Consider the following 72089-nt stretch of genomic DNA (forward strand, 5'->3'; position numbering starts at 1 on the left):
CTTAAGAGGAAATGTAAAGCATTGAATGCCTATACTGAAAAACAGGAAAGGTCTCAAATCAATGACCTCATATTCATCTTAAAGAACTAGAAAAAGAAGAGTAAATTAAATCCAAATTAGGCACAAGAAAGGAAATAAAAATAAATCCAGAAATCAACGAAATAGAAAGCACAAAAATAATAAAGTCATTGTAATCAAAGGTAATTTGAGAATATATCAATAAATTGATAAAATTTCAGAAAGACTAAGAGAAAAGGCATAAATTACTAATATCAGAAATGAGAAAGGTGACATCACTATGGATTCTATAGATCTTAAGTGGATAGTAAGGAAATATTATGAACACTGTTACCCCTGTGAATTTGACAACGAAGATAAAATGGACAAATTCCTTGAAAGACCCAAACTACCAAGGCTCACTCACAGAGAAACACATAACCTGAACCGACCTGTGTCTATTAAAGAGATGGAATTTGTAGTTAAAAATATTCCCATGACTGAATATCCAGGACAATAATTCATGGTGAATTGAACCAAACATTAAAAAGGCAATAATGACAACCCTACCAAACTTTTCCAAAACACTGAAGAGAAGGAATATTCCCCAACTCATTTTATAAGGCCATCATTGTATTAATACTAAAATTAGACAAAGATATTACAAGAAAACTCCAGACTAGTATCCTTCAAGAACACCGATGGGAAAATTCTAAACAAAATATGAGCCTACTGAATGCAACAATATATAAAAAGTAGATTTCATCCCAGGAATGCAGGGTGGAGCTAACATTAGGTAATCAACTAATGTAATTCATCATATTAGCAAACTAAAAAAATCATCTCAATAGACACCGAAAAAAAATATTTGACAAAATCCAACATCCATTCCTGACTGAAAAAAATTCAGCAATCTAGGAATAGAACAGAACTTCCTCAACCTAGTGAAGATCAAATGTAAAATACCTACAAGTTGACATCATTTTTCATGGTAAAAGACTGAATTCTCTAAGATCAGGAAAAGACAGGGAAGTCTGCCTTCACTTCTATTTAACCTTAGACTGAAGGTTATGGCCACTTGAGTAAGGGCGGAAAAATAAAATTTATCCAGATTGGAGTAGAGTAACTAAGGTGTCTTTATCACAAATGACATGACTGTCTATGTAGAAAATCTGAAGGAATATACAAAACAATCTATTAGAACTAATAAGTACATTTAGGAATGTGGTAGGGCACAAGATCAATGTGTAAAATTTTATTTTATTTTTATATACTAGCAAAAAATGATCACAAATTGATTGAAAGATCACACCATTAACAAAACCATTATATATAAAATACGTAGGGATAATTCTAACAAAAACTATAAAAGATCTGTATGCTAAAAACAACAAAACACCACTGAGAAATATTGAAGATCTAAAGGGATTTATCATGTTCGTGATTCTGAAGACTTTCTAATGATAGAAGATCTATTATTCCTAAATTAACCTGTAAATTTAAGGCAAGCCCCATCAAAATCTTAGCAGACTGTCTGTTGGAACTGACATGTTGACTCTGAAATTTATATGGAAATGCAAAGACCTAGAATAATCAAAATAATTTTGGAACAGTAGAACAAAGTTGAAGGACTAAAACTACCTGATCTTAAGATTTAAAATATAGCTAGAGTAATCAAAACAGTATGACCGATATAGCAGTAAAAATAGATCAATGGAACAGAATAGAGCCCTGAAATAGACTCACACTGATTTGTAACAATAATGCAAAGGCAATTCAGTGGAGAATATTTTTTCAACAAATTGTGCTAGAACAATTGAATACCCACATGTTAAAAAATGAAATTCAATACACACCTCTGTCCATATAAAAATTTAACTTGAAATGATTCAGACACCTAAATATGAAACCTAAAATTTCTAGGAAACATATGAGAAAATCTTTGCAACCTTGCAAATATTTCTTAGATAGGGCACCAAATGAGACCTGTAAAAGAACAAATGGATAAAATGGACTAACTAAAAATTTTAAACTTCTCTTCTTGAGAACACCCAGTTGAATAAAAGCCAAGCCGCAGATTGGAAGAAAATGTTTGCAAAACATCTGACAAAAGACTTTTATCCTGAATATATAGAGAACTCTCAAAAGTTGATAATAAGAGAAAAAACAATTAAAAAAATGGGCAAGAGACTTGAACAGAGATTTCACAAAAGATGTATGAAAGGCCAATAAGCACATGAATAGATGCTAAAACATCATTAGGCATTAGAGCAATGCAAATTAAAACCACACTGAGTTACCTCTATACAGCTTTTAGAATGGATAAAACCTAAAAGCCTCAGCATACCAAGTTTCGACAAGGATGTGCAGGAAGTAGAATTTTCAAACACTGCTGAGGGTAATGTAAAATCAAACAACTACTTTCATACAAAATCAATTTGGCACTTGCTTACAAAATTAATGATGCCCTTACCATATGATTTAGTCACTCTACTCTGAGTTACTTACCCAAGAGAACAGAGCATATGTACACACAAAGATGTGTATGAGAATGTTCATAGCAACTTCACTTACAGTAGCCTCAAACTGGAAACATCTTCCCATTGTCCACCAGCAGGTGAATGGATAAAAAATTGTGGTATATCCATACAATGGAATACTATTCAGCAACATAAAGGGATGGACTATTAACACACAAGTGACAACATGGATGACTCTCAAAATAATTTTGCTGAGTGAAGGAAGCCAGACACAAGAGAATACACACCCTAAAGTTCCATTTATGTAAAACTCTAAAATAATACGAAGTAACCTATAGTGACAGAAAGCAGATCAGTGGTTCACTGGGCACAAGGATGTGGATATAGGAAAGAGGAAGTAATTATAGTGGGGATGAAGAACTCTTTGGAGTGATGAATATGTTCACTATCTTGAGTGCGGTGATGGTTCACAGGCATATACATACGTCAAAATTTCCCTAATAATTTAGATATATACAGTTTATTGTGTGACATATCTCAATAATGTTGTTTTTAAAAATATTTCACGTTGGGACAGACTGTAGCTTTGCAAAGCGCCCAGTGTATTCTTAGGTGAGTATATGTCAGTTTTCTAAGTGTCAAACTTTGATCTTAACATTCTTTTGAAGCACCCTTCCCCAAGATACTTGTCCTCTGCTATTAGCAATTAGAAAGTAAAATGGAAATCCTAAGATAATATTTTAGGTGCTATGGTATTTAGTGGTCCCATGTAAAGTTTCCAGCATCTTCTCAAGTTACATGTGGAAAGGTAAAACAGCTCTGGTGTGACTGGGCCTGGATATATCAAAAGACAGTTAATATATATAAGACTGTGTGTGTGTGTGTGTGTGTGTGTGTGTGTGTGTGTGTGTGTATACATACATAATATATATGTATATGTTACATATATAGTTACTATATATCCTGAAACTATGGGATTTTTTAACACCTGTGGGGTTTGTGCTGTGGTGATGTGGCAGGAAGGAGAGTCAGAGGTAGAATTATAAAAAAACAAGATTATAGGGGCAACTTCAGAGTTTAGAAAACAGGACAGTTTAGGTTTGTCACGTGGGACAGAATGCAGAATGCTGGGTGAAGGGCATAACTGGGGGAATTAGATGAACAAAACAGGAAAGCAGTTAGGGAGGATTAGGGGTGGATATGGGTAGAGCATGTAGAAATGGAGTTGTAGGATAAATCTTGTTCCTCAGTAACCAAAGGAAATGAGAGTATTTGTTCTTACCATGGAATCAGAAGTAAAAGAAAGAAACACGATGTAGGATCACAAACATTACAGGGGACACGCAAAGATCAGAGTAAATTCTAAAATTTTGTTTTATGTATTAATCTTGGGGCACATGTAGCTGAGTGGGGCTGTGGACATACAACCTGAATAATCGGAAAGCCGCAACTTAGTCAATCTTAAAAAATGAAGCCTTAGCCCTAAAATTGGGGAATTTGAGAGTACTGTATGCCTTCCATCAAGACTTACTCATAAATGTGGCACTCCTTTCACAAAATGCTGACTACATGTCTCTAGAATCTGATTTAATTGTCAATGGCCTTTTCAACTCTCATTATTAAAATAAAGAACGAACATATTTGGGGTACTACTCTTCCATTAACACTGTGTAAATTCTTACTGCCTTAAGACAGCCTTTAGAATGAAAAAGGCCTTTGTGGGCAACTGCATCAGATGAGAAAACAAAGAGGTAGGAGAGGCTAAGGCTAGAATAAGAGCAAGAAGCTACTGAACATGTGACAGATTGAAAAGCTGTAGTTTGACTATTTGAAACCACTATTTCTCAGTACAAAAATCCAAGGAGCTTCCTACAGGTTCTCCCACAAAATTCCTCCATTGTATAGCAAATGCTTTAATTGATGGACAGAGAATGAGGGCACAACAGGGCTGTGCCAAACAAAAAGACTGTGCTCTTAGAAACCTGGTCCAGGAAGGGAAAATTCTTTCCCTCTAATGATTGGGAATAGAATAAAAGTGTTTTTAAGGGTCTTCTACTATGGGGAATACTTTTGACCAATTCAAGCATATTACATCCAAAACCAGTCTGTCACTGGAGGTCCTAGCCATGGCAATTAGACAAAACAAGAAAATACAAGGAATCCAGATTGGTGAAGAAAGAAGTTAAACTGTCACTATTTGCAGATGACATGATATTGTACATAAAAAACCCTAAAGACTCCAATCCAAAACTACTAGAACTAATATCGGAATTCAGCAAAGTTGCAGGATACAAAATTAACACACAGAAATCTTTGGCTTTCCCACACACTAACACTGAACTAATAGAAAGAGAAATTAGGAAAACAATTCCATTCACAAAGCATCAAAAAGAATAAAATACCTAGGAATAAACCTCACCAAGGAAGTGAAAGACCTATACCCTGAAAACTACTAGACACTCTTAAGAGAAATTAAACAGGATACGAACAAATGGAAACTCATCCCATGCTCCTGGCTAAGAAGAATTAATATCGTCAAAACGGCCGTCCTGCCCAGAGCAATATACAGATTCGATGCAATGCCTATCAAATTACCGACAGCATTCTTCAACGAACTGGAACAAATAGTTCTAAAATTCATATGGAACCACCAAAGACCCTGAATAGCCAAAGCAATCCTGAGAAGGAAGAATAAAGTGGGGGGTATCTCACTCCCCAACTTCAAGCTCTACTACGAAGCCACAGTAATCAAGACAATTTGGTACTGGCAGAAGAACAGAGCCACAGACCAGTGGAACAGCATAGAGACTCCAAACATTAACCCAAACATATATGGCCAATTAATATACGATAAAGGAGCCATGGACATACAATGGGGAAATGACAGTCTCTTCAACAGATGGTACTGGCAAAACTGGACAGCCACATGTAAGAGAATGAAACTGGATCACTGTCTAACCCCATACACAAAAGTAAATTTGAAATGGATCAAAGACCTGAATGTAAGTCGTGAAACCATAAAACTCTTAGAAAAAAACATAGGCAAAAATCTCTTAGACATAAACATGACCGACTTCTTCATGAACATATCTCCCTGGGCAAGGGAAACAAAAGCAAAAATGAACAAATCGGACTATATCAAACTGAAAAGCTTCTGTACAGCAAAGGACACCATCAACAGAACAAAAAGGTATCCTACAGTATGGGAGAATATATTCATAAATGACAGATCCAATAAAGGGCTGACAGCCAAAATATATAAAGAGCTCACGCACCTCAACAAACAAAAAGCAAACAATCCAATTATAAAATGGGCAGAGGAGCGGAACAGACAGCTCTCCAAAGAAGAAATTCAGATGGCCAACAGATACATGAAAAGATGCTCCACATCGTTAATCATCAGAGAAATGCAAATTAAAGCCACAATGAGATATCACCTCACACCAGTTAGGATGGCCAACATCCAACAAACAACAACAAATGTTGGCGAGGTTGTGGAGAAAAGGGAACCCTCCTACACTGCTGGTGGGAATGTAAACTAGTTCAGCCATTGTGGAAAGCAGTATGGAGGGTCCTCAAAATGCTCAAAATAGAAATACCATTTGACCCAGGAATTCCACTTCTAGGAATTTACCCTAAGAATGCAGCAGCCCAGTTTGAAAAAGACAGATGCACCCCTATCTTTATCGCAGCACTATTTACAATAGCCAAGAAATGGAAGCAACCTAAATGTCCATCAGTAGATGAATGGATAAAGAAGATGTGGTACATATGCACAATGGATTATTATTCAGCCATAAGAAGAAAACAAGTCCTACCATTTGCAACAACATGAATGGAGTTAGAAGGTATTATGCTCAGTGAAATAAGCCAGGCGGAGAGAGACAAGCACCAAATGATTTCACTCATATGTGGAGTATAAGAACAAAGGAAAACTGAAGGGACAAAACAGCAGCAGAATCACAGAACCCAAGAATGGACTAACAGTTACCAAAGGGAAAGGAACTGGGGAGGATGGGTGGGAAGGGAGGGATAAGGGCGGGGAAAAAGAAAGGGGGCCTTACGATTAGCATGTATAATGGGGAAGGCATGGGGAGGAATGTGCAACACAGAGAAGACAAGAGGTGATTCTACAGCATCTTACTACACTGATGGACAGTGACTGTAGTGGGTTTTGTGGCGGGCACTTGGTGAAGGGGGGAGCCTGGTAAACATAATGTTCTTTATGTAATTGTAAATTAATGATACCAAAAATAATGATAATAAAAATAAATTTTAAAAAAAACAGTCTGTCTTCCAGACACCTATTTTCATAAATACTGTGGTAAGGTAGTGTTAGTAACTTTGTTAAGTAACGTACTTTAAGCAATACTTAGAATAGTATATTATTTAGATGTATATACGTATTTTCCATGCATGTCTTTTCAGGCAGTGGTTTTCATCTTCTAGCTTTATGTATGTATGGTCATCTCAAGCTGCCCACTGGCCATTTTCACTTGACTTCTTTTGATACCTCCAACTTTATCCTTAACCTTTTGACCTCCAATTTAACCCGTCTAAACAAAACATCTACTGACTTTTCTAGTTCCCTTTACTTGCTCCTCTTCCTCATGTCTAGGCAGCTAGTCACTCCATTTTATTAATTCCTCCTTTGTAATTTCTCTATCATTTCTTTTTTCTTTTTTATGGTTATCCTCTATTCAGGCCTTTATTAGCCTGTGCTCATATCACAAATCTTGAAAGTGGTCTTCCTTTCCAGTGCGTGAGGTTCTCTAGAGGAGGTAGAGTGGAGACCAGATAAATGAATTTTACTGCCTCCAAGCATACCAAGTATGCTACACAAAGGAAACTCAGGAAAGGCAAGGTCAGACCAGGACAGATGAGATACATATGGGTGAAGTGGGAGGAGCCACAGAAGACTGGCTGTGATCGTGCCTTCTTGGAAACTGGAGCTGGGTGGAGATGCTTAATGCCAGGCAGCGTGAGGGGAGCTGAGTGAACTGAGGCGAGGTAGGTCAGAGGAGCAAATCAGGGGCTGAGGTTATCATTCCTGATCGTTGGTATCTGCAGGCTAGTGTAGGGTCAATCCCTCTTAATACTGTGCCCTTGGCATTTACTATTCATTTATTTGTGGCTTTCACTAACGATAGTATAAGTTTGTTGAGGACAGATATTATGCTTTTTCTTTTAACTTAGGAGTGACACAGTATTTTATAAGTGATTTGTATTGTTGCTGTTACAGATACTATTTTAATATTATTGCAGAGTCAACTCTCTCAGCTCCTCTTTGCGACAATTTCCAATTGGATTCTCTTTGGAGTTATTTATTTGTTCATTAATATTTCCTTGAGTTAAATTACAAACCTTACAGTTTATGGGACTTCCTCTGTCCCTAAAGGGAGATTATCTTCAGGAAGAGATGTGTCCTAAATTGACTTTTGAAACGTTTAACATTATCCATGAAATACTATAGATCTTTTTAAATTTTGTGTTTGAAAGTATCATGTGTTACTTGTTTTCCTCAGCATGTAAAAAAATTTGACTCTTGATTTGGCCATGAAACAAAGGTCTTTTGATCATCCCTAAATGATCTCAAGATCAACCCTAAATTTGCCATTTTAATTTCCCTCATAGTCTTGTCAGGCACTATAGTATTCTATGGCATTTTAGTCAATAAAAAGTATTTGAACTTTAGTACTAATCATTTCTAGCAGTTCTTGTCTTTTACTATGCTCAAAACCAAAAGGTTTTGTGAAAGAAAAATTCAAATAAAAATTTCCATTTGTGCTTCCAGTAACCTACTGTTGTTATAAGTAAGTGGCTCTGAACACCTTTCCACTACTTTCCTCAGTTACTTGCTCACCTGTTAATTTGCTAAGGCTGGATATACACATGTTCCAAAAGCCACTATGTATGCCTTAAATTCACTTTGTAGTAGTTTACTCTTCAGCCCATGTGTCACAGAAATTGACATTGCTGACCAAGAAAAGAGGCAGAGTTGAAATAAAACAAAAGCATTTATTTGGGGTCTTAGAACTGCCATTTGGGAAGCACAGATTCAGCCAGCAACCCAAATTGTATACCACACCACACCCTGGTTACAAAAGTCAACGGTTTTTAAAGACAAAAGAGAATTCTTGAATATGTTGCTTACAAAGAATTTTGACTGGATGGTGGCAGAAATCTAGTCTTAACTCACTGTATTTAGTTGCCAAGAAAAGTTTCCTACTTGTGGGTAAAACTTCAGTATTTCCAGAATCTCTCACCTGGTTTCAGTGCATCTCCGTATCAACAGGTGTTTCTAAGGGGTGGAGAGAAGTACATCATCTTCACATCACCGGGTAATTACCTGGGCGAGCTAGGGCTTATCTGGACCTGGGAGGTTGTGGGGAGGGGGAAATATTTGCTTGCTTCTGCCACATCAGGAGAGAGAGAGATGCTGGATGGCTGTTTGTAAGCAATAAATGGGTTTTCAACTTTATTTCTCCTTTGACTTGATTTCAGTTTCAGCTAGGTATTTTGCCCCAGGATTTCCCGTCCCCAGATTTACACTTACTGCAGCAAGTTGCATGTGTTTAGGCTGAGTCCTTGGAATACTGCCAGTTTGGCCTAATTCAAAAGTGCATGCTTCCTCCAGTGAGGGCATGCATAAGGTCCACCTCCTTACTGGCCCCCGAGGTGCATTTTAAAGCCCCTTGACATAAGTGACCCCATTTCACTTCACCTTTCACTACATTAAACCTCAAAGTATGGGACAATACTAGGTAGAAATATAGCCAAATGAACTTTGTTTCAAGTCCCAGGTTTTATCTATCAAACCATCTATTCATCAGTATTCTCTTACTACCACACTGTACCTATTAGATGAAATCAAACTTCGATTAACAAGATTAAGAAATGTCAACCCTAATTTGTTTTCAGTGCCTGAACTCTTGATTGACAATTACCCCGAATAGAATGCATATTGATAGTTAACTTGAAATGCTATGACTCACTAAGCATTGAATAAGCATTCAGGAGATGTGGTGGTGAGAAACCACTTTGCAAATAATTTGCTGGATGATGTTGGGTGAGTTATTCAATCAGTCCAGTTCTTAATCTCCTCACTTAAAAATGAGGGACTTGGCGTATTAGATAATTTTCAAGCTTCTTTCTGACTCAAAAAGTCTGTGATTAAGTGAGAGCCAAGATGGTGGTGTGAGAAGAGCAGTGGAAATCTCCTCCCAAAACCATATATATTTTTGAAAATTCAACAAATACAACTATCCCTAAAAGAGAGACCAGAAGATACAGGACAACAGCCAGGCTACATCCACATCAGTGAGAACCCAGCACATCACGAAGGGGGTAAGATACAAGCCGCAGCCTGGCGGGACCCGAGCGCCCCTCACCCCAGCTCCCGGCAGGAGGAGAGGAGTGGAAGCGGGGAGGGAGAGAGAGCCCAGGACTGCTTAACACCCAGCCCTAGCCATCTGCACTAGGAATGCAGACACACAGCGCTTGGGGTGCTGGATACTAGGGAAACAGGACAGTAAGACCTGTCAGTGGGTCCCTGCAGCCGGTGCCCCTGGGACAAAGAAAAGAGAGTGCTTTTTGGAAGTCTTAAAGGGACAGGGACCCCACAGCTGGACGGAAATGTCCCGGGACAATTAGCTGAGCAGCTGGAATCCCAGGGAACCCCGGGCGCCCTAACCCCCTGGGCAGCAGCACAGCTCGGAGGCCCCTCACGGAGATAAACAGCCTCCCACCCATTTCCCCTCTGACGCTGCTCCGCCATACTGGAGAAGCTGTCTGAGGCAGCAGGGCAGAGCTTCTTTCACAGCGGCCAGGCAAGAATTAGAAACCCCGACTGCGCACAGCTGCCCAGCACAAGCTGCTAGGGGTCGCCGTTCTCCCAGGAGAGGAAGGCCACAACTAGCAAGAACGGACGTTCTCCCAGCTGACACATGCGCCAGCTCCCCACAAATACCTCTATCGCCATGAAAAGGCAGAAAAATTTGATACATACCAGATTAACCCAGACAGTCTCCCCTGAGAAGGAATCTGGGGGGATAGACCTAACCAATCTCCCTGAAAAGGAATAAAAAATAAAGGTCATAACCATGCTGATGGAGCTGCAGAGAAATATGCAAGAGCTAAGGGATGACATCTGGAAGGAGATTACAGAAATGAAACAATCTCTGGAAGGATTTATAAGCAGAATGAATAAGATGCAAGAGGCCTTTGATGGAATAGAAACCAGAGAACAGCAACACATAGAAGCTGATGCAGAGAGAGATAAAAGGATCTCCAGGAATGAATCAATATTAGAAGAACTGTATGACCAATCCAAATGGAACAGTATTCGCACTATAGGGGTACCAGAAGAAGAAGAGAGAGAAAAAGGGATAGAAAGTGTATTTGAATAAATAATTGCTGAAAACTTGCCCAAACTAGGGGAGGAAATAAGCGTTCAGACCACAGAAGTATACAGAACTCCCAACAGAAGGGACCCAAAGAGGACAACACCAAGACAGAGAATTAATTAAAATGGCAAAGATCAAGGACAAGGACAGAGTTTTAAAGGCAGCTAGAGAGGGGGAAAAGGTCACCTACAAAGGAAAACCCATCAGGCTATCATCAGACTTCCCAACAGAAACCTTACAGGCCAGAAGAGAATGGCATGATATATTTAATGCAATGAAACAGAAGGGCCTTGAACCAAGAATACTGTATCCAGCACGATTATCATTTAAATATGAAGGAGGGATTAAACAATTCCCAGACAAGCAAAAGTTGAGGGAATTTGCCTCCCGCAAACCACCTCTACAGGGTATTTTAGAGGGACTGCTCTAGATGGGAGCACCCCTAAGGCTGAACAGATGTCACCAGAGAAACTAAAATCACAGCAAAGAAAGCAGACCAACCAAATACTCACTAAAGGCAAAAAATAAAATCAACTACCCACAAAAGCAGTTAAAGAAAACACAAAAGAGGACAGAATAAAACACCCAACATATAAAGCATGGAGGAGGAGGAATAAGAAGGGAGAGAAATAAAGAATCACCAGACAGTGTTTATAATAGCTCAATAAGTGAGTTAAGTTAGGCAATAAGATAATAAAGACGCTAACCTTGAACCTTTGGTAACCACGAATCTAAAGCCTGCAATGGCAATAAGTACATATCTTTCAATAATCACCCTAAATGTAAATGGACTGAATGCACCAATCAAAAGACACAGAGTAACAGAATGGATAAAAAAGCAAGACCCATCTATATGCTGTTTCCAAGAGACTCACCTCAAACTCAAAGACATGCACAGACTAAAAGTCAAGGGATGGAAAAAGATATTCCATGCAAACAACAGGGAGAAAAAAGCAGGTGTTGCAGTACTACTATCAGACAGAATAGACTTCAAAACAAAGAAAGTCACAAGAGATAAAGAAGGACATTAGGTAATGATAAAGGGCTCAGTCAAACAGGAGGATATAACCATTATAAATGCATATGCACCCAACACAGGAGCACCAGCATATGTGAAACAAATACTAACAGAACTAAAGGAGGAAATAGAATGCAATGCATTCATTTTAGGAGACTTCAACACACCACTCACTCCAAAGGATAGATCCACCAGACAGAAAATAAGTAAGGACACAGAGGCACTGAACAACGCACTAGAACAGATGGACCTAATAGACATCTATAGAACTCTACATCCAAAAGCAACAGCATACACATTCTTCTGAAGTCCACATGGGACATTCTCCAGAATAGACCACATACTAGGCCACAAAAAGAGCCTCAGTAAATTCAAAAAAATTGATATCCTACCGACCAACTTTTCAGACCACAAAGGTATAAAACTAGAAATAAATTGTACAAAGAAAGCAAAAAGGCTCACAAACACATGGAGGCTTTACAACACGCTCCTAAATAATCAATGGTTCAACAACCAAATTAAAATGGAGATCCAGCAATATATGGAAACAAATGACAACAACAACACAAAGCCCCAAATTCTGTGGGACGCAGCGAAAGCAGTCTTAAGAGGAAAGTATATAGCAATCCAGGCATATTTAAAGAAGGAAGAACAATCCCAAATGAATAGTCTAATGTCACAATTATCAAAAATGGGAAAAGAAGAACAAATGAGGCCTAAAGTCAGCAGAAGGAGGGACATAATAAAAATCAGAGAAGAAATAAATAAAATTGAGAAGAACAAAACAAGAGAAAAAATCAATGAAACCAAGAGCTGGTTCTTTGAGAAAATAAACAAAATAGATAAGCCTCTAGCCAGACTTATTAAGAGAAAAAGAGAATCAACACACAACAGAATCAGAAACGAGAAAAGAAAAATCACGACGGACCCCATAGAAATACAAAGAATTATTAGAGAATACTATGAAAACCTATATGCTAACAAGCTGGAAAACCTAGAAGAAATGGACAACTTCTTAGAAAAATACAACCTTCCAAGACTGACAAAGGAAGAAGCACAAAACACCAAAAAAGAAAATTACAGACTAACATCCCTGACGAACGTAGATGCAAAAATACTCAACAAAATATTAGCAAACCAAATTCAAAAATACATCAAAAAGATCACACACCATGACCAAGTGGGATTCATCCCAGGGATGCAAGGATGGTACAACATTTGAAAATCCATCAACATCATCCACCACATAAACAGAAAGAAAGACAAAAACCACATGATCATTTCCATAGATGCTGAAAAAGCATTCGACAAAATTCAACATCCATTCATGATAAAAACTCTCAGCAAAATGGGAATAGAGGGCAAGTACCTCAACATAATAAAGGCCATATATAATAAGCCCACAGCCAACATCATACTGAACAGCGAGAAGCTGAAAGCTTTTCCTCTGAGATTGGGAACAAGGCAGGGATGCCCACTCTCCCCACTGTTCTTCAACAAAGTACTGGAGGTCCTAGCCACGGCAATTAGACAAAACAAAGAAATACAACCAATCCAAATTGGTAAAGAAGAAGTTAAACTGTCACTATTTGCAGATGACATGATATTGCACATAAAAACCCCTACAGACTCCACTCCAAAACTACTAGAACTGATAGTGGAATACAGCAAAGTTGCAGGACACAAAATTAACACACAGAAATCTGTGGCTTTCCTGTACACTAACAATGAACTAATAGAAAGAGAAATCAGGAAAATAATTCCATTCACAATTGCATCAAAGAGAATAAAATACCCAGGAATAAACCTAACCAAGGAAGTGAAAGACCTATACCCTGAAAACTATAAGACACTCTTAAGATAAATTAATCACCCTAAAGTAAAGAGGACACTAGCAAATGGAAACTCATCCCATGCTCTTGGCTAGGAAGAATTAATATCATCAAAATGGCCATCCTGCCCAAAGCAATATACAGATTTGATGCAATCCCTATCAAATTACCAACAGCATTCTTCAACAAACTGGAACAAATAGTTCAAAAATTCATACGGAAACACCAAAGACCCCGAATAGCCAAAGCAATCCTGAGAAGGAAGAATAAAGTGGGGGGTATCTCGCTCCCCAACTTCAAGCTCTACTACAAAGCCGCAGTAATCAAGACAACTTGGTACTGGCACAAGAACAGAGCCACAGACCAGTGGAACAGGATAGAGACTCCAGACATTAACCCAAACATATATGGCAATTAATATATGATAAAGGATCCATGGACAAACAATGGGGAAATGACAGTCTCTTCAACAGATGGTGCTGGCAAAACTGGACAGCTACATGTAAGAGAATGAAACTGGATCACTGTCTAACCCCATACACAAAAGTAAATTCGAAATGGACCAAAGACCTGAATGTAAGTCATGAAACCATAAAACTCCTAGAGAAAAACATAGGCAAAAATCTCTTGGACATAAACATGAGCGACTTCTTCATGAACATATCTCCCCGGGCAAGGGAAACAAAAACAAAAATGAACAAGTGGGAGTGTATCAAGCTGAAAAGCTTCTGTACAGCAAAGGACACCATCAATAGAACAAAAAGGTACCCTAGAGTATGGGAAAATATATTCATAAATGACCGATCCGATAAAGGATTGACATCCAAAATATATAAAGATTTCATGTACCTCAGCAAACATAAAGCAAATAATCCAATTAAAAAATGGGCAGAGGAGCTGAACAGACAGTTCTCCAAGGAAGAAATTCAGATGGCCAACAGATACATGAAAAGATGCTCCACATCGCAAGTCATCAGAGAAATGCAAATTAAAACCACAATGAGATATCACCTTACACCAGTAAGGATCGCTACCATCCAAAAGACAAACAACTAATGTTGGCAAGGTTGTGGAGAAAGGGGAACCCTCCTGCACTGCTGGTGGGAATGTAAATTAGTTCAACCATTGTGGAAAGCAGTATGGAGGTTCCTCAAAAAGCTCAAAATAGACATACCATTTGACCCAGGAATTCCACTTGTAGGAATTTACCCTAAGAATGCAGCAGCCCAGTTTGAAAAAGACAGATGCACCCCTATGTTTATCGCAGCACTATTTACAATAGCCAAGAAATAGAAGCAACCTAAATGTCCATCAGTAGATGAATAGATAAAGAAGATGTGGTACATATACACAATGGAATATTATTCAGCCATAAGAAAACAAATCGTACCATTTGCAACAACATGGATGGAGCTAGAGGGTATTATGCTCAGTGAAATAAGCCAGGCGGAGAGAGACAAGTTTCAAGTGATTTCACTCATATGTGGATTATAAGAACAAAGAAAAACTGAAGGAATGAAACAGCAGCAGAATCACAGAACCCAAGAATGGACTAACAGCTACCAAAGGGAAAGGGACTAGGGAGGATGGGTGGGGAGGGAGGGCTAAGGGGGGGTGGATAAAAGGGGTATTACGATTAGCATGTACAATTAGCATGTAGGTGGGGGCATGGGGAGGGCTGTGCAACCCAGGGAAGACAAGTAGTGATTCTACGCTGATGGACAGTGACTGTAATGGGGTGTGGGGGGGTACTTGGTGAGGGGGGGAGCCTAGTAAACATAATGTTCTTCATGTAATTGTAGATTAATGATAACAACAAAAACAAAACAAAAAAAAGTCTGTGATTATATTTCTAAATTAACTAGGGTAGACTTCCTGAAATTAGCACCATCAATGGAAGGAATTTAATCGAATTTCATTTCTTTCTATGACATAATTGAACATACTGATCCTGAGTGCCATTAAGAGGGCAGTTACAATTACCTGTAAGCTTTTCTACTGATTCAAGTGGAAATGCTAAGGTATTCTTGCTTCCAGTCTCATTCATCCTTAGTAAAAAAGGACTCTTTTTTGGTAAAAGAATTCATTCTTGGGTTAAACCGAAGTGGATTAGTGGATCATCGTCAGCGAGTGACCTCTTAGGGGTCTATCCTTGTCCAGTTGACCTTTTTTAACATTTTTAATACTGACCTGAAGAAAAAATATTTCCCAAATCAAACTTGGCAGAAATACCTAACATGTTAAGACAACAGAATCAAGATCCAAAAAAACATCTCCATGAAGCTTAAAAAGTAGGCCAAAAGTAAGAAGACAGAAATAAACAGGGACAAAGGTGAAGTTCCATATTTGGTTCTAAAAACAGCAGCTATGGAAATACAGAATGTTAAAGAACTAGTTCGACAAAAGCTGCGTCCTCTCCTCTCCCTTCCTCTCTCTCCCACCCCCATCTAGCTCCAAAAAGCCCCACACAAAGCTGATGGCTCTGCACAAAATCTTAACATGTACACGGCGCTCTTCGGGGCGCGCCAAGGGCGATGCGGCGGGCCGCGCTCTAGGGACGAGGCGTGACGCCTCAATGGTTGCCAGGGCGCGGCACGGGGGTTCGGAGGCCAGGGGCTGGAGTTGCATTAACAACAGTGTTCTGCTCAAAGAAAGTAAGTTCGCCCTATACCCTCTACAAATCAAGCCTCACTTGCCAATTACGGCTCCAGTTGGGGGCACCGCACTTGCTAAGACTGACAAATGAAGATCCAACACAACACCCCCCGCCGAGCTGGACTTTCTGCAGGAGGACTTTGAAACTAAGTCACAGGAAGACTGCTTCAGGGTCTAGGGATCTGGTTTAAAGAGCAGTGAAAGTAGGCAGGGCCAACGTCTTTTAGAACAAAGCAGGTGAATGAGAGAGGCCTGCAATTGTTGGCCGGCCGCTCCCTGAGGAAACGCGAGCCTCTGCCGGCGCGGCCGCACGCGCGCGCACCCGCCCGGGACGCAGCAAAGCTGGTGGCGCGGCCCCGGCGGCGTCGGAAGTGCTCCCGAGGGGCGCTCTTCGGGGGCCGCCAAGGGCGAGGCGGCGGGCCGCGCGCTGGGGACGAGGCGTGACGCCTCAATGGTTTCCGGGGCGCGGCACGGGGGTTCGGAGGCCAGGGGCTCCTTTTCCCAACGCACCTCTCCTCAGGAGCGGGCGGCTGCCACTACGCCTTGGACGGCCGTCGGGGCCCGAGAACCGTGGGCCCTGGGGTCGCGCGCTGCTCCCCCAGGCGGCTGCTGACGCTCGGCTGGCTGCTCCTGGCGGACCTCCAGGCCATGCCCGAGGCCAACGACCCCGCCGTCCAGGATCCTGGCTTGGCCCGCGAGGGCGCGTGCGCGGACCAAGGCCAGGGCGAGGGCGGGACCCGGAACTTCAGGGAGGCGGACCCCGAGGGCCGGGCTGAGGCAGGGGAGGGCGGGGAGGGCAGGAGGCACCCTGGGGGACTGCGGAGGCACCAGTGGGAGGCCAAGCCCTGATCTTTGCCTGAGGCCAATTAAAATTATCCCTGTTAACACCTGGAAAGCTCTCTGGCAATCAGCCCCAAATTTATACCTAATGGCCTCAAAGAAAGATGTGTTCATCTCCAAGGTCACAGCAAGATAAACTAATAAAAGCACATATATAAAGATTGCTACAGAAACACTGCTAAATATTTGCTCTGGAAAGGAATAAGATGCTTCTCTTAAAAGGGGTAGGAGTCGGAGAGTAGTCCCCTGCCAAGGAGAATGATTTTGACTCCCCATGTGGTTCTGTTGTTCCTTCCCACTGTAGATTTTTTTGCCTTTTGTAGTTTCAAATTCTTGAGGTCTTCCTCCTTTCCACATTTGTACTTGGGGTTGGAATTCAATGGAGTTAGGAATTCCTCTTACTGTGACACACGTAGATGTCAGACCAATATGCTGGCAAACCTGCTCAGAAGCCGCATGTCAGCTGCATGTTGACGTGGAGCAGCTTGTCAGTTAGACTTGGTGAAGGGCCCCCAGCAGTAAGATGGCAAACTTCCGGCTTCTCTTCGTAGGGGGGGGGGGTCCTCGGTTCCCACTGGCGCCACCTGAAGCCCAATCACCTCTCGGTCCCCTCCCAATCCCAGCACCTAGCCAACAGCCACCAGCCCCGTAGAAGTGACACCTCAATCAATTCATGCCCCTTCCTATATAACCCAGCACCTTTCCCTAATAAAGCGGAATTCTCTGGTGAATTGCTGCTATGTGTCGCTCCTTTCCTTTCATTGGTGCCGAAACCCGGGAGACGGGACACCCCAACTGGGCCCCGTCTTCCCCCCGACACCAGCAGCAGCTTGCCCTTGTCCTCTTTTTCCGGCGCTGGCTCATCACACTCACCACTCCTCTCTGGCCTTTAGGTAAGTTATCCCCCCGGAGTGGGCCACTCTTCCCCGAGCTATCACAGTACCATTGACCGTGATCGTCCGGCAAGGACCTGACGCTCGGGGATGAGGAGGGAACTCTCCCTGCCTCAGGCCTTCACGGCTGCGGCGGACCCTCAGGCCCCTCCTGCGACAGTCATAAACGCATTCACCGTCCCTTCCATCAGTGCTGAAACTTTTTAAGCAAAATTTCCGTGGGGTGGGCCACTCTTCTCCAAGCTATTGCAGTGCCATTGACAGTGATCGTCCGGCAAGGCCCTGACACTTGGGGACGAGGAGGGAACTCTCCCCGCCTCAGGCCTTCATGGCTGCGGCGGACCCTCAGGCACCCCCTTCCAACAGCCATAAAAGAGGTGACTCCTTTGCGGGTGAGAACGCTCCCTTTCCCCCCCCCTCCTCCTTCTGCTCCGTCCGCAGAAATCTGTTCTGTCTGCCGAAAACTCCTAGCGCTAGGTACCTCATGACTCCGGCAAACTGCCTTCTTCGGGAAGTCTGGGTGACGACCCACACTTCCCAAGAAATTCCGACTCGTATACGAGTTTCCGCAGACCACCAAGGATCATCGGGGACGCCCTTTGTCTCCTTGTGGTCGGCTTCCAGTCCGAGGATCTCTGTTCGTCTTCCCCTGTTTGTCTCCTTCTCTGTCCTTTAGCCATGGGAGCCTCCTCATCCCTCCCTGAAGGTTTACCTCTTGAATGCCTGCTTAAGCATCTGGCTACCCTCTCCCTGACGCCTGATATAAAACCAAAACTTCTCCATAAATATTGCTCCCAAGATTGGCCGACATACCCCCTAGACAATAACAACCAATGGCCCACAGGGGGAACTCTTGATCCTAACATCACTCGTGATCTTTTTAACTACTGCCAGCGCCTGAAAAAATGGAAGGAGATTCCCTATATCAAAGCTTTCTGCATCCTCCTCCCCCCGCCCCCTCCCAAGTTCTCCTAGCCTGCAAGCCGCTGCCCACGCAGAAGCCTCCCGTTCACTCCCTTCCCCTTCTTCTCCTACAACAGCCCTTCTCCCTTCCTCCCCCACCATCTCCTCGACCCCATCTCACCTCCTCCGCCTTCAGCCCCCCCTTTAACTCGGTCCCAAGGGCCTCCTCTGTCTTTGCCCTCATCACCTGTTTCTCCCCTGTTAGGGACCGCCTTTGTCTTCTCACATGTTTGTAGGGAGAATAGGAAAGCACCTTGCCCCATATCTGAACACAGCATGGGAAAGCACAAGCTAGAGAACAACCGGTGCAGTCCTTAGAAGTTATCTGCCCACAAAAACATATCTTGCCAAGACTCCTCACTCTGAAAATAGGGAGACCTTGAAGATGTGTAGAAACACCACCGCTGCTTCGAAATATGCCCTTCCCCCACTTGTCCATGTGGCAGGAATGGAGAACAAAGAACATTCTGTTCACGCATTCCGTAAAAAATTAACTGGAGCCCTGCTGTAGCTCTGTTAGTAGAGCATGGGACTCTTAACCTCAGAGTCATGAGTTCAAGCCCAACTAGAGCGGCAGAGGCAAGCAGCTGGGCTGCTAGCTGGCGACACGTGGGTCCAATTCTATCTTTCTTTATTTTCTTTGCCCCCCTTCTGCACTTCAGGACCTGCTCGACTAAGCACAGCTAGACCACGTCACTCCCCCACAGACTGAGCCAGAACCCTTCAGTCCCCCTCAGACTCGGTCCCAAGGGCCTCCCAAAATTATCACCCCCTCCGGGAGGTAGCACAATCCAAAGGCATCGTGCGCATTCATGTCCCTTTCTCCTTAGGAGATTTAGCCCAACTAGAGAAATGCCTAGGTTCCTTTTCCACTGATCCCATGACATACATCAGGGAGTTTCAATGGACCCTCCAGTCTTACAGCCTCACATATCATGACATTTTCATGCTCCTGGCCAATACTCTCCTCCCTGAAGAGCGTAGACAAGTTTGGGACTTTGCCCAAACGCACGCTACCGAAACCCACAGGACTGACCCCACCTATCCTCCTGGCCCCACTGCTGTCCCGGAACAAGACCCACACTGAGATTATAACACCGCCATGGGTCTCTGCTCTCGAGATATTTTTGCCTCCTGCTTAATAGCAGGTCTGAAAAAGGCAGCTCGTAAAGTAGTCAATTTTCAAAAACTCCAAGACATAATTCAAAAGAGAGACGAAACCCCCTCCGAGTTCTTAGACAGACTCACTCAAGCCCTATTACAGTATACCAGCCTGGACCCAGAAACACCTGAAGGAAAACAGGTCCTTATGACATACTCCCTAGCTCAAAGCTACCCCGACATTAAAGCTAAACTCAAAAAGTTAGAACAGGGCCCCGCTACCCCACAGACTGAGATACTAACAGTGGCCTTTAAAGTCTTCCATAACCGAGAGGAGGAGAAAGAACGCTGTAAACAAAAGGCTGATCAGGCCAATTTGCAGATGTTGGCCCAACTGATAAGACCACAACCTGGGCGCCCCTCTACAAACAAGCCCCCCCCCCAGGAGCTTGTTTCAAGTGCGGAAAAGAGGGAAATTGGTCAAGGGCATGCCCGTGCCCCAGATCTCCTACCACCCCATGCCCCAGATGCCACAAAAAGAGCCACTGGGGGTCTGATTGCCCAACCACCCGAAGGGGAGGCTGGATGAACAACCCCCATCCTAAGCCCGCCGTAGTGGGGCTGGCAGAAGAAGATTGACGGGGCGCGGGGGCTTCTCACCCGACCATTTCCATCACCAAACAGGAGCCCAGGGTTACTTTAACAGTAGACGGTCACCCCATCTCCTTCCTCCTAGATACAGGAGCCACCTTCTCAGTCTTGCGAGAATACCGGAGCCCTACCACGCCAGCCATTACTCCTATAGTGGGAGTAGGAGGTAAACAGATTTTCCCATTAAACCCCCCCCCCTTTTATGCATAATCCTAGACAATCCCATACCTTTCTCCCACTCCTTCCTGGTTATGCCCCAGTGTCCCATCCCTTTACTAGGACGGGACATTCTTTCTCTCCTCCACATTTCCATAACTATATCCAATCCCACAGCCCCCAGTACTCCCTTTCTGATGGCCCTCATAGCCGACGACCCCCCTCTACCCAATGAAAGCTCCAGTTCCACCCTCATAAACCCTGTAAATCCCAAAGTTTGGGACATTACAAGCCCCTCCGTGGCCCTATGTCCCCCTGCCTCTATCAAATTACATGACCCCTCTCAGTATATCTGTCAGGCCCAATACCCCCTAACCACTTCAGCCCTCATAGGCCTCCAACCCATCATTCAAGATCTCCTGAACAAAAATTACCTCAGACCCACTCACTCCCCATTTAATACCCCCATATTAGCTGTTTAAAAAACCAACGGATCTTTCCGCCTTGTCCAAGACCTTCGCCTCATCAACATAGCTGTTGTCCCTATCCATCCCTTAGTTCCAAATCCATACAGCCTTTTATCACAGATCCCTGCCTCTGCATCCCACTTCTCAGTCCCAGATCTCAAGGACCCATTTGTCTATCCCTCTAGACCCCTGCTCCCAAGATTTTTTCATCTTCACCTGGACGGACCCATACACAAGACATTCTGAACAAATCACTTGGACAGTTTTGCCACAAAGCTTCTGAGATAGTCCCCATATTTTTAGACAGGTCCTAGGTCAGGACCTCAAACAGTTTCATCATGATCACTCCAAGTCCACCTTATTACAATACATGGACAATCTTCTACTCTGCAGTCCCTCATGAGAACAGTCTCAACTTGACACTGCCTCCCTACTTAACCTTCTAGCTTCCAGAGGTTACCGAGTATTCCCCATCAAAGCTCAAATCTCTTCCCCTCCTGTCACTTACCTCAGATTCCTTCTATCTCAACAAAGAAAGTCCATTACTTAGACAGAAAATGGTTCCTCTCTGACCTGCCCGTTCCCAAAACCAAGACAGAAATCCTTTCCTTTCTAGGCCTGGCTAGATATTTTAGAGCGTAGATCCCTAACTTCTCCCTGTTGGCAAGACCCCCATACGACCTCAGCAAGAGCCCCCCTAAAAAACCATTATCCTCCTCACCCCGACACTCCTTCATTAAGCTCCGTCAAGCCCTTGTAGAAGCCCCAGCTCTCCATCTTCCTGATTTGTCGAAGCCCTTCTCATTATACATTCATGAGAGGTCCAGTCAAGCTCTAGGAGTCCTAGGCCAATATTATGGCCCATCCTTTGCCCCAGTAGCTTATCTCTCCAAGCAATTAGACCCTACAGTTCGGAGATGGGCCCCCTGCCTACGAGCATTAGCCGCTAGACAGCTCTTGCAGAAGGCAGCTCATACATAGATTGACATTCAGGGTGCTCCTTACCATTCTGTCCCCACATCACCTAAAAGATCTCTTAACCTACAAAAGTTTACAGACTCTCCCTCCCTCCAGACTCCTGACCTTACTGTCCTCTTTCCTCCAAAATCCCATTCACCCCCTTTGCCATCCATACCCAAATCATGACTTTTTCCTCCTTTACTGAGCTCTCGCTTTTTTTCCCTCATTCCTATTGTCTTCCCCACCACCCCAGCCTCCTTTGTATGGCGATTCAAAGTCAGACAGACTTACACACAGCATCAAACAAAAGTTACTGCCCTCATTGCCACACCAGACTGCCCTCTGAAAGGCTGCTCTGAGCCTTTATACCTCCACTTTCCTCCCTCCACTGAAGTGTTCACTAGCAGCTACCCTTATTCTCCCTACCTCTGCTTCCTCTATGACCAAAAATAAGCCTATTGCAGGCGATGGCCAGACACCTACAGGAGATGTCCCTACTAGTCTTGCGCCATTCACTACATGGGTAACTTCCAGTACCCACAGTATTACTCCTCCAACCATTTAATGAAATATCCCAATGGCTCATTCTCCTTATCAATCCCAGATCCCTGGGACTCTCGATGGGCCGCTGGAGTCACAGCCTCAGTTCACTATGGGGGGTCCTCGACCCCCCACAGCACCCTTCATATCTCTCGAAAGTATGTTCCCTCTCATTCCCAGATCTCTCAAGTTGCATTAGATATCAGACATTCCAAAAAAGTCATTATCCAAACTCTTGACGGCACCTCTTCATCTTCTTATCCCTGCCCCTCTTCTCATTTCTCCTACTCTTCGTTACAGCTCATTCAGGACACCACCATCTTTCTCAACCACACCCTTAACACCACCAATTGTTTCTTGTGTGCATCACTACAGCGCCCACTGCTGGCCGCCGTGCCCCTTAATATTTCCAACTACTCCTTCCATGCAGAAAGACAACCCCTCTGCCCCCTGGCAGGCATACCCCTATGGGAACCAGAATACGCAGATAATCTCAAAATCCACCACTGTGTAGGCCCAACTCCACCCCCCTCCAGCACACTTCACTGCCTCTCTATCTACACCCCTACCTCCGGCTCTAAGACTTTTACGCAACTGGGACACTTCTTTTGGTGTAATGGCAGTCTTTTCAACTCACTGCCTCTCAGCTTTGATACACCCTGCATTCTCATCACCCTAATCCCACAGCTTACACTTTACAGCATGGCAGAATTTCTTGAGCTCCAACCTTCCTTCCCATCATGGTCGGTATCTCTTTGATCACCTCAGCCATTGGGGCATGGTTTTCAGGAGAAGCCTTAGGTCACTCTCTATGGGCAGTTAGAGATCTCAACGCCAAACTTGAGGGAGCCCTGACATCCACTGCCAATTCCCTAGCCTCTCTCCAAAGACAGGTCACTTTGCTAGCTAAAGTCACCCTTCAAAACCGGCGGGCCCTAGATCTGCTTACAGCCGAGAAGGGCGGCACCTGCGTCTTCCTCCGGGAAGAGTGCTGCTATTACATCAACGAATCCGGCATTGTAGAAACTGACATTACCAAACTCACCGACCTTGCCTCCAGTCTCCACTCTGCTTCCAATTCCAACCCATTCTCATCAATACTAACAAACCCCCTCCTCACCTGGCTCTGGCCCATCGCAGGCCCCATAATAATCATTCTTCTCACCTGTCTCTTCTTACCCTGTATAATAAAGTTCATAAAATGCCAAGTCGGAAAAATCTCTAATCAAGCTTTCAACCAGCTTTTACTCAGGAACTACCAGCTTCTGGACACAGAAGAGCCCTCACCCTCACGTGACCTCCTCACCACACACTGAGATGGATCCCTCTCTCCACTGGAAACTGTTCCTGGAAACAATGGCTGCAGACGCCTGGCTCCTGACACCCATATCCTCTGATTGGAATCAACAGGTCCTCGACCTATGGTTACAGGGAACCTTCATTGATTTCCAAACCTGAAGAAGTCCACATCTACTCATCCTTACTGTGGGGAGTCCTATCAACCCTTTCCTCCCAATCCTCAAGCCCTCATTCCCTTCTCCGCCCCTCTTCAGCAGGAAGCAGCCAGAGAGAAAGCAACGTCCACAACCCCATAGAGGAGAAAGGGGGGAATGAAGGGCCCCCACCAGTAAGATGGCAAACTTCCGGCTTCTCTTTGGGGGTCCTCGGTTCCCGCCGGCGCCACCTGAAGCCCAATCACCTCTCGCTCCCCTCCCAATCCCAGCACCTAGCCAACAGCCACCAGCCCCGTAGAAGTGACACCTCAATCAATTCATGCCCCTTCCTATATAACCCAGCACCTTTCCCTAATAAAGCGGAATTCTCCGGTCAATTGCTGCTGTGTCGCTCCTTTCCTTTCACTTGGAACCACAGAGAAGCAGTGGCAATCGGGAACACCCGTGAAGGGATCCGACTAGTGGCATTGTTGGGTAATTCGTGTTAACCAAGGGAGAATGAGCCTAAGCTTGGTACATAAATTTGCCTTATTCTGCCGGCTCATTAAGTAATAAAACTCGACAAGTTGTTGTGCATGTTATACTGTTGGTAACCCACGTTGCTGTTAGGTAAAAGGTCAGTTGTAGGTTTGTGGCCATCTAAAGGAGAATGATTCCTTTCCCCAAAAACGACCCAGCTGAGATTCTTTTTAAATCCTTGGCAGTCTGATATCTCCTGTACATGTAGAATAGACGCTGTATTTATGAGACTTTATTTCCAAATAACAGATAGTGACCCTCAGCTACAGAAAGCAATTGACTATCTGAGGTTAATGGTGGGTTAGAGGTTTGTACTGCCTTGGTAACACTACATTATGGAGAGCTTGGAAAGGTCCCTGACTGGATATGTGAAAAAGAAGACTAGGGAAAAATGTGTTCTGAGTAGCTATTGTTTTTAACTCTGGTTTTAAAAGTAATTGAATTGACAATTTTAGTATTACATTGGCAAAGGGATAGTTCTAGTTGTAAAATGCTAGTATGTGAGTTTAGGCGAAACCCAGTGATGGAGTTATAATGCCTTAGATTCAAATTCAAATGTAGGCAAGTTATTCTCTCAGTGTCTCAGTTTCCTCATCTGCAAACTTAAGGGAGTCTGTGTACCTTCTGGAATTTTATATATACAATTTCAGGCATTGCTGCTTTTACCTGGGGAGAGAGAGAATCCAGAACTTTAAACAATCTGAGGTGTGTGAAATCTGAAAGCTCCAGAGCCATTATTAAAATACGGCAAAGCACCTCTTAACCCTCAGTGGATGGAAACACAGTCATCACCATTTACCACCAATGGACTCTTTTTTTTTTTGTTTTACTTTTAAGGCATTTTACAAACAGTTTACAAAAAAAAGAAAGGGATAGTGAAAATTTATTTGAAAATTTAGTAAGAATTTAAACATGGAAAACCCCAAATTTTTATTCCGTATTTCCTGGTTTTGAGGAAAAACCCTACATGGTCAAAGTACTTTGAATGTTCATTATATTATGCATGAATCGGGAATGTATCCACCTTGTAAATACTGATTCTAGATTTCAAGTACACGTGTAAAAGGCTCTAGCTTTTCATGGCTCTGGCTCTATTTGCACTTGCATTGTCAAAACATGATACTTTTGAAAACTGAAGGCACACTTTTTCTGAAGAGAAGACTGGTGTGGTGTCCGCTTTGCTCCATATTGCAAAACAGTTTCATTTTAGATTTATAAACACTAATTAGAATGAGTAGTTCCAATGAATTTTATTCATATCTACATCATCTATTTTCTTTTCAGTCATCTTTGTATATACACCTGTTATCATGATTTGCCCATTTATAAACCTTATCAAGTAGATTCTGGTATATAAACAATTTAAAAAGAAAAGCATGGTCCAGACTATTTTCACAAAAATATTTCAGGATCAAATCCTTTCTGTTAAAAGACTAACTGGATGAGACTACCGCGCATCCTTTTCATTCTTAGAAATACAATGATCCTTTATTGATTCTTGAGTTAGAGAAAATTCATCTAGGATATTCATCTAAGATATCACCTGTCACTCATTTTGCTTATGCAATCAACTTCAACATCATTATTAGCATCTTGGGTGCTGCGATCTTTGCTCATCTTCTGATTCATCCAATAATTGTGAAATTTCTCGTCAGTTTTCTTCTCTTTACCATTATAGTCAAAACAAAACTCTAAACTCTCAACTGTGTTCAGTGAAAGCTGAAAATAGACTGCAGGAAAGGTGACTATAGATTTATTTGATACCTTCCTGAAAGATGATGCAATACTTTGGGCAAGGCAGTAAGAAAACATGTTGTAATACCTACGATTTATCTCACAATTACATCATCTTTCTTGGCTATTCCAAACAGTCTTCCACTTTATTGTGTAAGTCTTTTTAGCAAACATAGTTGGGGGTAACTGAAGAGTAATAATGCAACCCATCATTATGGATGATAACAACATGTTTCAAAACACGGGAAAGGTCACTAAATGTCACGTTAGACTTATACCTTTTATACTGCTTTTTACATTTTATACCTTTAATAACCCTTATGCCTTTTATAAATCCAAGGGTTTAGTTATACCAACCTTAAAGCTACATAATTGCCAACTTGAATGAGTTATATAAAATGAGCTTTATCCTCTACAAATATAACTGTTTTTTCTCTTTTTCATTGGAAGATATCCAAGAAAGAATATAAGTCATGAAATATCAATCTTACAAACCAACTCTCAAAAAGGAAACTCAAAAAGTAAAATTCCACTCTGATGGTGGATACCAACAGTTAAAGTGTGCTATCCAAAATTGAAGAGAACATTCCAGGGTCTGGTCAGAACAAAAAAAAGCAGGATCATTATCTGCATCGTTGTGGGATGCCAGGCTTTTATCAGCACAGTCCAAGACCCAGCAGATTTTTAAGGAAGCCTCATCACACTCCTGACTCCTGTTGAACTCATTCTTGAACCCTCCACTCATTTTCACCTATAGTTCTATAAAATTAAGACTGCCTTTGCAGTATTTGGGGGACAGTTGACTTCTTGGCTGGAATTCTCGTGCAGGACTTTTTATTTCTCTAAGATTTAATTTTGTTAGATTTACCCATTACTCCATCCTGTCATTCTCAGATCCTGATTTATCTTCAAACATGTTTGCTATCCTTCCTATTTCTGCAAATTCACCTGGCATGATATCAATATTTTCCAAGTCAGTAATAAAAGTTGTTAAATAAGCAGAGAGTTCTGTGACACAACACCCCTTCCACCCATTGACACCAACCAATTAATTAGTTTCAGTGGATCTTACTGTTTAACAAGTTATGCAAAACACTTAACTAACATTCAGACTATATACTCCCTTTATACTCATAGGTATATAATCGGAAATTTCAACAAATACCACACTGAAGTCCAGATTCATGTAATTTCCCAACCCACCATTTTAGGATTCTCATTAAAAAAGAAAGTCATCGTATAACCTAATGGGCACTCAAGAACAAAAGGGATGTCAGATACCATCTGATTAAACCTTTTTTTTCTTAAGAGATTTAAGTAATTTTCCAAAAATAGCATAGGTAGTGAATAGTGTAGTTGATTGGTTATTTTTTAATAGTTCTTGAAAAGATTACATTAAAGAGTCTAGTACTTAATCGGCCACCCGTGTTTTCTATGCTCAAGATTTGGCTTTTGAGTTATATCTAACAATGTGCCAGCAGAAAGTATCCAAGCATTTCAAGCAAAAATTTTAATTCAAAATTGGTCATCATGATAGTCCAAATAATTTAACAAAGTCAATATTGATTTACTTAACATATATACATCAAGTGCCTACTGTGTATTCAAGGCATGCATTTCGTGCTTGTAAGTATAGAAGTGTTTATGAAAATATTACCTTATGGTAATCAAAATCAGAAAAATATCTTAGAATTATATGAAATAAGTATAATATGAGAATGAATGAAGTTATATCTTAAGCATGTTTATAACACTAAATAAGTTACAGAATGCTTTCACACACATTATCTCATTTAATCCTTACAGTAATCAAATGAGAAAGTACCTCCTGTCCAAATTTTACAGAAGGGTAAAATAGACCTGGAAGAGTTTAGGTAGTTTGCTCAAACTCCAAACAGCTAATTAGTGGTAGAAGCAGCAATCTGGACTCCTAGTCTGATGTACTCCGATGTAATACTGTTGCCTCGGGATACAATGCCTTTTAAAAATTGTCCTCTAACAGCTAATTTAGTATTTTCTTGTGTCAAGATTTTAGTTCTAGTCTTCTATGAAGAATTGATTATACACTACAGCAAGTAGAATTCATGCCAAACTTCAGAATGATTAGAAAAACACATGTGATTTAAAACCAGCAATATTTATTGTATTGTGTTATTATAAAATACTTGTGTGCTTCTAGATTATCCTGCTAAAAAAAGTGTTGAAATAAATTCTTAGGAACAGTTTGCCCTCTTAACGTTGGAATAAGTAGAACCAATCTGTAACATATAATTTCAATGAACTCTCAGTATAAAGACTTCTTTTCAGAAGGAAATGGTACACTTAATTTTTTTGGAAAAATATAAAACAGGACAAAATAGGCCTTAAAATTAGCAGGCTTTTTTTTTTGTTTTTCTGACCTTCTATAGAACTTTAACTCTTCATGTACCAAACTGAAGAAAAAAATTATTTTAAAGTTATATACAAGGTTTAAATACGAAACTTTGCACATTATTAACTAATTTAGTTTACTGTTTTAAGGGTTTAGGCCTCTTTTGATTTAAACAATAATACATGTACTAGGAATGGAATTGCTTTTCTGATTTATTAAAACTTAAAAAATGTCAGATTCCCACACAATAAGTGCTTGTATATTCCATCCCCAAATAGGAGTTTTTCACTTACAAAAGTTTTCATATGATTAAATGATGCATCTTTGCACTTTATGTTTAGTTTCAAATATGACAGTAGTCAAAGAAGTAGAATTTGGGATGTTCACATTACATGTGGTAAATAGCATTTAGCAGATAAATAATATTGTGATTTTGAGAGGAAGGAAGGTAAAAATAGTGTGGGAATTTTTATTTGTAATTTGTACACTCTGTCAAGAAAAGGCAGAAGATTAATGTACAGAAAGGAAGTTGTGATGTGTCTATTGTCCTCAACAAATAATTCATGCACACAAAAAAAATCTCTAAGTGAAAAAGAAATCAGTGGACATTATAAGTAACTAAGCATAAAATTCTCTCAATTATGGCAGCATTTCTCGACATATCTTGCTATCATCATATAAAGCAACAATTTGCATTACTACCTTTGAACATTTGCTCATGTAAGTTTCACTAGGCAGAAATACTAAAGTCCTTCATTTTGGGGGTAAAATACCCACTATAGAGCCTAGAGGATTGATTTCAAATAAGATCTATATTTATAAACATATAGACAGGTAAGAAAAATAACAAACTAGTATATATGGTATATATGTCTGTAAGAGCATGATTTAAATGATTGTTGCATAATCCTAAAACTTTTCTATCCAAGAAAATAAATTCTTGAATACCTTTCATTGATTTAAATGCACTTGATATTTTCACAAACTGTGGAAGATGAATTCAAACAAACATGTTCCTTTTTTGTGTGTTTTATTTCCTTTATCATAAAAAAACACCCACACAACCTTGATATTCAACATCCAAGTTCATTTTCAACAAGAATCAGAGAACTGTCAAAGACAAACTATTTTCCATCATATAAATGACTTGGCCACAGAAAACAATATTATACAAACCTCAGAGCCTGAATGACCACGTAAAATGGGTTCCAAGCTTTCTGATCACAGCAGTGACGGGTTATGAATTGCTAAGGGATTGTCCTCCAGAAAATAACAAAAACAAATGACTGGAGAGTAGATTTAAAATAAAGTGAAACTGAAATAGAAAAATCACATCAGTTTTAAGAGATCAAGAAGACAGACACAGGGAGCATGTAGAGTATATTAGAACCACTCTGGAAAGAAAACCATTTTGAATTGAAATGTTACGCATATGTTAATAGACGGAAATTGGAATGTATTTCAACAGAATGAGTAATGTTACCTGCTTCATTTCATGTCAAGTCTAGATTGTAGAAAACTATGGCCAACTATGTTTACCACCCACCTTATCACTTGCTGCTGGCCCAGTTATGCCCACAATCCTGGTCACTGCTAGGAACTCTGAAGCTCCTGTGTCTAAGTCTTAGCTGTGTAATATGAGAGTGAATTAAGAAGTGTTATGGAAGAGAGTTAAAGTCTAATTAATGAGATCTTACATTTCAGTAGGACTCAAGGATACCCAGATTAAAGTATAGACTACCTCAACTACATAAGGATCAACAATTGTTGTCTGTAAAAAAGCCAATAATAAATGAACTACAGGAAGGCATGGGCAAATATGGTGTAGACAAGAAATCAGGAGTATGAATTTCAACACTGAATCCTTTGATATGTATTCTCAGGTCAGTTAGCTATTTTATACGTATATGTGCGCGCACACACACACACACACACACACACACACACACACACATCTCACATGTTCCTGCGTACAATTTCAGCCTCATCTACTGAAAGGAAAGGAGCGACACACAACAGCAATTCACCGGAGAGTTCCGCTTTATTAGGGAAAGGTGCTGGGTTATATAGGATGGGGCATAGGGTGATTGTGGTGTTACTTCTACGGGGCTGGTGGCTGTTGGCTAGGTGCTGGGATTGGGAGGGGGGCGAGAGGTGATTGGGCTTCAGGTGGCGCCGGCGGGAACCGAGGACCCCGAAAAGAAGCCGGAAGTTCGCCATCTTACTGGTGGGGACCCTTCATTCCCCCCTTTCTCCTCTATGGGTTTGTGGACGTTGCTTTCTCTCTGACTGCTTCCTGCTGAACAGGGGCGGAGAAGGGAGTGAGGGTTTGAGGATTGGGAGGAAAGGGTTGATAGGACTCCCCACAGTAAGGATGAGTAGATGTGGACTTCTTCAGGTTGGAAATCAATGAAGGTTCCCTGTAACCATAGGTTGAGGACCTGTTGATTCCAATGATGCCAAGAGGATATGGGTGTCAGGAGCCAGGCGTCTGCGGCCATTGTATCCAGGAACAGTTTCCAGCGGAGAGAGGGGTCCATCTCAGCATGTGGTGAGGAGGTCACGTGAGGGTGAGGGGTCTTCTGTGGCCAGAAGCTGGTAGTTCCTGAGTAAAAGCTGGTTGAAAGCTTGATTAGAGATTTTTCCGACTTGGGATTTGATGAACTTTATTATACAGGGTAAGAAGAGACAGACGAGAAGAATGACTATTATGGGGCCTGCAATGGGCCAGAGCCAGGTGAGGAGGGGGTTTGTTAGTATTGATGAGAATGGGTTGGAATTGGAAGCAGAGTGGAGGCTGGAGGCAAGGTCAGTGAGTTTGGTGATGTCAGTTTCTACAATGCCGGATTCGTTGATGTAATAGCAGCACTCTTCCTGGAGGAAGACGCAGGTGCCGCCCTTCTCGGCTGTAAGCAGATCTAGGGCCCACCGGTTTTGAAGGTTGACTTTAGCTAGCGATGTGACCTGTCTTTGGAGAGAGGCTAGGGAATCAGCAGTGGATGTCAGGGCTCCCTCAAGTTTGGCGTCGAGATCTCTAACTGCCCATAGAGAGTGACCCAAGGCTTCTCCCGAAAACCCCACCCCAATGGCTGAGGTGATTAAAGAGATACCGACCATGATGGGAAGGAAAGCAGCCCTTGTTGTGCGCGAGTGCAAGGGAGGTTGGAGCTCAAGGAATTCTGCCATGCTGTAAAGTGTAAGCTGTGGGATTAGGGTGACGAGAATGCAGGGTGTATCGGAGTTGAGAGGTAGTGAGTTGAAAAGGCTGCCATTACACCAAAAGAAGTGTCCTGGTTGCGTAAAAGTCTTAGAGCCGGAGGTAGGGGTGTAGATAGAGAGGCAGTGAAGTGCACTGGAGGGGGGTGGAGTTGGGCCTACACAGTGGTGGATGGTGAGATTATCTGGGTGTTCTGGTTCCCACAGGGGTATGTCTGCCAGGGGACGGAGGGGTTGTCCTTCTGCATGGAAGGAGTAGTTGGAAATATTAAGGGGCACGGCGGCCAGCAGTGGGCGCTGTAGTGATGCGCACAAGAAACAATTGGCGGTGTTGAGGGTGTGGTTGAGAAAGATGGTGGTGTCTTGAATGAGCTGTAACCAAGAGTAGGAGGAATAAGAAGATGAAGAGGTGCCGTCAAGAGTTTGGATAATAACTTTTTCGGAATGTCTGATATCTGATGCAACTTGAGAGATCTGGGAGCGAGAGGGAACATACTCTCGAGAGATATGAAGGGTACCATGGGGGGTCGAGGACCCCTTGTAGTAAACTGAGGCTGTTACTCCAGCAGCCCATCGAGAGTCCCAGGGATCTGGGATTAATAAGGAGAATGAGCCATTGGGATATTTCATGAAACGGTTGGAGGAGTAATACTGTGGGTACTGGAAGTCACCCATGTAGTGAATGGTGCAAGACCAGTAGGGGCATCCCCCGTAGGTGTCTTGCCATCGCCTGCAATAGGCTTGTCTTTGGTCATAGAGGAAGCAGAGGTAGGGAGAATAAAGGTAGCTGTAAATGAATACTTCAGTGGAGGGGGGAAAGTGGAGGTACAAAGGCTCAGAGCAGCCTTTCAGAGGGCAGCCTGATGTGGCAATGAGGGCAGTAACTTTTGTTTGATGCTGTGTGTAAGTCTGCTTGACTTTGAATCGCCATACAAAGGTGGGTGGGGTGGCAGGGAAGACAATAGGAATGAGGGAAAAAAGCGAGAGAGCAGTAAAGGAGGAAAAAGTCATGATTCATGTATGGATGGCAAAGAGGGTGCACGGGAGATGCGGAGCTTCAAGGGATCAGAGGGATGAGGCGTGGTAGAGTAGACAGCATCTTGGGCTGTATCCGAAGGACTCTGGATTGTGACTGATGGGTCTTGGGTGTCCAGAGAAGGTGAGTCTTGGGTATTTGGTTTCAACCTGGAGATATGAATCCAAGGGGTGACAGAGTTATCAGGCAGTGAGAGCTTGGCGGCCGAGGGGGTGCAGAGAATAACTGGGTGTGGACCTTCCCATTTCGGGGTGAGAGAGGGCCGATCTTCTGGTGGCTTATAAAACACTAGTTGGCCGGGCTGTAAGACAGGAGGATTTTGGAAGGCAGATGGATCAGGAAGGAGCCAATCTTGATATTTCCACAATTCAGTGCGGAGGAGAGAGAGTAGTGGAAGGGCTATATTGGGAGGAATTGGTCCTTTGTGGGAAGGGAGCCCCGGGGGTAGAATTGGGCTGTACATGATTTCAAAGGGTGACAAGAAGGAAGGTTTCTTTGGGAGGGCTCGAATGCGGAGTAGAGCTAAGGGAAGTAAGCGAACCCAGTCAAGGTGTAGTTCTAGAGATAGTTTGGTCAGGATGTCTTTTAGAGTCCTATTGGCTCTTTCTACTTTTCCTGAAGCTTGTGGTCGATAAGGACAATGTAAATGCCAGGGGAGCGAGAGCGACTTGGAGAGGTTTTGGATAATTTGGGCAGTGAACTCAGGGCCGTTATCTAATTGGAGGGAAGTGGGCATCCCGAACCTAGGAAAGATCTGGGTGAGGAGGATAGAGGCAACTACGGATGCTCGTTTTTTAGTGGTGGGGAAAGCTTCGACCCATCCTGAAAATGTATCTACTAGCACGAGTAGGTATCTGGTACGTCGTACAGGGGGCATGTTAGTGAAGTCTATTTGCCAATCTGCAGCGGGGACATTACCCCTTGCTTGATGAGCTGGGAAGGGTCGGGCTTTGAGGGGGGTATTAGGGTTAGTGCGTTGGCAGATGGTGCACTTGCAGGTGATTTGGTTAAGTAGGGTTTTGTCTTCAGGAGAAAGAGGAAAAAAAGATTGTAAAAAATGGATTAAGGATTGGGGGTTGGGATGGAACAGGTCATGTAAGAGGCGGAAGAGAGACTCTTTGTCCTGAGAGCAGAGGGCATCTTGTGATAAGGCTAAAACTGCAAGGGCAGATGGATTGTTGTCTGGTGCGTTTTCTGATAGGGCAACTGACCGGGCTACTCTGTCGGCCTTGTTGTTACCTCTTGCAATGGGGGAGTCGTCTTTTTGATGTGATTTGCAGTGGACTATGCCTAGTCGGTGTGGGAGTTGTGAAGCCTCTAAAAGTTTATTAATTAAGGCTGAATTAGTTATGGAATTCCCTTTTGTGGTGAGGAGGCCTCGTTCTTTCCATACTGCCGCGTGGGACAAGAGAATGTGGAATACGTACTTGGAGTCAGTGTACAATGTGAGAGACGTGTCCCGGGCCAGAGTGCAAGCTCTGGTGGCTGCAATGAGTTCAGCCTGCTGATTGGTTGTACCAGGGGGTAGGGCTCGTGCTTCAATGACATCTTTGAGGGAGACTACTGCATATCCTGAGTAGTGGATGCCCTCATGTTTAAAGGAGGACCCATCAGTAAACCAGATGAGGTCGGAGTGTGAGAGGGCTCCTTCGGAGATCATGGAGTGGCACGGAAGGAAGTTGTGAAGGGCTTCCAGGCAATCATGCGAGGGAGTATGAGGAGAGTAGGGCAGAGGAAGAAGAGTGGCCGGATTTAGGGGCGGGCAGGGGAGGAAAGAAATGTTTGGATTTTGGAGGAAAGAGGACAGAAAGGTCAGGAGTCTGGAGGGGGGGAGAGTCTGTAAACTTTTGTAGGTTAAGAGATCTTTTAGGTGATGTGGGGACAGAATGGTAAGGGGCGCTCCGAATGTTAGTTTGTGAGCTTCTTTCTGCAAGAGCTGTCCAGCGGCTAATGCCCGTAGGCAGGGGGCCCATCCCCGAACTGTGGGGTCTAATTGCTTGGAGAGATAAGCTACTGGGGCAAAGGATGGGCCATAATATTGGCCTAGGACTCCTAGAGCTTGACTGGACCTCTCATGAATGTATAATGAGAAGGGTTTTGACAAATCAGGGAGATGGAGAGCTGGAGCTTTTACAAGGGCTTGATGGAGCTTAATGAAGGAGTGTCGGGGTGAGGATGATAATGGTTCTTCAGGGGGGCCCTTGCTGAGGTCGTATAGGGGTCTTGCCAACAGGGAGAAGTTAGGGATCCACGCTCTAAAATACCCAGCCAAGCCTAGAAAGGAAAGGATTTCTGTCTTGGTTTTGGGAACGGGCAGGTCAGAGAGGAGTCGTTTTCTGTCTAAGGTAATGGACTTTCTTTCTTGAGACAGAAGGAATCCAAGGTAAGTGACAGAAGGGGAAGAGATTTGAGCTTTGACAGGGGATACTCGGTAACCTCTGGAAGCTAGAAGGTTAAGTAGAGACGCAGTGTCAAGTTGAGACAGTTCCCACGAGGGACTGCAGAGCAGAAGATCATCTACATATTGTAATAAAGTGGACTCGGGGTGATCATGGTGAAACTGTTTGAGGTCTTGAGCTAGGACTTTTCCAAAAATATGGGGACTATCTCGGAAGCCTTGTGGTAAAACTGTCCAAGTAAGCTGTACAGAATGTCTGGTGTATGGGTCCGTCCAGGTGAAGGCAAAAAAATCTTGGGAGGAGGGGTCTAGAGGAATAGAAAAAAATGCGTCCTTGAGATCTAGGACTGAGAAGTGGGATGCAGAAGCAGGGATCTGCGATAAAAGGGTGTATGGATTTGGAACTAAGGGATGGATAGGGACAACGGCTATGTTGATGAGGCGAAGGTCTTGGACAAGGCGGAAAGATCCGTTGGTTTTTTAAACAGCTAATATGGGGGTATTAAATGGGGAGTGAGTGGGTCTGAGGTAGTTTTTGTTTAAGAGATCTTGAATGATGGGTTGGAGGCCTATGAGGGCTGAAGTGGTTAGGGGGTATTGGGCCTGACAGATATACTGAGAGGGGTCACGTAATTTGATAGAGGCAGGGGGACATAGGGCCATGGAGGGGCTTGTAATGTCCCAAACTTTGGGATTTACAGGGTGTATAAGGGCAGAACTGGAGCTTTCATTGGGTAGAAGGGGGTTGTCGGCTATGAGGGCCATCAGAAAGGGAGTACTGGGGGCTGTGGGATTGGATATAGTTATAGAAACGTGGAGGAGGGAAAGGATGTCCCGTCCTAGTAAAGGGATGGGACACTGGGGCATAACTAGGAAGGAGTGGGAGAAAGGTATGGGACTGTCTAGGATTGTGCATAAAAGGGGGGGGGGTTTAATGGGAAAATCTGTTTACCTCCTACCCCGACTATAGGAGTAATGGCTGGCGTGGTAGTGCCCCGGTTTTCTCGCAAGACTGAGAAGGTGGCTCCTGTATCTAGGAGGAAGGAGATGGGGTGACCATCTACTGTTAAAGTAACCCTGGGCTCCTGTTTGGTGATGGAAATGGTCAGGCGAGAAGCCCCCGGGCCCCATCAATCTTCTTCTGCCAGCCCCACTAGGGTGGGCTTAGGATGGGGGTTGTTCATCCAGCCTCCCCTTTGGGTGGTTGGGCAATCAGACCCCCAGTGGCCCTTTTTGTAGCATCTGGGCCATGGGGTGGTAGGAGATCTGGGGGAGGGGCACGCCCTTGACCAATGTCCCTCTTTTCCGCACTTGAAACAAGCTCCTGGGGGGGGCTTGTCTGTAGAGGGGCGCCCAGGTTGTGGTTTTATCAGCTGGGCCAACATCTGGAAATTGGCCTGATCAGCTTTTTGTTTACAGCGTTCTTTCTCCTCCTCCCGGTTATGGAAGACTTTAAAGGCCACTGTTAGTATCTCAGTCTGTGGGGTAGCGGGGCCCTGTTCTAACTTTTTGAGTTTAGCTTTAATGTCGGGGTAGCTTTGAGCTAGGACCTGTCTTCCTTCAGGTGTTTCTGGGTCCAGGCTGGTATACTGTAATAGGGCTTGAGTGAGTCTATCTAAGAACTCGGAGGGGGTTTCGTCTCTCTTTTGAATTATGTCTTGGAGCTTTTGAAAATTGACTACTTTACAAGCTGCCTTTTTTAGACCTGCTATTAAGCAGGAGGCAAAAATATCTCGAGAGTGGAGACCCACAGCGGTGTTATAATCCCAGTGTGGATCTTGTTCGGGGACAGCAGCGGGACCAGGGGGACAGGTGGGGTCAGTCCTGTGGGTTTCGGTAGCATGCATTTGGGCAAAGTCCCAAGCTTGTCTACGCTCCTCAGGGAGGAGAGTATTGGCCAGGAGCATGAAAATGTCATGATGCGTGAGGCTGTAAGACTGGAGGGTCCATTGAAACTCCCTGATGTAGGTCGTGGGATCAGTGGAAAAGGAACCTAGGCGTTTCTCTAGTTGGGCTAAATCTCCTAAGGAGAAAGGTACGTGAATGCGCAAGATGCCTTCGGATCCTGCTACTTCCCGGAGCGGGGCGATAATTTTGGGAGGCCCTTGGGACCGAGTCTGAGGGGGACTGAAGGGTTCTGGCTCAGTCTGTGCAGGGGAAACAGGTAATGGGGGCAAAGCCGCGATAATTTTGGGAGGCTCTCGGGACCAAATCTGAGGGGGCAAAGACGGACGAGGCTCTTGGAACTTAGTTAGAGGGGGGCTGAAAGGCTCAGGCTCGATTTGCGGGAGGGGGGAGGGGGAGGGGGAGGGAGGAGGAGGTGGTGAGGTGTAGGAGGAGATGGTGGAGGAGGGGGAAGGGAGAGGATGGGAGGCTTCTGCGGGGGTGGAGGCGGCGGCGGCGATAGAGGAAGGGGGAGGGGCTGTTGTAGGAGAAGAAGGGGAAGGGAGAGGATGGGAAGCTTCTGCCGCGGGGAAAGCGGCACGGTGGCGGCAGTAGAGGAAGGGGGAGGGGCTGTTGTAGGAGGAGAAGGGGAAGGGAGAGGATGGGAAGCTTCTGCCTGGGGGAAAGCGGCAGCGGTGGCGGCGGTAGAGGAAGGGGGAGGGGCTGTTGTAGGAGAAGAAGGGGAAGGGAGAGGACGGGAGGCTTCTGCCATGGGGAAAGAGGCGGCAGCGGCAGCGGAGAGTGGAGGGGTTGTAGGAGGGGGAGGGGCTGAAGGGGGAAGTCTGTATGGCGGAGGCTCGTCAGCCGGGTCAAAGGTAATTGAAGAGGGACTGGGAGTGTGTGGAGGGGAGGGAGACGGCTTGCAGGCTAGGAGAACTTGGGGCGGGGAGCAGGTGGTGCAGAGGCTGAGATTTTGAGCTAGGAGGCAAAAAGCTTCGATATAGGGAATCTCCTTCCATTTTTTCAGGCGCTGGCAGTAGTTAAAGAGATTGCGAGTGATGTTAGGATCAAGAGTTCCCCCTGCGGGCCATTGGTTGTTATTGTCTAGGGGGTATGTCGGCCAGTCTTGGGAGCAATATTTACGGAGAAGTTTTGGTTTTATATCAGGCGTCAGGGAGAGGGTAGCTAGATGCTTAAGCAGGCATTCAAGAGGTGAACTTTCAGGGAGGGATGAGGAGGCTCCCATGGCTAAAGGACAGAGAAGGAGACAAACAGGGGAAGACAAACGGAGATCCTTGGACTGGAGGCAGACCACAAGGAGACAAAATGTCTAAAGGACAGAGAGGGAGACAAACAGGGGAAGACGAACGGGGATCCTCAGACTGGAGGCAGACCACAAGGAGACAAAGGGCGTCCCCGATGATCCTTGGTGGTCTGCGGAAACTCGTATACGAGTCGGAATTTCTTGGGAAGTGTGGGTCGTCACCCAGACTTCCCTAAGAAGGCAGAGTGCCGGAGTCACGAGGTACCTAGCGCTAGGCGTTTTCGGCAGACCGAACAGGTTTCGGGGGACGGAACAGAAGGAGGAGGGGGCGGGAAAGGGAGCGTTCTCATCCGCAAAGGAGTCACCTCATTTATGGCTGTTGGAGGGGGAGGGGGCTGAGAGTCTGCTGCAGCTGTGAAGGCCTGAGGTGGGGGTTTATGGCTTTTGGAGGAGGGGCCTGAGGGTCCGCTGCAGCCGTGAAGGCCTGAGGCGGGGATTTATGGCTGTCGGGGGAGGGGCCTGAGGGTCCGCCGCAGCCATGAAGGCCTGAGGCGGGGAGCGTTCCCTCCTCGTCCCCGAGCATCAGGGCCTTGCCGGACGATCACGGTCAATGGCACTGCGATAGCTCAGGGAAGAGTGGCCCACCCCGGGGAAATTTTGCTTAAAAAGTTTCAGCTGAGGCGGGGGTTTATGGCTTTTGGAGGAGGGGCCTGAGGGTCCACCGCAGCCGTGAAGGCCTGAGGCGGGGAGCGTTCCCTCCTCGTCCCCGAGCGTCAGGGCCTTGCCGGACGATCACGGTCAATGGCACTGTGATAGCTCAGGGAAGAGTGGCCCACCCCGGGGAAATTTTGCTTAAAAAGTTTCAGCTGAGGTGGGGGTTTATGGCTTTTGGAGGAGGGGCCTGAGGGTCCGCCGCAGCCGTGAAGGCCTGAGGCGGGAAGCGTTCCCTCCTCGTCCCCGAGCGTCAGGGCCTTGCCGGACGATCACGGTCAATGGCACTGCGATAGCTCAGGGAAGAGTGGCCCACCCCGGGGCAGGGGTGGGGGGGGGGGACTTACCTAAAGGCCAGAGAGGAGTGGTGAGTGTGATGAGCCAGCGCCGGAAAAAGAGGACGAGGGCAAGCTGCTGCTGGTGTTGGGGGGAAGACGGGGCCCAGTTGGGGTGTCCCGTCTCCCGGGTTTCGGCACCAATGAAAGGAAAGGAGCGACACACAACAGCAATTCACCGGAGAGTTCCGCTTTATTAGGGAAAGGTGCTGGGTTATATAGGATGGGGCATAGGGTGATTGTGGTGTTACTTCTACGGGGCTGGTGGCTGTTGGCTAGGTGCTGGGATTGGGAGGGGGGCGAGAGGTGATTGGGCTTCAGGTGGCGCCGGCGGGAACCGAGGACCCCGAAAAGAAGCCGGAAGTTCGCCATCTTACTGGTGGGGACCCTTCATCTACCACCACTCTTTTCTCATTTCTTTACACTTCAGCCCAGCTAGTCTTCTCTCAGAATGTGTCATGTACCTTTCTGACTCAGAATCTTCACAACTGCATCTCCTTCTGCCTAGGCCCTCCTCCCTGTTAACCAGGGTAGTAACACCTATTCGGGCTTTAAGACTCCTTAAATGTCATTCCCTGCTACAGTTTCACAGAACCCTCAATATATTCAAGCTGGTTGTGGTTAATTGTAATTTCTGTGTCTTGAGTAAATGACATACTCCAAAAGAAGAGGAATATTATCTTTTTTGATTTTTTGCACAAACTGTATTCCTAGTGCCTAGTATAGTACCTGGATCACAGGAATAGCTCAAGGAATGTTTGTTGACTGAAAGGATGATTGAAGAATTCTTTTGATTAGAAGGGTGTTTGTGTGAACACTTCACAAAATCCTGCTGTTGCATATTCAGGGACCAGTGCCTTGGGGACTAACAGGAAGGCCTCTTGCTGACACATAATTGCTTGGTTTTATTTACTTCCTGGATCCAGATGCAAACTCCAAGGCTTTCCCTGTAGACATTTTGGTGATCAGGAAAGGTAACAGATGCCTGGAATTTAAGAGTAGATATAAACTGGAAGAGGCCTCTGGCCTAGTCTACCTGTAGAGGGAAGTGACTGACCCTATGAATCTTTGGTGGTGTGCAATGGAGACCTCAAGGTCCCCCACAGAGACTATAACCAAGTGGCAAATGACAGAGGGTCTTCATGAGACTTGGAGTAATTTCATCGAACTCTGGAGCATAGTATGATCTACTTCAATATAAGGCTTGTTGATTATTTTAACCTAAAGCAGTGTGGTCACCATACTTAAGAGAGGAGCCCCTGGTCTTGGGAGTAGTATGATTTCGAGAAAGGCCATCAAGATGGGTCTGGACCATTAAAAGGTCTAAGTAACACCCAGAGATCTAAGAGGGAAAATGCTACTATCGTCAAGATGCATTGCTGATTTGCTGTGTGTTATACAATATGAAAGCCTGGCTCACTCAGCCCTGACTCCTCATAAACAGACCAATCAGTTAGTCCTGCTCTGAAGTATATTTCTGAGTTGGTGTAATATTAACATTCATGCACACTTTCCATTTTGTTCCAAAGACCCCCCAAACATTTGGGAAATATCGCACCTATATTACCTTCTTGAAGAGTCACAGTGTGTATATCACACTGATGGGGAGCCCTATACTGAAGAAGCCTTCAACTCATTTGGCCATGAAAACTTATTCTTCAGAAAACATTCATGTGCCAATCAGGATAGCCTTAAGAAGGCGGCTGTATCAACCTCTAAGCCTCAGAGGCTGAAAATAACAAGGTTTCCTTCTCTCTCATGCTACATATCCACTGTTGGTTGACTGGAGATCCTGTTCCATGTAGTTCTCGCTCTGGGATCCAAGGTTAGAGCAGTCACTGTCTAAGCATTTCTGGATGCTCTAGCAGAGACAAGGTAAGCTCTGCATGTTTCCACAGTGAGGTGGGCTAGCCTGAAAGTGACACTTGGAATTTTGGCTTACAACTCATGGTCCTACCACATGCCTGGAAAGTAGACAACCGGAAATATTCAGTGAACTGCGCTGACAACTAAACCTCTTAACCTGACTGAACATCAGTCGTCACTGAAGTACAGCGGACATCCCTGCTGTTCATGGTTTTGAAAAGAAGGATGGATGATAATTACTATTTGAGAATGTTTAACACTTTTGCTAAACTTGCATGACCATACTTAATCAGAAATAATATGTGGAAGGGTGATATTTTTTTCATACTTGTCTGAGGGGGAGGAGAGGTGTCACAAAAAAACTATTCTTTTGGAAGATTTTATTAAAACAATTTCTTTTCACTTAAAGTCTCTAGTGGAATTCCCCCAGCAGATAACAAAATAGTTTTCTAGCCAATTCTTGATTGTTTCTTTCAAATACAAATGCTTAAAACAGAAAGCACGGGTAACTCTGGGCAGCCGATTTCTAGGCTACTAGAGAGAGGTATGCCATAAATGCCCATTTACGATGTTTTCACAAATGTGCAAAGTTAATGCTATCATCAGATGAATTCCATAATGAAAGCAATAAAGTTGGCCTAGAGTTTGTCTAAATAAACAGTTGAATGTATTTTGTGCCACTATTATAACCTCTCAAAATTAATTTCTGATGAATCTGCTAAACCAAATGATCTGATGCTTTGCTATCTTGATTGATAATTGCCCATAACTGTATCACATAATGACAGCACAAAAAGGCAGTGACAATATTCAGAAATGAGTACCTAAGTTTTGAGATGTTATCGCCTGCATTCCAAGCACAGTGAAGGTACGTACCAATAGCCACTCAAAAGTCTTTGACTGTTTTTCCGTGAGAAATGAAGGGCATGTTAAATTCATGTCATTTATTCAGCCACCTCCAAGCTCTTCCCCAGTTGTTCTCTATATATAGCCTATATACAATCATAATGAAATTGCCTAATACATGTGAAATGCTTTGAGCAATGCTTGGCACACGGTAGTCACTAAGTGCTGGTTATTATAGTTGTTATTATTACATCATCTCTTACAAGTGCTGCTTTGTGTGTTACATGCCCTGCAGAGATTCTAAAGTATGAGTGCTCCAGCAAGTTCAATGCAGTGCTCTCAGTTGGGATGAAGTCTGATATGCAAGACACATTTTTCTTGCTTGGGACAGAACAGGAAAATCACCTTAGAACTGATCAAATTGTTTCTATGAGACTCCGTGTGTGTGTGTGTGTGTGTGTGTGTGTGTGTGTGTGTGTGTGTGTGTGTGTGTGTGTGTGTTTGTGTCTCTAGATAAATGCTACCAAGTGATTATCTGAAATAGTAAATGTTGAGAATTAAAAATAATTCTTGATAATTACCACCAGAAAAATGCACTGAACCTAAACAGCCCCTTCTCACATTGCACTACATTCAGACTATGGTAAATCATGTACCATATTATTAAACTATTGCACTATATATTTTATTTTTATAATAATGCATCTGACACGCTCTAATCTCTTTTATTTTGTTACATATCATCTGTACATCATTCATTCCATTCGCCCAAAGCACCATCTTCACGTCCAGGTATTTCTGTGGGTGACTGGTCAAGAGAAGTGGTTTCTTTGTATTTCACTAAATTCAGCTCGGATTGTATCTCAGTTGTTGAGGCTTTTGTCCCCCAGAAGGACTTGACTGCCGCCCTGGGAGAATAAGGTAATGATGATAATAAAACCCATCTCAGCACCTCAACCTTGGTAGCAGAACCTACAAAGACTTTTCTGATTTTACCCAGTTTAATTCTCCACTTTTATTACCCATCTTTCCATGTTCCTATCTAAATTTCAACCTACTGAGCAATTTTTTTTTCCCAGAAGTCATGCCCTCCCTCTTCTCTGGATATGCATACCAACTATTCCTTCTTCCTGGGATGTTCTTCCTTCTCCTCCCCCACTTTTTTCCCCTAACTCCTACTTCTGCTTTAGATCTCAATCTAAATGTCACTTTTTCCTGGACATCAGCTCTGCCCCAACCCAGCCCATGTTAAGTATTCCTTCTTTGTACTCCCATATAAAACCCATGCCCCCCAAATTTATCTTCTGTTTGCTTCCCTACATCTCCAACTAGTTGTGAGATGTCTGAAGGCAAGAGCCATAGATGCTCCAATGTCATTCCTGCATTGAGAGCCTCTATGGCCCCCAATCTAAAGTCACTGTATACATATTACCCTATTTCAGTTTCTTCAGACTCTTGATGATCATCTGAAGTGATCATATTTTCTTATTCATTGTTTGTTCTTTGTCTTACTCTCCAGAGTATAAGCTCCACGAGAAAAGGGGCCAGTTTAATTCTGTTCCCACAAATTTTCAGCTTCTAGAAGAGACTCTGAAACATGGTGTTATGTGTCTGAGATTGGATTTTGGATATGCAGAGGGTAGCTGGAATATGTCTAAGTTTAAGAAAGGTTGCATACAGAGTTTGATACAATTTATTTGGAGTATAGGAGTATAAGGACATAGTGAACAGGAAAATTGTGGAGAGCTTGGACACTGGGCCAATGCATAATTTTACTTAACCTGGTAAGCAGAGGGAGCCATGGAGATGTTTTGCACTGAGGAGTGACATAAAGTGCAAGGTGTGTTCAGTACAGCAGTACATGTATATTGGAAAGTAAGGAACCAACAGGATGATTAGGAAGCACTCACCATTTTACCCTTTAGAGAACAAAAGAGGGCTGCCTAACCCAATATATTAGTCAGGATTCTTCAAAGAAACAGAACTAAAAGGGTGTGTGTGTGTGTGTGTGTGTGTGCGTGTGTGTGTGTGTATGTACAGAGAGAAAGAAAGATTGATTATAAGGAACTGGCTTACATGATTGTGGACGTTTGGTAAGTCCAAAATCTTCAGGGCAAGTTGGCAGGCTAGAGATTCAATGAAATTGATGTTGCAGTTCTAGTCCAAAGGCATTCTGGAGGCAGAATTCCTTTTTGCTCAGAGGAGGTCAGTCTTTGTTCTCTTAAAGCCTTCAGGTGATCAGATCAAGCCCACACACATTATGGAGGCTAATCTGCTTTACTCAAAAGTTCCAATTTTATTTTTAATCTCATTTTAAAAACACCTGCACAAAAGCATCCAGAATAATGTTTGATCAAATATCTGGGCACTGAAGCCCTGTCAACCTGATGCAGAAACTTAACCATCACATCCACATAGAACCAATGCATAATGAGAACTCATTACATGAACTAACTGACCACGTTTGTTCAGAAAACCATGCAACGTAATAGAATTCTAATATTTTCCTGGCATATCTTAATTTATATTGAAAAGTACACATACTGGTGGGAATGGAAATTAGTTCAACCATTGTGAAAAGCAGTATGGAGTTTCGTCACAATGCTCAAAATAGACTTACCATTTGACCCAGGAATTCCACTCCAAGGAATTTACCCTAAGAATGCAGCACTCAAGTTTGAAAAAGACAGATGCACCCCTATGTTTATTGCAGCACTATTTACAATAGCCAAGAATTGGAAGCAACCTAAGTGTCCATCAGTAGATGAATGGATAAAGAAGATGTGGTACATATACACAATGGAATATTATTCAGCCATAAGAAGAAAACAAATTCTACCATTTGCAACAACATGGATGGAGCTAGAGGGTATTATGCTCAATGAAATAAGCCAAGCGGAGAAAGAGAAATACCAAATGATTTCACTCATCTGTGGAGTATAAGAACAAAGGAAAAACTGAAGGAACAAAACAGCAGCAGAATCACAGAACCCAACAATGGACTAACAGGTACCAAAGGGAAAGGAACTGGGGAGGATGGGTGGGTAGCGAGGGATAAGTGGGGGGAAAAAGAAAGGGAGTATTATGATTAGCATGAATAATGGGGGGGGAGAAAGGGGAGGGCTGTACAACACAGAGAAGACAAGTAGTGATTCTACAACATTTTGCTATGCTGATGGACAGTGACTGTAAAGGGGTTTTTGGGGGGGACCTGGTATAGGGGAGAGCCTAGTAAACATAATATTCTTCATGTAATTGTAGATTAATGATAACAAAAATAAAAGAAAAGGGGGATTTCTCCCTGATAGAATAAAACTAAAAGTAAATCAACGATTAATGCATGATTTAAATATCCTCAATTTTGATCATTTAAAGGGTGTCAGATGATCAGCTATGGAAGTGCATTTTTCTGATAATATTCCTTTCTCTTAAAAAAAAAAGCAGGTCCTGTGTGGTGATCTCCAATAAGTTCTTCACAATGATATAAAGGGCATATCAAAGTGTGGGCAAAGGGTTTGCTTGTGTTTATACAGAGGATCAAAGCCTAATTTGGCTACCCAGAAAACGAATTAAGGTACGATATGAAGAAGAACTTCCAACATCAACATTCTCTGGAAGAGTCATTCCAGAAGATGACCATCAAAAAACTTCAACAAAGATCCTGGCGCTGTTGCAGTTGTAGCTGCATTCATCCCACCGGTTCCTGGACTTGCCATTGGAATGAAGAAGGAGATATCTAAGCTGGCCTGTGCATACAGTAAAACAACAAATTTGACTGGACCTATACTGTCAGAACTCAACCAAGAATTAGGAGAAGTGCAAGTTGCAGTGCTCCAAAATCTTGCGACTACAGACTATCTACTGTTAAAAGAACATATGGGATGTGAACAGTTCCCAGGAACGTGTTGTTTTAATTTGTCTGATTTTTCTCAAACTATTCAAATTCAGTTAGACAGTATCCATCATATCATTGGTAAGTTTTCACAAATGCCTAGGGTGCCTTAGTGGTTTTCTTGGTTTCACTGCAGATGGCTGGTAATTGTAGGTCTCCTTTGGTTATGTAGCTGTATTCCTATAATGTTAATATGTGTGTGAAATGTAATTAGTAGTTTAAAACCTATCCATGCTTATGTTACTCTACAAGAAGATATGTCAAAGAAATAATCAATCTTCCCATGTTTTCTTCCATCTGCTACTTCTATAGCTTTTCTTCTTCCTTCCTAATTACAACCCTTAAGTAGAATTCATGCCTCATAACGAAATTACCGAGTATCATAATTCTTCCAAGTGGTAAAGATACCTCAAGACAAATGCTGGGCATAAAAGCCACAGGGCATAAATCTGAAAAGAAGTAAAAAGCTAACCTTTTCAAACAGTATTGCTTCTCTCTCACTTACCAACTTTACATTTCCCTGTATGGCCCTGGAAGATGACTGGTTAGCCAGAGACGGGTAAGATTCCTCAAGGGAGGAACAACTTAAGACAGGCACAGTCGCAGGGGGGCCATCAGGTGAGAAATTGGGGATCAACAGAGGGGAGGCTTAGAACCTCACCCCCCTGTTTTGAAAGAAATCTTCTGCATCCGTGGATGTTTTGTTGCCCTTGTCTAGCTTGGATTAATACTTAGGCTATAGGCACACACTTGATCATTTACATTTGCCCTCTTACAGCACTAAACTATGTTTTCTACCTTTATCTTGCATCTACCTACCACTTCAGCATTTTATTAAAAATAATAATAATAATAATAATAAGGGAGAAATGTGGGATTCACATATAAATCAAGTATAAAAATCAAACAAATATTCATATTTGACCTGATTGTTTATAGTTCATAATGCGTGATCAAAACCCAAAGTTTCTGTGATGACTGCCCTTGCACTGTTCACCATATAAGAACTTAATCACTATGTAAGAATTTGTTCACCATGTAAGAACTTGTTCATTATGCTTCAGAAGATTGGAGACCGTTGAGAATTAGGCTTGGGCTTGATTAATGATTGTGCATTGAGTCCCCTATACAGAATTTTATTGTTGTTAACAACCATTTGATCAATAAATATGAGAGATGCCCTCTCAAAAAAAAAAAACAAAAAACCAGGAACCACTGCTAGTTCCTTTTCATCTAGTCTATGGAAGGTGCTCCATGTCTGTTAGATTCATTTATCTGAAATTCTTTGCATGTGAGTTGCGCTGGCTGCTTCCATTGTCATGTCACTAATCACCAGGGTTGACCCAGATACTCTGGCTGACTGTGAAGGTGTTCCCTCCCTCCCTCCATGTGGAGCCTGGGAAAAGACAAGCTAGAAAGCAAGAATTTGTGTGTCTTTTGCACGATGTTGACACGGCTGACACAAGTGTTTTGGTCCAGCTGGCAGGTATCTCCTTGGAGTGGAGATGGGTGGATCAGAATGTGATGAGACTGTCACCAACCATTAAGATCATCCACCTCCCTTTACAAACCACACAACCTTCTGGCTTCCAAGGGACTCGTCTAGTAGGGAGAGAATAGCTAATGTGAGTATTCTCGTTCATTTAGCAGTTACTATTATCATAGAAAATTAAAAAACTGACATTCTGATCTAAAAAAAAAAGTACACATAATATCCATGATTTCCCTAAACAAGACCTTTTTCCAACCTTTTGCAATTAACACTTAATAAGAGAGTCTCTACCAACCCCTGCCATTTCAGAATTTTACCTTCTATATGTCAAGAGTCTTCTTGAGTTTTCTGAATTATTAATTGCTTTGAGTGTGTGTGGTCGGACTGGGAAGAGTAGCAGGGTCTGGGAGAAGGAAGACAAATGTGTTTTTGGAGAAGGATATGCATGAGGCTACTACTGCATTTATAGTGAATAATTATTTAAAATTTGGTGATTAGTGTACTCATGTTTACTATGTAATCTTTTTTGCCTTTGGAATTTTCCATATATTTAAAAAATGCAAAATGACTAATTAAAAAATATATGTGCACCCCATGTTTATTGCAGCATTATCTACAGTAGCCAAGGTATGGAGGCAACTGAAGTGCCCATCAATAGATGAATGCATAAAGAAGATGTGGTACATATACACAATAGAATATTATTCAGCCATAAAAAGAAAGAAACCTTGCCATTTGCAACATCATGGATGGACCTAGAGGGTATTCTGTTAAGTGATATGAGTCAGGCAGAGAAAGACAAATACCATATAATTTCACTTGTATGTTGAATCTATAAAACAAGACATATGAACCAGCAAGCAAACAAAACAGAAATAGAGAACAATACTGGTGGGTGCCATAGAGGAGGGAGCTGGGGAACAAGCAAAATATGTGAGGGGATAAAGAGGGGCAAACTTCCAGTTATAAAATAAATAAGTCACAGGGATGAAAGTACAGCACAGGGAATGTACTCAATAATATTGTAACATCTTTGCATGGTGACAGATGGTAACTACATTTGTCATGGTGAGCATTTCATAATGTCTGCAATTGTCAAATCACTATGTTATACACCTGAAACCAATATAATATCATATATCAACTATACCTCAATAAAACACACAAAAAAATAAAATCTGAGGCCCAGTAAATTTAGGTCACATTTCGAAAGTCACACAGAATTCAAACTCAAGACAGGGTGAGGCCAAAGCCCTTGCTGTTTTCCTTCTGCTTCATGGCACCTATTAATAATGGCCTCTATAAAGTTATACTAATTTTCATTAATTGCTTTAGTCATGGTTAGATAACTCCTGTTTCTTCTTCTTGACCTCAGTGCAGTCTTCACAGCATACAGTTAGCCATCTAAGTTTCAACAGCACTACAAACACAGCCCTGAGAAAACACCCTCAACAGAATTAAAAGCAAAGATCTCTATGAAAATCTCCAAGAATCTGTCATGGGGGCTGGTTTGGGTATTTCCCAGTGCAGATTAACACTACACGTGTATTGACAATTCTTAGTAACTGCACCGGTGTCAGGATGGGGAAGAAGATAGTTACTGGTATGAATTTCCTGGCTCTGATGATTGGCAAAAAAACATCCTCCCTGGATCCTGTCACTGCCCTGTGAGATTGCAGAGCCGGCTGCATTAGCAAGGCAATAATATACAGGACTTTATGCTAGTGTGACCTGGATGCATTGGCTTGAAACCAAAATGAGAGAACAAAGGTATATCTGGAGAGTGCCACACAAGTAGGGAACCTATAACAATCCTCAAAAACTATAACTATGCCTAGAGGAACAGTGTTAGCCAATACATCTACCCTATGCAACCACCAACCAAAACACATTCTTCAGAAATCCTCCAAGTTGCAGAACAAGTACAAGCAACAAAACAACAGGATGGTTTTACAGAATCAATAGAAGGTTTGGCCAATGATCATAACACTGACACCATGGACATTCTGTTTGGCTCCCAAGTACAAATGCAATGTAATCTAAAGCAGACAAGTCGTATGTGCTAGATACTTGATCTCTTGATAAATGTCTCTCTCTGCCTTTAGTAATATTTATCCTTTGGGGACTACAAAAGTATCCGACGTGGGTGTACTAGTTTAACTAGGTGAGTAAAAAACAAAGACATTTATCATCTCACAGTTTGGGAGGCTTAAAGTCCAAAATCAAGGTATCAAGAGGGCCATGTTTTCTCCAATAGTTCTAAGAATCTTTCCTTGCCTCTTCTTATCTCCTGGCAGTTGCTGGCAATCCTTGGCATTCCTTGGCTTGGAGATACATCATTCCAGTCACAAAGCCATCTTCTCCTTTGTTTTTGCACCATTTTCCCTCTGTGCATGTCTGCATCTGTGCCCGATTTCCCCTTTATATAAGGACACCAGTCATACTGGATGAGGGTCCACCCTAATGACTTCATTTTAATGTGATTGCCTCCTCGAAGACCCGATTTCCTAGTAGGTCACTAAAGTATTGAGGGTTAGGACTTCAGCAAACAATTTTTGAGGGACACAATTTAACCCATAACAGTGGGAGAGACAGAAACAATAGAAAAAACAAAATGGGGGGCTTTAGGATAAATTGAAAAAGTAAAATTGTCTGAATAACTTATGGCCTAATAAAGGAAAAGATCTGAAAAAGCCATGTGATATAGAGAGATCAGCACTTGATGACTACAGGGACTTGACCTCTAGCATCAGATATGTCGTCAATCTCCTGCCTGGCATCTCTGAGTGTCAGTTCTCTTTAAAACGAGTGGCTTGGACTTATGGTCTCTAAATGTCCTTCAAACTCTTATATGCCATGATTTTTTCATTTAAGTAAGAACAAACTAAAAATCAAATTCAATAAACACAATGGTGGGTGGCATAGGGATATAGCATTTGGTAGAACACCCTCTCCAGTGTTAAATGCCACCATCAAGGTTATGCAGGATAAAGAGAAGTGGGTATCAGAAAAGGAAGAAGTGGAGGCTGGACAATGATTTCTAAAGATAACCTTTGTGTCAACCATCACCAAGCCCTTGTGCAGCCCACACAGAAGGCAATCGAGAGTATGACGCAAGGGTTTCCATGTAATGTGGCTTGCGCCACACAGCGAGGAAGACACAGAGCCTCCTAAGGAGTAATGGGAAATGTGGTCTATTGCACTAATTAGGTCAAAATGGAAACATTTGATAATGTACATTAATGCAAGATGGGCTGATGACAAAGAATCCTTAAATCTTTGGTTTTGGATCCAGTAATATTTCTTCTTCCTCCCCATTCTGGATCCTATTTTCAAAAAAAAGAAACTGTGAAGGGAGCAGTTAATTGTTGTACAACTACCCAGGCTCTGTTCTGAGCTATTTATACACAATTATATCATTTTTTAAAAGCCCTGTGTAGTAGGTATTAAAACAATGACCAGCATTTATTGAGTGCTCCCTCTGTGCCCAGCACATTCATGTGTATGATTTAGTCCTCCAAACAATACTGCAGAGTACAAAATAGTGTAAGCACAACAATTCCCATCTTACAGACAAAGAACCTCAGGCTTGGAGAATTGAGATACTTTGCCCAGGTTCACACAGCTAGTAAAAGACACAGCTGGACTATCTCACTTCTAAGCCTAGGCTTCTTAAGCTCTACCACACTATTTCTGCATTTACAGATATGAGAGATGGGGAGAGGGAGAAAATGACAGGAACAGTGAGATATGGATCTGAATCTATTAATAAAAAGAAGAGACAATGAGAAGGACAAAAGGAAGGAAAACAGATGCTACATACCAATGGAGGAAAATAAAACCATCTTCTCTGGAAGTGATTCACAAGTCATTTTTATCAATACCATTCTAAGTGACCATGAGGATTAGAGGGATTGTTGGAGGAAAGAGAGAGTCCGAGAATGGCTAGCTATGAGATGCAGCCAATTAACAAAAGATGCCGCAAGTGAGACTCTGTGGGTGACTGTGTGTGTGTGTGTGTGCGCACACGTGTGTGTATGTTCAATGAGAAAATCAAGGCAAAATCAGCAGCAGATGCTGAAGTCATGCTCTCCTTCTGGGGGAAGGGAAGTTGGGACAGGACATACAGCTATAAGACAAAAAAGCAAAAACATCCCAAGGAGACTGTTATTGTGAGCACTTATTATCCCATGGAAATGACCTTCGATCAGGGTGCATAATCACCATATTGCATCCAATTACAAGTTGAAGATGAAACATGACTGCAGGTGTCATGTTTGTATCTAATCAGAATCTGGGAGACAATTATGGTAATAATGCAGGGTGCTGGAGGGAGCTCATATTAGGGAGGAGAGGGTAAACCTTGCTTAAGGACTCAGTTCTACTTTGAGTAGAGGTGATCTGGGGCTCTAAAGTCATGCAACTAAAGGATGCTAAGGGATCTCAGACCGCAGAATGACTTGCATCTTGGAATGGCCATGGGTCCCACTGGGTTTGGGAGAAGTGAATCCCATTGACCCATGGTTTTCAAAGTCTGATTTTTGGGCCCAGGTATCTCAATCACATGTGGTGCTTCTGATTCCTGGGTCCCATTTCAACTCTCCTAAACCTGTACCTCTGAGAACAGAGGCCCAAAAGGCTGAATTTTTACAAAATATCCAGGTGCCAATTCTGATGTGTCCATTTCTTTAAATAGTGGATTAAAAAGAAACAAGATGCTGCATACATCAACTAGTATTAAGATTACGCCCCCAGGTCCCATTATTTGATATATTTTGAAAAATATGTATTGTTACCAGTAGTAATAGTGATGCAATAAATTATGAGTGACAAACCAAGAAGTGCCTTGCAGTATTTTTTTGAGTTTTGAAGATTTTATTGAGGGAAGATTATTGCACCTTTCTCATTGTAACTTAGCTTAAAATCTTAATCATGAAACCCTCAGATGGAAAGAAAATAGACATGTGGATATATATTTCTTTACTTACCTCCTCTCCTCATGTTTATGCTTCCCTTTTCAAAACACTTTAAACTAGATCAAATTAAATGAATCAACCCTCAAAGTGCACACACATCCAGTCCATAACATATTTGCTCTAAATGGCTGTTATCATTGAAAAAGTATAATTTAGTTAGTGCCTGCTGTGTGTGACCAGACTGTGCTGACCACTCCAAATGTATTACTCTACTCAACACTATCAACAATCCCAGAGGTTAGTCCCATTGTGTCTCCATCTTATGTAGGAGAAACTGGGGTTCAGAGGAGTTAAGTAACCCAGACAAGGTCACACAGCCTGCCAGTGGGGGACCCAGGATAATAACAAAATCAGCGTGCCTTGCCTTGCCTTGCAGGAAAGAAGGAAAGCAATCACAGAGATAACGGAGAAGAATGGGAAATCCACAAGCCCTTTTGGTCTGGCCTCGGAATTGGCAACAGAACAGCCTCCCTAATTAAGTTTGTTTCAGCTGGCATTAAAATTAGTCTGCCGGTGCTGAATTCTTGTCAGCTGGGGCCACTAAGGAAGAAGGCCCGACCTTGTTTTAAGAGAACCAATGAATAATCCAATTGACAGTATTTCGAAGAGTAAAAAGTGATATGAGTTTAGAGCAAAGCAGGGAGTCTGAGCAGTCTGCAGAGCAGTTTGGTGTTCATATCGTAAATAGAAGCATTTGCTTTTGCATGGAAATCTACTTCTTCCAGCCAGTTTATTATGGCTTTCATCTTCATGCTCCCCACAGATTTACTCTTGATAGTAATATCCATGTCATCTAACGACAAGATGTGGTAACTAATGTGAGGTTGCAGCTGACCACTAATATTCCCACACTGAAACTCTATTAGATTCCACACTGACAGCTCCTTTTCACTCCAATCTATCAGTTTCTCACTGAGCCAAAGAGTACAAGGTCCCTCAAGAGCAAAGCAATTTATTTAAATAACACAGTTAAGTAGATGGGAAAGTGCGTTGGATTCAGAAAGTCAACATCCTCCTATGGAAAGCAAAAGGACCAGTGTGACCACCCCTGCTGCTGTGACATAACTGGCACACGTCCCTCTGCCACCCACCCCACTCCAGTCCTTCTGTTGGGACACTTCCCAGTTCATTCACTGGAACAAGCTACATTTGTTTCTGAAAGATATACTTGCAAGAGGGTTATAGCTTTTCTATGGGGAAAAGCCAGACTTTGGCCTACTGTGCTCAACACCCAGGGACGTCACCTAGGAACCCCCAGGAAAGACAGACACAGAGGACCTAACATGTCTGTGTCTAGGTGGGTGCAAAAGAGCAAAAAGCTTGAGCTTCCCGCTGTTTAAAGAGATGCTTAGACTCCCTTCTACACAGAACGATTAAAGGAATCTTGCCTACCATCTAAGGAGTAAGATCTTCTGGGACACCCCCTTAGAGAAAGTGAAAGAATCCACTGTTTCTAAGGTCGTGATAACATGTTCCCCTTGCAATGGTTGGGAACTCCTTGACTGCAAGACTGTAATATGTGTGAACATGGAAGAGCCAAATCTACTCAAGCAGAACTTGAACTGCCATTGATTCCTTTCAAGTGATAGTGGTTTAATTGGTTGTGTAATGAGGCTGAGCATAGCCTAGATGCTGAGCATAGCCTGCTCTCAGGGGAGAGCCATTTATACTGTCTTTGAAGCCCACCAGAAATGGTATCAATTCACTGCAAGAAGGGCTGAGCCAACTGCAACTGTCAGGTGGTTTCTGACTGAAGCTGAAGAAAATCAGTAGGGCCATAAATCTTTTGGAAGCAGCCAGAGTGATGGGCAGGCTTTGGGAAGTGTGTTCTCAGCATTCTGCCAAGAGAGCAAGGCTTGCAACAACCTTTAGTTACTCCTTCCTTTTCTTGTGGCTCATTCTCTTCCCCAAAACACTTCCTTTCATCTCTCTTCCTTTAGTTCCATATCTGAAAAAGAGACCAAACCCCCTTTCTAAGGAAAACCTTTCCACTAACTCCAATCACAGCCCTCGCCCTCCATGATCTCTTTGTGTGAATTAGCCAATCTCTCCCACATTTCCAGTGTCTCCCTTTCCACAGGCCCCTTCCTCTCTGCTTTCAAAGGTAATTCACTCCACAAACCTTCCCTTCATGCTCCTGGACCTTCAAATTGCTAAGGCTTGCTCACCTTCTTTCCACCACCACACTCATCCCTTTATATCTTTGAAATCTGGCTTCTGCCCCGACCACTCAACCAGAAGTATCCTTTAGGGACGTCCTGCATGCATCCTGATCACCAAATATAGTGGTCTCTTTCTTCATGCTCATTCTCTTGACCTCTCTCCAACTGTTGTTAAAAACACATTGGCCACCTCATCAGAGCTCGTAGGAAATTAATCTATTGCATTATTCTGATGCTCAAAAATCTTCAATGGCACCGTAAATGCCTGCTAAGTAAAGGGCAAGCTTCTTAGCCTGGCACTGCAGGCTGTGATCCTCCCTTCCAGACTCACTCCACACTCTTCCCTGACATGTACTTTTTACTCTGGTCTAAACCACTTCCAGTACACATTGTAACCATTCTTTTTTATTTTATTTTATTGTGGTAAGTACATTTAACATGAGATCTATCTTCTTAGCAAATTTTAAGTGTACAATACAGAGTTGATGGTTATAAATGTTGCACAAGAGATCTCCAGAGCTTATTCACCTTGCTTAATTAAGACTTTATGCCTATTGATTAGTAAGTCCCATTTCCTCCTCTCCCTTGCAACCACCATTCAACTATTTGATTCTATGACTGTAACTATTTTAAATACTTCATATAAGGGAATCTTGCAGTATTTGTCTTTCTGTGACTGGCCTATTCTACTTAGTATAATGTCCTCAGTGGTCATCTGTGTTGTCACACATCACATAATTTCCTTCTTTTTAAAGGCTGAATAGTATTCCATTTATGTATATAACACATTTGCTTTATCCATTCATCTGCTGATGGACATTTAGGTTGCTGCTCCACTTCTTGGCTATTGTGACTAGCACTGCAATGAACATGGGGGTACAGGTATTTCTTCAAGATCCTAATTTCAATTATTTTAGACAAATACGCAGAAGTGGGATTGCTGGACCATATGGTAGTTCTATTTTAAATTTCTTGAGGAAACTCCATACTGGTTTCCATAGTGGCTACACCATTTCACACTCCCACCCACAGTGTGCAAGGTTTCCAATTTTTCGACATCCTTGCCAACACTAGTTGCCTTTTTAAAATAAGAGCCCTCCTGACGTTGTGACTGTCCTTGCCTCCACAAATATTGCTCACACCATTCCCTTCACTTATGATGCCCTTTTTCAGATTTTACCTAACTAACCCCAACTTTATAAACATTGCTTGAGCACTTTTTTTGTGCCAGAGCCACATCAGATATCAGTTCCTTTGTGAAGCTTTCTCTAGTCCTACAGACACTGGATCCTTACAGAATTTTTTTTTTTTTGTATTTTCCTTGTGGAACTTCAAACTCTCCACAGGCAATTTTAGTCCTCCATCAACTCGTATACTCTATAAGGCAAGTGATCATATCTTTGTATTCCTGCAGTATTCAGCACAATGCTTTCTTCATAATGTGCATTCAATAATTTTGTGTCAAATAAATTCAAATGTGCAATTAATGACTTGCACTCACGATTCCAATAATTTCCCTGATACATTAATCCTACAGTATCCTTGCTTTCCCCAAGTTCATCAAGAGAAATGTGCCCTTTTTCACCCTTCTGCTGGGAAGACAGTGAGGTTCCAGGAACGCCATATGCCAGCAGTACTAAACAGGGCGTATGTGAGCAATAGCTAAAAGGGCATGCTATTTCAGAGAAAGAAGCAACACCAAAGCTGCAGAGATGACCAGATGCCAGAGCCAGAAATGCCATATGCCAAAAAACTGAAGCCAGAGGTGTGAGTGTGGCATCATGCAAGGGATGAGAAAAGCATATAGGTCTTCGGAAAATGTGATGTCGAGAATTTCCTGTGTAACCCAAGCCCAGCACCAGCATCATTCTCACAGAGATATGGAGGTTATGGAAAATCCTAAGACCTGAGGCCTCTGTGTTTGGGGCAGCAGAAATCTACCTGGAAATAAAAGGCTGCCAGAAAGTGGATGCTCAGTGGGAGATGAAAAGACTGAAACATCAGCAACACCTTTGTTTCATGGAAAGAACACTAATTTAGTGAGAAGGGGAAAGCAGACTCTGTAGAAGAAAAAAAAAAAAGCTCCACCAAGCCATAGGTAACCAATAGCTCCTTTTCCCTGGAGTTGAAAGCAAGTGCGATGAACAACCCGGGTAGCTCAAGGGCTAAGAGGCACATTTGGGGCTTGTTACTGTTATTATTTGAAAGTGATAGCTGACCTTGTGTTTCTCATTTCTGGAATAAGAACAATATTTCTGAGAAAGATCATGGAATGGTAGAAAGATCACAGGCTGTGGGGCAAATCAATATCCGTTCAGATTCTAGCCTTGTGAGTACTAATTGTACCTTGGACAAGCTTTTTATACCCTCTAAGTCTTGGTTATCTCAACTGTAAAAGAGGGATAATCATGCCTACTTTCCAGAGAGGTTAGAAGGATAATAATAATAGCATTTACTAAGTGGAAGGCATTATGTCTCATATTATCTCATGTGTGTTACCACATAACCATCTGAACTAAGCTGTATATTAGCTTCCCCATTCTACAGATGAGGAAACTGAGACTCTGAAGAGTTAAGTAATCCAACCAAGTTCATACAACTAGTAACAGACACAGCTTGGATGTAAACCCAAATCTGGATGTGCTCTTGTTCCCTACAAGTGTCAGCCTCGCTAGAGACCATCTTTGAAAGTAGTCACATCTTACCCCCAGGCATGGGAGTGGGGATAATTGTCAGCCTATTCCTTATTCCTCTGTTGTTTCCAGACCACTGTTACTCTGCCATATCCCAAGAACATTGTACTATCCTATTCCCAGCTCTCTTGCTCTGTCTAGCAAAAATTTTGGATATTAGATCCTATACTTGCTTTCTCAAGGCCATAGGATGTGTCTTATTCCAGTAACTCAATAGTAGTAGAGTCGTAACAATAACAGTAACAGTACCTTACTATAGGATCAGAGAGAAGGATTTTTGCTTCCTTACACATTGTATACATTTATAAATTTTAAATGGCTGATTGTGGGCATTTTCATATATATGTAACACTATGGAAATTTTAAATCAAACTTTTCAACTACATTAAGAGGAATCATAGTCACAAAAAAGTGCTATAGACCTCATGAAGTGTGTTAATATCTATTACTTGCATGTATTCTTTTGGTACTCCTGGACTAGCACTACGATTTTGTCTAACAATTTCTGTTTCATTTTCCCATCATCATTGAGGGATTTGAGGTTATAAACAAATCATAGTTATAAGTCTTGGGCTGATTGGAGAAAGTTGACAAGTGAAGCATAAACTTTCTGTGCATTCTGTAGAATGTAAGCTTCACCAGGTCAGAGATTTTGTCTGCTTTGTCCACCGCTACATCCCCAATGACTAGCATTTCTGTCTGGCATGCAGTAGATGTTTTTCAGTAAACATTTGCTGAATGACTAAATGAATGAATGTTCAAACCCAAAGACAAAGTGAGCCACTCGGACAGCTACATGGTGAAAGAGCATGGGCTATGCCATGTAGATGGTAAGAGGAGAAGAGTATGGTTTAATGAAAAGAAACAACACTGAACTGGAGAGCCAAGAGACTTAGGTCCAACTGACTGGTAAGTGACCCTGGACACGTCTTTTGCCATCTCTGGAACTTGATGCTCTCATTTGTCAAGTGAGAGGATTAGAATAAATCTACAGAATGCAAACTGTTTATAACAATGGCCCCGTATTACTTGAAAGAAAACCAGATCTTGTAAACAGCTACAAATGTACAAATTCATATAGTGTCTGAGATGTTCACGTGGTGCTAATGATGGTTATTTGTGGAGTTTTTTTCCATTTCTTTTCACTTTTCTCAATTATTTGAATATTTTATAATAATTTATCACTTTTACAAAAGCAGACACCATTGTACTATTTTAAAGTGATGAGCAGCCTATGAAAATAAAGGAAACTAAAGAAGTATTACAATTACCCAACAAGATTAAAGGGGAGGCCCAGAGGGCTGCCATCCCTCCTGATAGGATCAAGCTTCTTTCAGACTTGACACTTCTCTGGAGATGAAAAGGGGGCCCAGTGGTTTGCATGCTCCTAGTGAGACCACCACTCCACCTCTCCCTATAATCCCTGTTATCAATGTGCTGTGCACTACATAAGACACCAGTTCCAAAAAGATGCTGTACTTAAAACTGACCATCTACCCCCAAGTCAACAGTCAATAGATCATCCAACCCATCAGGCTCTAAATGCCTATTTACTTCAGTCATTACACAATGTTCAAATCCCCTAGATTATCCGCTATCATTCACATTCTTTTTCACACAGAAATGAGTTCCTACATCCCTTAATCTGACCCAATCTGCCACCCCTCCCCAAACCTCCCAAACCCTTCTATCCTGCTCTCTGCAATATCCTAATATCCTCAACTTCTCCAAAATTTCCCTTGAACTTCTCTCTTTGTCAAAACCTTGGCTCCCCTCTGAGCACACTGCTTCCTGCACACCCCTCTCAAGTGGTGGCTATTTTTTCTCATAACCAATGTACCACTGGGCCCAGAGGTGGGGTATGTGTTCTTGCTCCTCCCTGGCACTCTCTGTCAGTGGGCCCTCCCTAAACCTTCTGGCTAAACTCCTTTCACTGTGCTGTCAGACTATATCACCGACTACACCTTAGTGCAATCATCAACCCCCTTGTGTTCAATCTCCCTTTTTCATTGATGATTTTAGCTCATGAATCACTGTCTCTTCACAGCTGTCATGTAACCATTCTTGGAGATGTCAGTATCTATATGGAGTCTGCATAATACATTGTCTACATTGTAAACAATCCATGTAATACTCTGACCCCTCAGTTGCTTTTACTCCAAAGATCTTGTCCTGTTACTAACATCAACCACCAATACCCACACTTACTTTCTAGACCTTATCATAACAAATTACCTCTCCACCTAAAAAATCTCAGTTTTAAACACCCCACTCTCTTCTCTTTCTTCCTAACTCTAATACCTCCACTCCAACAATCCTCCCATCCCTAACCATTCTTTTGCTCTCCATTTATTACCTCCCTCATATCTTCATTCCCATATTTATCCAACTTAGATTCCATGGTTTATTATTATAACCACTCCTTCGCATCCATCCTTAACTCCCCAAGTCCCTCTCCCACCATCAAACTTACCTGTAAAAACCCGAACCAAGGTTAAATTCGACTCTCCATCTTCTCTACATCTGCATCTCAGCAACTGATCTTAACTGGATCAAGTTTCGTTTTAAGCTTTACAACCTCAAATCGTGCACAGGCAATCACACTCCCTAAGAGTCACTCCCAAAGTTTTGTCTCGAGCTTTGAACTCTTTCCTGAATTCCAGGTTCACATAGCTAACTGCCTACTTATTGGAAATGTTCACTTGAATGTCTTATAGGCATGGTAGGCCTCATTCTCTACTCACTAGGAAAGCTTTCTGGCTCTATGTTCAGTGTATATTCATAACAAGATCAATTCTCACTACCAGATTGCTGCCATTCTGTCCCAAGATCCTCTTATCTTGTCCCTGGATTACTGCAATATCCTTCTGCCATGGGTTAAATATGTCCCAGGAAAAGATATGTTGAAGTTCTAACCCCCAGTATCTCAGAATGGGACCCTAGTTGGAAATAGAGTTATTGTAGATGTAATTAGATAAGTCAAGATGATGTCATACCAGATTAGGACAGGCCCCTAATCCAACATGACTGGTGTCCTTATAAGAAGAGGACAGAGAGACAGGGAGCAGATGGACATGTGAAGACAGAGACACAGGGAGAAAACTAGATGACAACAGAGACATAGATTGAAGTGCTACAGCTGCAAGCCAAGGAATTCCAAGGATCAACAGCCACCACCAGACGCTAGCAAGAGACAAGGAAGGAGTCTACTCAGCGACTCAGAGGGAGCATGGCCCTGATGACACTGGGGCTTCAGTCTTCTAGCTTCCAGATCTGTGAGACAACACATTTCCTTTGTTTTAGTCACCCAGTCCGTGGGACTTTGCTGTGGTCCTAGAAACGAATATGCCACTTAACTGGTTTCCTTGTTTCTGTCCTTGACTACCCACTGTCTAGTTTCATCATAGCAACTGGAAAGATACTGTTAAACCTTTGAGTCAGATCATGCCTCTTATCTGTTCAAAACACTGCAATGGCACCACTTTTCATTCAGAGTAAAAGCCTTGCAAAGGTCTATAAGTACCTATAAAGTCTGTTTTTTTCTTATTAATGCAGCACCTTCCATTACTCTCCCCATCATTCACTCTATTCCAGGAGCACTGGCCCACTTTGCTGTCCCCCAAACTCCCACACAGGCTCCCTTCAGGTTTCTTCCCTCTACGTTCTCTGTTGTGACAGGAGCACGCACCCAGGGCAAATTCCCATAGGCTTGCCTGGCTTTCAGCTGTGTGGCCCATATGTGATTTGGGGCCCACTTACTTATATGATTTTACATAAGCAGGTGCATGCAGACCAGAACCGAAGCTGAGGGCAGTCGGGGTGGAGGAGAATAGTGTTACTAACTACCTATTTGGGAAAGTCAAATAGCTTAATGATTAAATGATATGAGTAGTGAGAAGTGATCTTATTATGAATGTATGTTGAAGTTAGAGCTGAAAAGCTTTGCTGATTAATAAACAGTGAGGCCTAAGATAAAGACATGAATCAAAGATGACTCCAAGGTGTTTGGCTTGATGAACTGGTAAATCCAATAGACCTAAGTTAAGTGATCAGCTCACTTAAAGGTGAGAAAAGGAAAATGATTTATCTAATTTTAACATTAAAACCTCAAAAAATAACCCCCTCATATGTAAAGTGAGAAAATAACAGTGTTAACCACACTATTAAATCAGACGGTTCATGCAGGATGACTTACTATGATTGCCACGTAGTAAGCATTCAGTAAATATCAGCATTTATCATTATGATTAATCAACGAAATTTAAAAGAAGTGTAAATATGGCAACTGACATACCAACAGTAATTATTGGTTGCTTATTCTGGTATACCCCAGAATGACCTAGCCTGGCATTTGAATAGACATATTTTCCTTTAGAACAAGTTTGGGTTTAAACACTTCTTAATGAAATTCACGTCAAATATTTGTGGAACCCTAGGATTTCACCAAACACAGATAGGAAAATGTTTGTTTACGTGTCTCTCACTGCTGATACTCTATGTCTCAATGATGTGTTTATCACAGCAACAGTGACCTGGCCCATTCTTGGGTCTGGCAATGGCCTTGCTTCACGGCCAAAGTTAACCTAGCAAGTACTGCCACCCTAGAACCTCTTCAAATAAACCCAGCTCCTGCCCCCTCCCATACACCCCGATATCGGAATTAATTTGTCTTTCCAAAAAGGGAAAAAAGACATCAAACTCACCAAAGAAAATTTTTCATTGATAAAAATAAAAATCATTCAGGGTAACATATCTAGACAGGACCCCTGATATGGTAGAGAAAACTGAAGAGAGAGCCTACAGATCCCAAGATGGTTTGTGCTACGACCTAGAGCAAAGAGGTAGAATTAGACTTAAATAGAAAAGACAGCATTTTATCAACCATGATGTTGACAACAGTAGACCCCACATTTTCTCATTCTAAAGTAAAGTAAGAAGACATAAGATAAATAAAGAGGGTACCAGGATACAATGCTGGTGTCTTAAAAGATGTATGGACGCTTATTTGAATTTTTGTTTCTTAGATTTCAAAAAATGTTAGGATATTTTATAGTCAGAGCTTTCTACGGTCTTTGATTGAAGTGCGCCCTCTAGTGACTCCAGCCATGACTTGCAAGTGAACGGGCACCTGAAGTCTAACACTCTAACTTGAGCAATTTCAACTTTTCCTCTAAAGCTGAAAAAAAGGAAAATGACCTATCTGATTTTAACTTTAAAAAAAATCACCCACCCTTCAAAAGCTTATAACATCAAATTCAGTTTACTACCATAATTCTCTTTTTTCAACATAGAGGAAATATACCCAGTGTTAACAGTGTCTTTGGGCAATGACTTTATGAGTGATTCACTTTCTTTTCTACACTTACCATTTTTGAATATTTATATTTTAGAATTCTATAGTGAGGTGGAAAACCAGAGATATTCTAGTAAACACCTGTGAATACGCCTCCCAGGTCTCTACAATTACAACATTTTGCCATATTTGCTTCAGAGTATTTTTATTATTTTCTATTTTGAAACTTACAGAAAAGGGCTCAGGGGAAAGGACCTCTACCCAGACCTCAGGGGTCTGGGCTGTTGTCCAAGGTTGAGTGCCACCGAGGGCCAGAGGACCAGGCCATCTTTCCTTTTTTTCCTTGAAGTATCATTGATATACGAACTTATATTGGTTTCAAGTATACAACAGAATGGTTCAACAGATAAACATATTACTAAATCCTCACCCGTACTTGTGCAGTTAACATTGGAAGATGTGATTTGGGGCTCACTTTCTTATATGATTTTACATAAGCAGGTGCATGCAGACCAGAACCGAAGCTGAGGACAGTCGGAGTGGAGGAGAATAGTGTTACGAACTACCTATTTGGGAAGGCCAAATAGCTTAATGGTTGAAATCTGTCAACACTGGAAGATGTTACAGAATCACTGGCTGTATTTTCCATGCTGTACTACCATCCCCTTGACCAACCTACATTAAGATTGAGAATTTTTGTGCCCTTTTATTTCCCTCAACCTCCCTACCCACTCACCCCAACCACTCCCCTATAGCAACCACCAGTCACTTCTCAGTGTCTATGAGTCTACTGCTATTTTGTTCATTTTATTTTATTTTGTTTTCATATTCCACAAATAAGTGAAATCATACGGCATTTGTCTTTCTCTGCCTGGCTTATTTCACTTAGCATCATGCCTTCCAGGTCCACCCATGTTGTTGCAAATGCCAGGATTTATTTTTTACGGCTGAATAATATCCCATTGTGTACATGTACCACCTCTTCTTTATCCATTCATCGACTGATGGACACTTAGGTTGCTCCCATATCTTGGCTATTGTAAATAGTCCTGCAATAAACAGAAGTGCATATGTCTTTTTGAATCTGAGAACTTGTATTCTTTGGGTAAATTCCTAGGAGTGGAATTTCAGGTCAAATGGTATTTCTATTTTTAGTTCTCTGAGGAACCTCCATATTGCTTTCCACAGTGGCTGAACCAGTTTACATTCCTACCAACAGTGTAGGAGGGTTCCCTCTTCTCCAAATCCTCACCAACACTTTTTATTTCTTGTCTTTTGGATAGTGGCCATTCTAACTTGTATGAAGTGATAGCTCATCATGGTTTGATTTGCAATTCCCTGATGATTAGCACTGTGGAACATCCTTTCATGTGCCTGTTCACCACCTTATTTTTTCTTTGGACAAATGTCTGTTGAGGTGGTCTGCCCATTTTTTAATTGGGTTATATGTTTGTTTGGTGCTGATGCATATGAGTTCTTTATATATTTTGGATGTTAATCCCTCATCAGACAAATAGTTTATGAATACATTCTCCCATACCATAGGTTGCCTTTTTGTTATACGATGGTGTCCTTTGCTGTAAACAATTATTTTAGTTTGATGTAATCCCACTTGTTCATTTTTGTTTTGTTTCCCTTGCCCTAGCAGATGTATCCAGAAAAAATTTGCTTATGCTTATGTTCAAGAGATTTTATTAAAAACAAAATAAAATAAAATGAAAAAAATAAAACAAACTGAAGAAAATGTCTTTCATTTTGGTCTTTAATTCATTTTGAGTTTACACTTGTGTATGGGATTAAAGAGTAATCCAGTTTCATTCTCTTACATGTAATTGTCCAGTTTTCCCAGCAACAGTTATTGAAGAAGCTGTCTTTTCCCCATTGCATATTTATGGCTTCCTTATCATACATTTATTGATCACATATGTGTGGGAATATATCTGGTCTCTCTATTTTGTTCCTTCAATCTATGGGTCTGTTTTTGTGCCAGTGCCATACTGTTTTGATCATTGTAGCTTTGTAGTATAGCTTGAAGTGAGGGAGCACAATCCCCGAGCTTTTTTCTTCTTCCACAGGATGCCTTTGGCTATTTAGAGTCTTTTGCTTTTCCAAATGAATTTTAGAATTATTCTCTCAAGTTCATTGAAAACTACCATTGGTATTTTGATAGGATTTGCACTGAATCTGTAAATTCCTTTGGTCAGGATGGCCATTTTGACAATATTAATTCTTCCTATCCATGAGCATTTATTTCTCTCTTCTTTAGTTTCTCTCATGAGTGTCTTACAGTTTTCAGAATACAGGTTGTTCATCTCCTTGGTCAGGTTTCTCCCTAGGTATTTTATACTTTTTGATGCAATTACAAATGGAATTGTTTTCTTGATTCCTCTTTCTGCTAGTTCACTGTTAGTATATAGGAATGCACCAGATTTCTGAATATTGATTCTGTGTCCTGCAACTTTGCTGAATCCAGTTTTTTGTTTTAACAGTTTTTCGGTGAAATCTTTAGGGTTTTCTATACATAACATCATGTAATCTGCAAATAGTGACAGTTTAACAACTTCCTTACCAATTTGGGTGCATTTTACCTCTTTATCTTGTCTGATTGCTGTGGCTAGGACCTCCAGTACTATGTTGAATAAAAGTGGTGAGAGTGGACGTCCTTGTCTTGTTCCTGATCATATAGGAAAAGTTTTCAATTTTTCCCATTGAGTATGATGTTATCTGTGGGTTGGTCATATATGGCCTGTATTATGTTGAGGTGTGTACCCTCTGTACCCATTTTGGGGGGAGTTTTTATCATGAATGGATGTAGAATTTTCTCAATTGCTTTTTAGAATATATTGAGATGATCATGTAGTTTTTATCCTTCTTTTTGTTAATATGATGTATGACATTGTTTGATTTACGAATATTGTGCCATCCTTGCATACCTGGAATAAATCTCACTTGGTTGTGATGGATGATTGTGTTGATGTGTTTTTTAATTTGGCTTGCTAATATTTTGTTGAGGATTTTTGCATCTATGTTCATCAGGAATATAAGCCTAAAATTTTCCTTTTTAATAGTATCTTTGTGTGCTTTTGGTATTAGAGCGATGCCAGCTTCATAGAATGAGTTTGGAAGTATTCCCTCCTCTTCTACTTTTTGGAGTAATTTAAGAAGGACGGGCATTAGATATTCTTTAAATGTTTGGTAGAATTGAGCTGTGAAGCCATCTGGTAATGGCTTCTTGTTTGTTTGGAGTTTCTTTATTTCAAATTAAATTTCATTACTGGTAATTGGTTTGTTCAGATTTTCTGTTTCTCCTTGGGTCAATCTTGGAAGGTTGTATTTTTTAGCAAGTTGGCCATTTCATCTAGGTTGTCCAATTTATAGGCATATGATTTTTCATAGAATTCTCTAATAATTCTTTGTATTTTGTGCTATCTGTTGTGACTATTCCTTTTTTGTTTCTGATTTTATTTGTGTACTTTTCTTTTCTTGATAAGTTGGGTTAGGGGCTTGTTTATTATATTTATTTTCTCAAAAACCTGCTCTTGGTTATTGTTTTTTTTTCTCTTGTTGTATCCTTCTCTATTTTATTTATTTCTGTTTTGATCTTTATTACGTCCCTCCTACTAACTATTGGTTTCCTTTGTTTTCTACTAGCTCTTTAATTGTGAGTTTAGTAAGTTTGTTTTGGGAGTGTTCTTGTTTCTTGAGGTAGGCCTGTATTTGCTATTTACATCCCTCTTAGACTTGCTTTTGCAGCATCCCACATATTTTGGATTATTGTATTTTTGTTTCATCTGTCTCCATGTATTGCTTGATTTCTTCTTTGGTTTGTTCATTGATTCATTGATTATTTAGAAGCATGTTGTTTAGCCTCATATGTTTAGGGGCTTTTTCTTTTCTTTGTGTAACTTATTTCTAGTTTCATACCATTGTGATCTGAAAAGCTGCTTGATACAATTTCAGTCTTTTTTAATTCATTGATGTTTTTGTGGTCTAGTATGTGATCTGTTCTGGAAAATGTTCTGTGTACACTTGAGAAAAACGTGTATCCTGCTGCTTTTGTTTGGAATGCTCTGTAGATACCTGCTAATTCCATCAGATGTAATGTGCTCTGTGTTCGGTGCTTTCGTTTCCTCATTTATTTTCTGTCTGGTTGATCTGTCTGTTGATGTAAGTGGTGTGTTAAAGTATCCTAATATAAATGAGTTCCAGTACATTTCCCCCTTTAATTCTGTAAGTATTTGTTTTACATCTTTAGGTTCTGCTATGTCGGATGCACAGATAGTTATAATGCTATATCCTCTTGTTGGACTGACACTTTAATCATTATGTAATGCCCTTCTTTGTCTCATTACCTTGTTTTGAAGTCTATGTTGTATGATATAAATACTACAACTACTGCTTTTTTTCTCCCTATTATTTACATGAAATATCTTTGTCCGTCTCCTCACTTTCAGTCTATGTACGTCTTTGGGTCTGAAATTAGTCTCTTATAGGCAGCATATAGGTGGGTCTTGTTTCTTTATACATTCTGTTCCCCTGTGTGTTTTGATTAGTACATTCAGTCGATTTACATTTAAGGTAATTGTTGATAGGTATTTACTTATTGTCATTTCATTCATTGTTTTCTGGTTGTTTTTATAGTTCCTCTCTGTTCCTTTCTACCTTTCTTATACTTTTCTCTTGTGATTTGATGGTTCTTTTAGTGTTGTGGTTGGATTTCTCTTTTTGAATTTTTTGTGTATTTATTATAGTCTCTAAGTTTCTGGTTACCATAAGGATCATGGAACCATAAGATTCATATAACAGTCTATATTAAGCTGATGCTTGTTCTATTTCCAACACAATCTAAAAGTGCTTTCTTATTATTCATCTTTCTCCTCCACTCTTTATGTAATAGATGTCATAATCTGCATTTTTATGTGTGTCCCTTAACTGATTTGGTGTATAGTTGGTTTTACTACTTTGTTTCGTTTTGTTTTGCTTTAATTTCTTACCTGCAACTACCTTTACTCTGGGTTTTTGTTCACTAATGAAAAATACTTGGCCTTAAGAACACTTACATCTACAGAATCTATAACATATCCTGTAATGCCTGTTTAGTGGTTGTAAATTCCATCAGATCAGCCTTCATTTATCTAGGAAATTTTAAACTTCTCCTTCAAATCTGAATAATAATCCTCTGGGTAGAGGATTCTTGGTTGAAGGTCCTTCTGTTTCAATACATTAAATATTTCATGCCTTCTAGCCTGTAAAGTTTCTGCTGAGAAGTCTGCTGATCGCCTGATGGTGTTTCTGTCTGCCAGCAGTGGCGGATCAGTCAGCTGTGGGTGGCAGTTCACTTCAGCCAGCCTTTTGTGAACAGAGCAACGGTGCTTCTGCTTGCATTGTTGAGGGTGGGATGCCCTCTGCCTGCCCTGAAGAGATGGTGCCATAGCTGGCCTACCAGGGTGCATGGAGTAGTCATGTGGCTCTGGGGAATGTGGTTGCAGAGGGTAAGCAGCACCACCCTGGACCTTCCTCAAGGAGGAAGCAGCACTCAGAGCTGGCTCCCACATGTGCCTCCCCATAAGGCTGGGATAGGGCTTAGAAATCTGGGAAAGCCTCCTCCCTATGCCTGCCAGGCAGCAAAGTCTGATGCTGCTGGGCTGAGCGGGCAGGCAGGTGCACAGGGCTGAGCTGCCAGTGAGGGGGATGGAGCATTTGGGGCTCCCACAAGTGCATGAACTGTTAGTCCCAGAGAGGCTGGGAAGGTGTGATCCACCTGCCCTTTCTCCTGTGGAGGGAGCTCTGTCCAATCCTCGCCTCTCTGGTACTCCTTCCACTGATGGCAAATCATTCAAACAGCCGCTTATGTTTTGGGTCTCCGAGGGACTGCCAGAGTGCGCCTGTCCTCCACAAGTGACCAGAGTATCAGCCTCCCAGAGTGCTCCAGCTGTCCCTGGTGTCCAGCCCTGGTAATCCCCAAAATCCAATGTGGATTAACGTACCTGGAGCAGATCTCCAGGGCCAGGTGTGCAGAGTTCCTGAGGGCCTATCCTCTCCCTGCTCCACTCCTCTTCTTCCCACCTTTGGGCTAGGATGGGGGAAGGGCTGGGCTCCTGACTGATTGTGGAGATTGATTGTGATTCTGGCACTGTACCCTTCTCTGTGTGCTCTTCTCTTTTTCACCGGATGTAGGCGGTCTGTTCTGAGGTCTTTCAGGTCATTAGTTGTATTTGCTGTAGTTGTTGCCTTTATGTGTGGAGGGGAGGAGGTTTCTGCCTTGCCTTCCTACTCTATTTTTTTCCCCCCTCCATCTCCTCTTTCTAGGTAGTGAGCAGGCCAACACGCAAGACTGAGGAGGTGGGCCCAATGGATTGAGCCACAGAAAATTATTCTAAAGCCACAAATCCTAATGGGATTTTCCCGTTGTGTTGCAAACTGCTTTAAGTCAATGACACCTTTTTTCCCTCCAGTTTCTCCCTTTGGAATAGAAATACTTATCCTATGCCTGTCTCACCACTGTATCTTAGAAGCAGATAACTTGTTTTCAAGGTTTCACAGTTCCACAGCTGGAGAGGATTTTTGCCCCTGGATGGGCCATACCTAATTTAGGTGATATTTAGAGGAGATGTTGGACTTAGAATTGCTGCTAAAATAAATTAAGACTTTAGTGACTATGGGAATGGGTGAATGCATTTTTGTATATGGGAAGAACATCAATGAGAGGGGACCAAGGGGCAGACTGTCAGTGGTTGATTTGTGTCCCCAGAAAAGGGTATATTAAATGCTCAGCCCCAGTGCCTCACAGTGTGACCTTATTTAGATATAGCCAAGTGAGGTCATGCTGTTATAGAGTAGGCCTCTAATTCAATATGAATGGTGTCTTTATAAGAAGATGACCATGTGAAGACAGACACATGCCAGGAGAATTCAATACAGCAATGAAAACAAAGATTGGAATCATGCAGCCACCAGCCAAGAAGCATCAAAATTGCCTGGGCAGAGTCCACGAAGGACTCCTCTACAGATTTCAGAAGGAGCATGGCCCTGCCAACTCCTCGATCTCAGATTTATAGCCTCCAAGACTGTGAGACAATAAATTTCTGTTGTCTTAAGCCATGCAGTTTGTGGTACCTTGTTACAGCAGACCTAGAAAACTCAGACAGACTGACATCCCATGCCGTTCTCTGCATCACTAGCCCCCTCATCCTACTCGTGCTCTGAATCCCCCTACCAGACCACCCTTCCACGTAAACAGCCTCACTGATCTGCTTGGGCTTTGACACTCCAGAATGGGCTGCTCATAAATATGGGTGCCTTCCTCTGTCCGCCTGAGTTCTGATTCATTACATCAAACCAGCTCCAGTATGAGCTCATCTTGACTAAGTACATCTGCAACAACTGTATTTCCACATTCTGCTACATTCTAAGGTACTGGGGATTAGGACTTCCAACATATCTTTTGGGAGAATACAGTTCAACTAATAATATCATCCAAGATCATACCTTTATCACTGAAATGTTGGTGAACTTGTTAAAATTCAATTTATGGCCCAGAACATGGTCTATCTTTGCCTGTATTCCATGGCACTTGAAAAGAATATGTATTTTGCTGCTGTCAGGTGAAATGTTGCATAAAAGGTAATTGGGTTAAGCTGGTTGATAGTGTAGTTCAGTTCTATGCCCTTTACTGATTGTCTGTCAATTACTGAGAAAGGAGTTTTGAACTCCCCACATGTAACTGTGGATGTATCTATTGTTTGTCTCATGTCTATCAGATTCTGCTTCATGTACTTTGGAGCTCTGTTTCTGTTGTTTCTTGCTACTTTCTCTCTTTTCCTTTCTGTGGATAACTCGAACATGCTTTTAGGATTCCATGTTGAGTTGTTTATAGGTTCCATGAGGACCACCAACATATTCTTAGCTGTGAGCCCACAGGAACAGTAGCTCGAGCTTTCCCTAAGATCTCTCCACCAATTCCCCCTTCACTGTCCTACTTCACTAACTAAACATGCTTCGCTTCTCAGATGTCCCTGAAAGCTCCTGTTGGCCCACCTATGCCAGTGCTTCACATGGTGGCTTAGTGACACTTTCTGGGATCTTCTGACCCTCCAACTCCTTCCAGAGTTATCTAAGTCTGGCCCAATGCCTATTTTTTAAAGTCTTTATTACATAAGACATAGTGGCTCTGTTTTCCTGGGTGAACCCTGAAGGATGGTAAGAGAATATGTGGAAAGAGGGGTCCAGACATTCCAGCTATTCCAACCTTCAGAGCTAAGGCCCCACATACATAAACAAAAACATCTTAAACCAATGAAATTGGTACTTGGAAGTAAGGTACTATTGTAAACAAACAAACAAAAACAGGTATATTTGCTTTGGGACTGAGTGGTGGGTGGGCACTAGAAAAGCAGCAAGAAAACTGTTAGTGAAGGCTGGGAAATGGGTGAACAAACTATAATAGTGGCTGTAAAAGTGGTGAGGAAACTGCAATAGAAGGTTGGAAAAATGGCATCCCATGTCATGTCGTAGCAAAACAGTTAGCAAAACTCACCAGCAGCAAAGTATGGATTTGTGTATCTGGCTAAGGAAAATGTTCGGTCATGCAAAATACTGATAGTGTCATTTGACTTTAAGCTGCACATCATAATGTGCAGAAAGAGAGGGGTGAGCTTAGCAGAATTTGCAAGCAGAATTTTAGAGTAAATATAGAAAAGCCAGGATTATCGGAATCAGAAAATAAAAGTGCTTCACAACTCTAGTTTAGTAAGCCAGCAAAGATTAAGATTGTAACTGCAAGATCCTTTGTGAAGACCCCAGAAAGAGGTGTGTTTGTGCCTAATAGACCCTTTCAGATAGACAAAGGGCATTGTCCCACAGCCCTTGACATGCTACCTAAAGAAGAGGAAACGTGTCTCAAAAAGTGTTGTGGGTATAACTTCCACCCAATGGAGTGGATTCAAGTGAGGTTCATATGAAACCCACAAGGCTTTTAAGGGAGCTGAAC

The sequence above is a fragment of the Manis javanica genome, chromosome X (genome assembly GCF_040802235.1).
Source record: "Manis javanica isolate MJ-LG chromosome X, MJ_LKY, whole genome shotgun sequence".
Lineage (NCBI taxonomy): Eukaryota > Metazoa > Chordata > Mammalia > Pholidota > Manidae > Manis > Manis javanica.